General features: G+C 47.0%; 2 protein-coding genes across 11 annotated transcripts in view; both read left to right on the top strand.

Annotated features, from left to right (window-relative positions):
• The first annotated feature begins 1,773 nt into the window (after positions 1 to 1,773).
• On the top strand, positions 1,774 to 46,697 carry Tango2 (transport and golgi organization 2 homolog). 7 transcript variants are annotated; one of them, XM_029568260.1, is made up of 11 exons: positions 1,774 to 1,856; positions 11,875 to 12,042; positions 21,763 to 21,858; positions 26,948 to 27,036; positions 29,102 to 29,173; positions 31,927 to 32,046; positions 33,006 to 33,120; positions 35,934 to 36,004; positions 42,379 to 42,532; positions 43,754 to 43,858; positions 44,731 to 46,697. In XM_029568260.1, exons 3-11 carry the CDS (start codon positions 21,803 to 21,805, stop codon positions 44,849 to 44,851), a joined length of 903 nt encoding a protein of 300 aa, XP_029424120.1. In that variant the 5' UTR covers positions 1,774 to 1,856; positions 11,875 to 12,042; positions 21,763 to 21,802; the 3' UTR covers positions 44,852 to 46,697. The 7 variants fall into 7 exon arrangements, with proteins under 7 accessions (XP_029424120.1, XP_008841238.1, XP_029424124.1 ...); XM_029568261.1 differs by having other exon boundaries at positions 1,834 to 1,847; XM_029568262.1 differs by lacking the exon at positions 1,774 to 1,856 and adding an exon at positions 10,694 to 11,071.
• A 10,144-nt stretch (positions 46,698 to 56,841) lies between these two features.
• The window catches only part of Dgcr8 (DGCR8 microprocessor complex subunit), a 47,408-nt gene continuing 41,985 nt past the window's right edge, over positions 56,842 to 62,264 (top strand). Inside the window, exons 1-3 of one of the 4 annotated variants that reach the window (XM_029568275.1) lie at positions 57,107 to 57,256; positions 61,000 to 61,113; positions 61,907 to 62,264. The exon at positions 61,907 to 62,264 is cut by the window's right edge and continues 642 nt beyond it. In XM_029568275.1, the coding sequence (XP_029424135.1) occupies positions 62,187 to 62,264 (78 nt within the window). In that variant the 5' untranslated portion in view covers positions 57,107 to 57,256; positions 61,000 to 61,113; positions 61,907 to 62,186. Of the gene's footprint in view, positions 56,979 to 57,101; positions 57,257 to 60,999; positions 61,114 to 61,906 lie in introns of those variants that run through there. The other 3 variants (XM_029568276.1, XM_029568277.1, XM_008843015.3) reach the window with 3 other exon arrangements.

Here is a 62,264-nt window from a genome sequence, read left to right as displayed (position 1 = left end):
TAGCCCCAGCTGGCCTGGAACTCACTATGTAGACCAGGCTGGTCTTGAACTCACAGAGATCTGCCTGCCTCTGCCTCCTGAGTGCTGGGATTAAAGGTATGCACCACCACACCCAGCATTACTTAAAAAAAAAATTTTTTTTTTTGGTCTTTCTTGAGACAGGGTCTCCCTGTAGCCCCAGCTGGCCTGGAACTCACTATGTAGACCAGGCTGGTCTTGAACTTACAGAGATCTGCCTGCCTCTGCCTCCTGAGTGCTGGGATTAAAGGTATGCACCACCACACCCAGCACTACTTTAAAAAAAAATTTTTTTTTTTTGGCCTTTCTTGAGACAGGATCTCCCTGTAGTCCCAGCTGTCCTGGAACTCACTATGTAGACCAGGCTGGTCTTGAACTCACAGAGATCTACCTGCCTCTGCCTCCCGAGTGCTAGGATTAAAGGCGTGAGCCACCACGTCTAGCAACTTTAAAATTTTTAAAAATATTTTATTTATTATTTTTATTTTATGTGTATGAGTGTTTTGCCTGCATGTAGGTAAGTGCATCCATGTTGTGCAATGCCGGAGGAGGACAGAAGAGGCTGTGGATCTCCTGGAACTGGAGTTACAGTTGTTAGCTGCCATGTTGGTGCTGGTCTTCTGCAAGGACAGTCAGTGTTTTTAACTTCTGTGCCATCTCTCCATCCCTACTTTTAACTTTTTAAAATTAATTTTGTGTGTGTGTGTGTGCACACCACAGTGCATGTGTGGAGGTCAGAGGACACCTTGTGGGAGTTGGTTCTCTTCTACCATGTGGGTGCCAGGAATGGAACTCAAGTCACCAACCAGGCTTTGGCAGTAAGCTCCTTTACCTGCTGAGCCATCTTACTGGTGGGACACCTTTATTTTACTTTAACTGAATGGCTTCACTGCTCTGAGCAGTTGTGTTTCCGTCTATAACATGGAGTGAACCAGAACTGGGTACCACAGCACTGGGCTGAGAACCTGTAGTGCATTATCATTAGCCTTAATGTAGTTGTCATCCTTGTCATTTTATTGAGTAGTCACTTTGGGGCAGGCCTTGGACCTCTGGCTCTCCACTTTTATGATGTTCAGGCCGATGACACAGTCCTGATGCTAAAGGATACAGGAAGCCCCAGTGAATGCCTCTGTCCTGTTCTAGAGGCCCAGTTAAATGCCCACCTGCTCACCTACCATAGTTCAGGCTGGACTAGCTCCTCATCTTGGAGTCTGGACCTGCAGAAGCCTCTGTCAGCTCGAAGGCCAGGTGGGACAGAACTGCCGGTCCAAATCTGGGTTGCTTTCTGATGCAGAAAGACCGACTGGCCTGAATTGGAGGAGGACAAAGTGGAGGGAGGGCTATCCCAGACGGAGGATGACCAGGTGTAGTGGTTGGAGCTGAGTGAACAGGACCAGGGAGACCGGGATACAGCCCCAGGGGGCGGATCTGAGCATCCCCCATAGCCTGAAGGCAGCTGGGTGGCCAGGTGATAGACTTGCCGGCAAGGGTGGGACCCAGCGTCTGTCGTGATTTCCCGAGGATATTCCCGCAGACTGGGGAGCCGTGGCGGCCAGGAAGGCCACGGGGTCAAGGAGCTCCGAGAGGGCACGGCTCTCAGTCTTGGCGCAGCTCCGGGGGCGGAGCGCCGGGAGAGCTGCAGTCCCTGAGCCACAGCGTGCGCGGCTGACTGGGCCGTAGCTTTGGGCGCGCCGCCCCGCCTCCCCCCGCCCCTCTGCCCAATGGCGAGCGCCCTGGCGGCGAGTGGGGCGGGGCCTGGGCTGGCGGCTAGGGCGAGCGGGTGCGGCACCCGGAAGTAGACGGCTGCGGCGGTGGCTGCGGTGGAGGCGGTGGAGGCGGTGAGTGCGCTACGGGAGGCTGGGGCTGGCGGGCTGTGCTCCTGGAGAGGCTGCCCCGAGGTCGGGCGCCCGGCTCCTGGAACGCGGTCAGGACCAGGCTGATCGAGGGCGAGGCGGGCCGCACCTCCTCATCCTAACTCAGTTTTCCCTTTCCAAAGTGTAAAATGGAAATTAAACGGCTTGGCTCTGGACTATATGGTCCAGAGAGACAAGACTGTCTCTGGCAAATGAAAGTAGCCCACGCGCTACTGGTAGACGTTTCCGATGATCCTTGCCAGGACTGGGTGCGGGGGAATGGGGGGCGGGCGGCCACCGCAGGCAGGGGCAGGCTTACTGAATAGGAGGCGAGACTGGTGGGACTGGGAGCTGCGTGGTTGTTCCATAGTGGTCGTTGCAGGGTGGTGGGCTGCAGTCTCCTACATAAGTGACTGGCTTTGGAGCCTAGTCATGCAGCCCCTTCTCCCTGAGGCCTGCTGTGAGGCAGCAAGGTGACAATATTCAGAGCAAGTGCTGGGTCATTCCTATGTCTGGTTGAAGCTTTACTGGTGTGGCTTGGTAGACCCTCGCCCCCACCTGGAGGGCATGGCATCTATTGTAGACTGCTTCCAGACCAAGCCAGGCCTGGCCCTACTGGGATCTGCAGCAATCTAGGCTTTGCTTATTTTCCTCTTGGACAAAGGACTAGAAAGGCCCGATGCTGACATCACTGCCCTATCCCCCAGCATCTCTTCTGTGCTTCCTTCCTGCTGGGTCACTGCTTTAGCCTGAGCCTTCTGCCTTTGCACTAGTCCCTGAGCCTCAGGCCTCCTTCCTCCAGTGAAACGTCACATGCTCAGCAGACATGTTTGCTGCTATGGACCTGCTGACTGCTGTTTAGCTACTACTGGGCTCATAGCTGTCTACTGTGAAGCAGATATGACAGCAGCTATAATGAACAGCTGAGTGACACTTTGAACCCTTTAGACAACCCAACCCTTTTCATAATGAAAGAGGCAGGTGGTATTTCCAAGGCTGCTTCATGCCACAGATGACTCCCAGGCTTGTGCTCTTCAGCCCCTCTCCCTGGAGCCCACCTGCATCAGGTGATCTGTTGGATAAGATGGGGGCAGCTGGAGGGGGTTCCTGGTGCCTGTGGAAGATGAATACTGCAGAACCTCTGACCCTCATCCAGGATCCCAGTGCCCCTTCAGGGGAGGGTGAGGTGCTCAGTTCTTCTGACTTCCTTAGGTCCTGCTACTATGGGTTCTCAGTTCCATGTTTTCGTACTACTTTTGTGTCTTTATTTCAGCTTTTGGGGTATAGGTAAATGAGGCACAGCTCTCACTGTCACTCTCAGCAACCTAAGGAGTTCCTCTAGAGTTTTAGGAACCTAAATTCAGGCCAAACGAGAATTTGTGGCTTTGATGCTGAAAGGAATTTTCAGGCTAGCCAGTTTATGGAGCAGAATTTGAGATTATTTTAAAGATACTATAGCTGGGTGTGATGGCACATGCCTTTAATCCCAGCACTCAGGAGGCTGAGGCAGGCACATCTCTGAGATTCAGGCCAGCCTGGTCTATATAGCAAGTTCCAGGCCAGGAACTACAGGGAAGCCCTGTCTCAAAAAAAAATTTATCTAGGCATGAGATGAGGTGCTCAGAAGAAAGTAAGACATGGATTTGGGTCTCTCAAAGATGAGTCACAGCTCATTGGTTTTACAGTAGTCACATAGAGGATTTTGGTGAGGTTTAAAGTTCTGTTTTTTACAGATGGTTCCTGGAGGGGAACCTGACAAAATTGCTATTGGTAAGGTAAAATCTAGCCTACAGAGATACAGGAAGTTTGGCTATCTTTACTGTAAACAGTTTGAGGTTCTCAGGCCCTGCCTGGGGAAAGGAATAAGGCATTACCCAGGGTCATATATATATTCAGGCCTTAAGCCTGGGTCATTGCTGTTGACAAAAATATTTGTTTATGAGGCCAGATGTAGTGGTGCTCACCTTTAATCCCAGCACTCAGGAGACAAGGGTAGGCTGATCTTTGAATTCTGGGCCAGCCAGGGCTGCATATAAGGGTCTTGTCTTTAAAAAAAAAATGTACATGAAAAGAGTATTAACTTTATCAGCAGCCTGTACAGCAAATGTTAATTATGCTGGAGTTTTTGCATCTCAGCTGGTGAGAGGCTTTAATCAGACTCTGGGATGAGGTACTCCTCTCCCTTATGTCCCGGTAATGTCCCGGTAATTTCCCTGTCTGCCTGTCTTGTCTCACTTGGATTGAAGCCCCTCAGTCTCATGTCTTGCTTGATCTCATGTGTGGTAACCAGCTGTCTGGCTGGTTAGCTGGTGCTTCACTGATGTCTTAATTTGTGCACTGTTCTCATTTCATCTTGTGAAAGTGTGATCACATGCAGTGTCATGGAGTGGTTCCTAGGCCTGTCTTCTATACCAGGTGCTGAGCTCTGTGGGAACCCTGGTGTCTGCCCGTAGGGGCTGTTTCTGAGATTATCTATGAAAAGAGTGAGTTGGGGGAGAAAGGGTGCAAGACAGGAAGACTTTGGAGGTGTTCTAGAAGCAGAGTGAAGCTTGTCCTTGACCCTGCATGTGCATGAGAACAGGAGCCCATCTTTTGGTGATGAGTCAATCAACTCACAGCAACAGAATGACTGTGAATCTGGCTTTTGTTGGTTCAGACCAGAGGGCTCCCAACAAGGTCACCTCAAAACAACCAAGCTGATCTTTGAGGTACAACTTCCACCTCCCCTTTTCTCTCAACAATTTATTGTTTGTTGAGACAGGGTCTTGCCATTATGTAGTCTTGTATAGCCTAGAACTTGCTGTATAGCCGAGCTGGCCTTGAATTCATAGCTATCCTCTTCCTCAGCTGGTGCTGTCAACTTTAAATATTTTATTTTAATTTGTGTGTGTGTGTGTGTGTGTGTGTGTGTGTGTGTGTGTGTGCGTGTGTGTGTGTGTGTGTGTAAATGAATATGAATGCTGGTTCATGTACCACAGCACATGTGCAGAGGACAACTTTTGGGAATTGGTTCTTTCCATTGTGGGTTCTGGAGATTGAAACCGGGTCTTCAGGTTTGTACATCAAGTGCTTTATCTGCTGAGCCATCTACTGGCCATATTTTGGTATTTAATTAATTACTAGCCTTTTTGAGACAGGATCTCCCTGTAGCCCTAAGCAGACCTGGAACTTGCTATGTAGACTAGGCTGGCCCTGATCTCACTGAGATCCACTGCCTCTGGAGTGCTGGGATTAAAGGCGTGAGCCACCACACCCAGCTGGCAAGGTCTTTAAGTGCTTGCTTTTATCCTCTGGAGAAGTTGTTTGGAATGCCCTATTAATTTTGTTGTTGTTGATGATGATATGTTTATATACCATGAGGCTATAGGAACCACATGGAGGCCAAGCCAAACTATCTTGTGGGGCTGCCTGGCTTTCCTACCAAGTAGAAGCTGAAATGCAGGGCCTGCCCTGTGTCTACAGCTTTCTGTCATGTCCTTGGTGTACTTACTTGGTTTGTGCTGCTCCTTTGAACTGTGAATGGACAATGACATCCTGGTGTGAGGCTGAATGAATATCTTCAAAACATAGGGAAGATCTGAGGAGAAAGTATCACAATAGAAAATTGTCATGGTGAACTGCTGTGTAGTAACTGGAATGAGCAGCGAGGCTCACCAAGCTCTGCCTGCAGAGGTGGGAGGAGAGGTGGGTGCTGCGGCTGATTGGTGGCCCACAGCATTTATTTCCAGACGTCAGTGCTTCCTTAGCCAAGGCCTCAGGAACAGTGACACTGTGTTCCCATGTGTGTTTACCTCCTCTGCTGGCAGCCACCGGAGCCCACAGCATATCACAGCACATCACGAGTCTGTGTCTGTCTTGTTCTGACCAAAAGAGCAGCTCCACTCCCAGGGGCTGCCACAGCCGGCCACAGTTTGGCTGCAGGAGGTGGGGTTGGGAACCTAGCTGCTTAGCTCTGCAGAGTTGAAAACCCTAGGGACCTTGTCCACTGACCAACCTCTCCAGACTGATAGGCTGGTCAGCCCTAAAAGTTCATTTCCACATGCTTATAAAATACTTGTAATTAAGTGGGTCAGCAGACTGCAGGACCCAGATAGCCTCTGTTTAAAGCCTTGATCTGCGAAACCCATGTAGACTGTCTCAAACTGTTAGATACTCTCAAACTGGGAACTCAGTAAAAATACCTCCTGTCCCTTCACGTGTCTGTCCCTGAATCTCTCATTGCCACATCATGTTTCTGCACTTCTCCCTTCTGCCCACATTCCTTGTTTGCAGCTTCCTCTAGGCCCCAGGTAGTGTGTGTTGCATACTGCTCAGGTGGGTAATTGTGCCCAGGTATTCTGTACCAGGACACATCTGTTCAGTCCTATCTGCAGTGTGCAAGTGATTGGCCTTCTTTTCGCCTACCTCCCCCATCTAAATCAGCGGAGGGAAGAGATTTTCCTTGTTGTGAAACATACTAACTGCAGGTGCACAGGTTTTCAGTATCTTGCTTGGTGGATTATACAGAGGAAGCTCCAGTCACACAACCACTACTTAAAGTCAGGTGCAAAAACTGTTGCAGGCACCCAGACATCTCCTTCATGTCCCCCAGTTGTCCCTGAGACCAGGTGGTCCTGCCTGCCTTCCGACCCCATGGATGGGTCCTGTTTATCTTTGGTCATTGTATAAAAGACTGAGTGATATATGCTGTCTTGGCTGAGACCTCCCTGCTACCTGAGGAGCAGGGGCTTTTGGCCATTTGCTACTGCATACTGCTCCAGGAGAGGAACACCATTGAAAGACATGCAGTGGCTTCAGGCTCCAGGCAATGAGGACTGCCAATTTAGCTAAATAGTAGGGTGCTTGAAAAGGAAGCTAGGCATATGAGAGACTGTGGGTTCCATCCCCAGCACCACACACATAAAATATTCCACACTATGGACCTCACTGTATTACTTCATGGTCCATGGTATTGGCATACTGGTGGGGGTGGCACTGTTACCAGACTTAGAGTCATAGCCTGTGTCTGAACAAGACAAGTTCCACCACCGTCCTCAGTAAGTCAATTAAAAGAGCTAAATTAATAGTGAAAAGCAGAAAAAGATTTATTCAGTGTGCCCACATTGGGAGAGGGACAAAGATATCCAGTGATATCCCTAGCAAGTCCTGTTTGGTTTTTTTTTTTTGTTTATTTGTTTGTTTGTTTTTGTCTTTTTGAGACAGGGTCTCCCTGTAGCCCCATCTGGCCTCACTTTGTAGACCAGGGTGGCCTCAAACTCATAGAGATCCACCTGCCTCTGCCTCCTGAGTGCTGGGATTACAGGCATGTGCCACCAAGCTCCAGCTCACAAGTCCTGTTTTAAATATTGAAGATTCTTTCCAGGTTCAGTGGAGAGGTGCACTGAGATGGATTTCAGGTGATCAGAGGCTTCAATAATGCCAGCCATTCATAGCAGGGGAAGCTGTAATATGGTAGAAATCCAACAGCAACCCACAGAACAAAGGAAAATCCTTTTATTTGTAGACTTTAGAGGAGAAAGATCTCTAAATTTAGTAGATTAGTGAAGGTACTAAATAGGATTTATGCCAAGAGCTTAGCAGTTTAGGAAAGATACTAGATGGCCTGGCTGATCCCCTTAACTGGGTCAGCCTCTTTGATCTAACAAGTCTGTGTTCAGGGTCCCAACATGATAGAAGGTGAGCAGTGTAACTAAGCAGTCCAGCCAAGGTGTAGCCTCTGCCTGCTGTTGTCTCAGCTTCAGTGTCACCTGCGTGTCAGCTTCTCCTGTCTGTCAGTCTCTCCTGCCTGTCAGTCAGTCTCTCCTGCAGTCATCTGACAAGTTGTAAATCTGTAGTAGAAAGATGGTTCCTCCTCTGGTTGTCCCCAAGACTTCAGCCTTTAATTTTTTTTTTTTTTTATCCTTTTTGAGACAGAGTCTACCTTGTAGCCCCAGCTGTCCTGGAACTCGCTATGTAGACCAGGCTGGCCTTGAACTCACAGAGATCCACCTGCCTCTGCCCCCTGAGTGCTGGGATTAAAGGCATGCGCCACAATGCCCAGCCAGCCTTTAATTTTTAATGAGCAGGAGATTCCTGGAAGACTTCAGTTTCCTGGGGTGCCTTGTTTGAACCATCTGGATAGTCAGAGTGAGGGACACAAGTGTTTCTTTAGAATAACATCATTCTTTCCAAACATGCTGATTACAGTGCAGCATAGCATGATCAAACCAGGGTTCTAGAGTCTTTTTTTGAGACAAAGTCTCATGTGTTCCAGGCTGGTCTTGAATTTATTAAGTAGCTGAGGATGACCTTGAACTTCTGATCTTCCTGCCACTGTTTCCTAGTGGTAGAAATCCAAGTATGCACTACCTCTCAAGTATGTGAAGATTCCTTTGTTTTAGTTTTTCATTACTATACAGCCCAAACAAAGCAGACTAACTTTATGAAGAAAACAGGCTTGTTTGGCTCATAATTTTAGGTGCTGGAAGTCCAAACACCATGGTTCAGACTCTGGCCAGGGCCCTCTCCTTGGCTATATCACAGATGGCAGATGGTGGCAATTGGATCATGTATGGGAGCAGCCAACAGGAAGCCAGGGGAGGGATGGCTCTTATAATAACTTGCTCTCTCAAGAGCTCAGGGCTCTCATACAGGTTATGGGCTACTGTAATCCCTTCCAAGAGCAGTACCCTCATTGACCTAAGGTCCTCCCTCTTGGTCCAACCTCTTAAAGGATTTACCATGCCTTACCACCACCACATGGGAGGGCCCTGAGTTTGGGACCCACTCAAACCATATCCAAACCATAGTATCTGTGAATAGCCAAGAAAGAGACTGGCTTTTCAGACACCAGAGCTTGAAATGGAGAAATGGAGTGAGGGTCATTGCTACAGTGCTGAAGCCTGGTAATCCTGCCAGGCCTGAGGGAGTAAGAGTCTGGGATGTGATGAGGCTAGATGGTTTAGCTGACCACCTGGGGAGGATTGGCTTTGCATTTGGGAGGTCCAGTTACACCCCTGCCTTACACCATCCAAACAGGCAGACAAGACCTATCCAAGAGCTAAGCCCACAGGTGGCCATACAAGGAAGCCAGGAAAGAGGTGTTCTCATTTTGTGATAGGGAGGGACTTATTAGAAAGACAGGGACACAAACCCTGTATAGTAAAGATGGAAAAATTTAGCCAGGTATAGTAAAGATGGGAAATTCTAGCTAGGTGTGGCAAATACCTGTAATCCCAGGACTCATGAAGTCAAGGCAGAAGGGTCAGGAGTTCAAAGTCAACTTCAGCTATATAGTGAGTTTGAGGATATTATAACTTAGGATACAGGCCTGTAGAAAGGAGATGACACAAATTATCCTTGAGAAGGACTTTGTTAAGAGATGGGGTCCTGAAGGGTAGGCCTTCAAGTCTGAAGAGGAGCTTCATTGGGAGAGCCATATATAGCGTAACAGAGGACCTAAAGGGAAAAACACACCTTTCTGTCCTAGAATATCAAGAGAGATAGAGCATGGCTGTAGGCAGAGGAGGCAGACACTAGATAGGGCTATAGTTCAAAGGTGCCTTGATCTTGAGCACCGGGATGGAGAGAGGCTGGGCTTGCTTTTTCCAAAGAGGCCTGCATGCTCTGACAGTCAGAGCAGATACCTGTCAGTTCTTTGTCCTAAGGGACAGACCACAAGCCGGTGTACCTGGAAGAAAGAGAAAAGCAGTTAGAGGGTCTGTGATCTAACAGAGGCAAGTTTGGGCTACGTGAGTTCCTATGTAAGAAAGCAGAGGGTGGCAGGGATATTGAGAGAGTGATTTTGAAAATCTTGCTGTGATTTAAGACTTTGCTAGGCAGTTCCACAAGGTCTGGAGCACAAAGGCCTAGAAATCAATACCCAGTGCTAGGGATTCATGGGCAAGGACAACAGTCACAAGGTACTCTGCCACTAGGGGAATTTAACACAGCTGTGGCAAGAGTAATTCCTGCACCATATGCCTAGTGTCAGATTTTAGTGCTAGATGTTTGAGGGGAATTAGCTAGGTTTGCACATAGGATACAATTTATGTATGTGTGCCCACACTTGTGTGTAGGTTGGGTATGTACAAACCATCCTGTGTGGGTAAGGGTATGTACACATGCCTGTGTGTGGATGGGGGTGTATACATGTGCCCGTGTATGGATAGGAGTGTGTACATATACCTGTATATGGATCAGGAAGCTCTGACCACATACAGCATCTAGATGGGCTTCTGTATGACATGTTAGAAATGTTCCCAGCAAGAATTTGCTCCTGGGCAGTCCAGACAGTGGGAGACACACCACTAGCCTGGTTGTCCCTGTGGATGGTTATGGCAACAGAAGACATGAAATGAAGTCTTGGCCTGTGGCATGGAGAAGATGGAGTAGACTGACAGGCAGGTAGCAGACATAAGAGGACAGGTCTCATGCAAACACTGCAGCTGCTGGTGCTACAGTGTGGGATGGGAGCCTGCAAGGCCAGTTTGTGATGCCCAGTAGATGCCCTAAGGAGGGCGCCAGTATATCTCTCTAGGCTCAACCATGCTCCATTTCCCCCAGGGCCTGTCAGTGATATTAGTGCTCTGTCAGTGTTGGTCTCTAGCATTGGCCCCATCCTTCAGGGTATCAGGCTGAGTTTTTACATTGCTCCTGCCAGAGTGATAGCAGCGTTTACTATATGACACAGACCCAAGTCTTTGATCAGGCCTGTCTGTCACCTGCCTGTGTCATTTTCTTTTTTTTTTTTTTTAAACAAGTGTGTGTGTTAAGTAGGCTGACCTGCCTGGAGAGAGTGCCATACAATTGTATTGTTTGAGTCATTCCTTTGGCCACATACATGCGAATCTACAAGAAGGGTGATATTATAGACATTAAGGGAATGGGTACTGTTCAAAAAGGAATGCCTCATAAATGCTGCCATGGCAAAACTAGGAGAGTCTACAACGTCACTCAGCATGCTGTTGGCATTGTTGTAAACAAGCAAGTTAAGGGCAAGAGTCTTGCCAAGAGAATTAATGTGTGTATTGAGTGTATTAAGCACTCTAAGAGGCGAGACAGCTTCCTGAAGCGCCTGAAGGAAAATGACCAGAAAAAAAAGGAAGCCAAAGAGAAAGGACCCTGGGTTCATCAGTTGAAGCACCAGCCTGCCCCACCCAGAGAAGCACACTTTATGAGAACTAACAGAAAGGAACCTGAGCTGCTGGAGTCCGTTCCCTGTGAGTTCATGGCTTAATGTATGAGAAGAAATAAAAGCCCTAGACGTGATAGTGTTTTCTTAAAAAAAACAAACAACAACAACAAAAGAGAGAGAGAGAGAGAGAGAGAGAGAGAGAGAGAGAGAGGGAGAGAGGTGTGGGACACCCTCAGAGGCCAGAAGAGGGCATCAGACCTATAGGCAGTTGTGAGCTGCCTAATATGGGTGCTAAGAACTGAATTTGGTTCCTCTGCAGGAGCAGTAAATGTTCTTAACTACTGAGTCATCCATCTTTCCAGCCCCCTTACGTTTTTATTATATTGTATTTACTTATTCTACATATTGGGTGCACATCCCACAATGAGTGTGGTCAGAGTACAGCTTGCAGAAATTGGTTCTCCCTCTACCATGTGGATGCCAGGCATCAAACTCTGGTCATAGGCCTGGCAGCAAGTGCCTCTACCCACTGAGCCATCTTGCTGGTTCTGTGTTGTTTTCTTGACCAGCTCTTTAGGCAATGAAAGAGATTATTGTCATCTTTCTTAGAGAGGGGATTCAGCTTCTTTGTACTTGGCCTCAGGAATGAAAGTCCTTCTGGTTCCACTGAGAACTCAAGAGAAAAAGGAAGGTGCCTCAGCTGGAGAAGGGACTGCAGGAGGGGTGGAGGAAGTATTCAGTGGGCAAAGGACAGTGCACACTGGGAGAGGGCTCAAAAGCATTATTAGTAGATGCACCGGGAATGCCTGGAGAGCTCTGTCCCTCCTAGCAAGCTCTGTGTGGAAAATAACTCAAGCCAAATGCAAGACGTTTGTTTGTGTTTTGCAGAATTGCCTGCTTGTTAGGCCCAGGGAATCTGAGCCGTGATTTCGGAAGACTTCTACTGGCATCCTTAGAGGACAAGAAGCCCTGTCCTACAGGGTGAAGAGAATTCCCCTTCTGTTCACATCTTGCACATCTTTTTTGGTGTGGTCTAGGTGTGCTGAGGGACACCAGGTGTGTATGGGAAGCACTGGGAGTTTTCCTTCAGGCAGTGACTGTGCCATGTCCCTGAGGGACACTGTCAGCCCTTGTGGAGGTTCAGTACTAGTGACTGAAGTTCTGTCCTGGTGCCCCTACCTCTTGTCTCCCTGGCATGGTCAGCAGAAGCAGGGCCTGGTCCCACCAGGTTCCATGTGGTGTTATTCCTGGGCCTCACCTAATAGAGACCACACATGTCCTCTGAGCATTTGTTCTAGAGGGGGTTGGGCCCTGCAGAAAGTGAAGGAGCCTAGCCTAGAACCTGTTTGCCAAAGCCAGCCATGGCCCTGGTAATGTGGCTGGAGACAGGGAAGCACTGTGGCTAATGGCAGCTCACAAAGAGCTGGGATATCCATTTAGGGTTAGTGTTGACTGTCACAGGGCACTGAGATCTTCCTTTGTTATCTTTTCTACATATAAGAACCTTGACTTTCTTCAGACATGGACAGAGTCACATAGCATAGAAGTCCATCCATCCATTGTGCATTGACCAGCCTTCTATATACCCTGAAAAGCAAGCAGCTCTGCAGAAGCAGGACACACAAACACATATCTTTTAGACGTTACCCCAGGACTCTGGTCAAGGAAGAGTTCCCATGTAGGCAACAGGGGTAGATGTGCTTTTTGTATGACCACTTCGACTTAAACATGGAATGCTTCCAACTTCTGCTTAGGTATTCTGGTTTTCTCCAAAAACATTAAAAGTGAAAATTAAACATGAATAAAGTGTGGGACTGTACCTTGTAATACTCAGCTTTTATAGTTTGACTTTAAAATGTCTCCCATAGGCTCATGTTTTGCTTGTTTTCCTGCAGGTGGCACAATTTTGGGAAGGCTGTGGAACCTTTAGGAGGTGGGGTCTAGTTGGTGGAAGGAGGTCACTAGGGATGGGCCTTTGAAGGTCATACCTAGCTCCTGATTCCAGATACTCTCTGCTTCCTGTCCTGTATGATGTAAGGCACCTTTGCTCCTTGCTCCAGTCATGATCTTCATTATACCTTCCTTTCCATGGTGGTCTGAAACCACGAGCCAAAATCTTTTCTCCTCAAGGTGTTTCTGTCAGGTATTATGAAAAAAAAAAAAAAAAGTAACTTATACAGAAAATTGGTACCAGAAAGGTCATTGTTGCTAAACTTTACAATATGGTTTTTAGGGCTTTGTAACTGTCTACAAGTTGGATTTAGAAATTTGGAGATGTGGGCTCGGTAGAGAAACCCTAAATACTATAAGCTTCACTTAATGAGCAGTTCTGGTAGAGTCCAGTAGACCAGAATGCTGATAGAATGCAGATAGTAAAGACTGCTCATGAGGCTTCAGACCCAAACAGAGACTGCACTGGGAGTTAGGCCATTTGCGTTACATTCTGGCAAATAATTTGTCTACATTCTGCTAGTGTCCTGAATATCTGAGTGAGGCAGAATTCAAACTACTAGACTAATCAATTGTCAGAGGAAATTTAACCAGGTTTGTGGTGAGAACCAGGAGCAAAAAGTAGAATAGATGTGAAAAAACACAGACTGATCAGGAAAGGAATATGAAGGTGCTTAAAAGTAGATACGAAGCTAGTGCAGACAGAATGGCCATAGCTGTTAGAAAGGTTGGCATCATTAAAGACAAACCACACAATTGGGTACTGGGACAGTAGGATAAATGCCTTGAGGGCATTACAGGAAGTGGTAGGAACTTACCCATCAAAGCCTCTTAGTATAAAACTGAAAACTCATTTGAAAGATTTTCATTTGAAAAGAGAGTGCTGCCAGGCTGTCCTGCTGGAAAAGGGCTGCTAGAGAAGAAAGTGGGAGTTCTTTCTTGTTGCTTCTGTTGTTTTGACTTACTTGTTTTTATTTTATGTGTATGAGTGTTTTGCCTACATGCATGTAAGTGCACTCATATATGCAGTGCCTGCAGAGGCCAGAAAAAGGTATTGGGTCCCCCTGGAACTGGAGTTAAGGATGGTTGTTAGCTGCCATGTGGGTGTTGAAAACAGAACCCAGGTCCTCTGAAAGAGCAGGTAGTTCTCCTAACTGCTGAACTATCTCTCCAGCCCTGTTTGTTTTTTTGATTCAGCCATGAAAGCATTTGGAGGCTGCTACAACCAACATCCAGTAGGATCTGGCTATTTCTCAAGCTGGTAGCATAACTCATCATTGTCTACATGGTGTTGAGTTTGCAGGTGTGCAGAATGCAAGAATTACAGGGTCATGGAGGCTTGCTCCTAGTTTTTAAAGGAAAGCCTATGAAGGCCAGGCAGTGCATAGCAGGGGAAGGTTTCCTGAGGAGGTTCTCTTGGTACTTGATGTTTGATGCTATAAGGGTGAAGAATACATTGTAATCTCCAGAATGTTGGAGAAGCCAGGAATGTGAAATGTCTACTGAGGGCAGAATCTGGCAGCAGTGAGTGGAGCCAGCCCACGTGCATTACAGGCAAAAGGGCTATCCAAGCTTATTGGAGCATATATCACAACACCTCATGTCCTGGGTGCTAGACCTGGAGCTACAGGATTTAATATTTTCTCTGGTGGGTTTCAGTCTTGCTTTGTTCTAGTCTTTCCTTGTTGTTCTCACATTCCTCCCTTTTGGAATGGGAATGTTTGCTGTGTGCCATTATAGATTGGAAGTATGACCTTTTTGATTTTTTTTTTCTTTTTGAGACAGGGTCTCCCTATAGCCCCAGATGTCCTGGATTCACCATGGAGACCAGGCTGGCCTTGAACTCACAGAGATTCGCCTGCCTCTACCTCCCGAGTGCTGGGATTAAAGGCGTGCACTACCACGCCCTGCAACCTTTTTGATTTTATAAGAGCAGATAGTTAAGAGTTTATGTTGAGTCTCAGAAGAAACTTTGAATTTTTCAAGTGTTGAAAGTATGGAATTGTTAAAACTATGGAGACTCTTGTAGCTAAACTAAATGTATTTTATATGAAATGGCCACAAGACTTTGGAGGCTGGGGCATAATCTGGTTTAGATCTGAATGGCCGCACAGGTTCATGTTTGGAACACATGTTCCCTAGCTGGTGGTTCTGTCTTTGAAGGCTGTGGAGCCTTCAGGAGGTGGGACCTGGCTGGCAGAAGTAGGTCACTGGGGTGAGCCTTTGAAGGTCATACCCAGGGCTGGTTCTAACCCCACCCCCTCTATTTCCTGGTCTACTGCAATGTGAACTTCTGCCTTGGCCTATCATGGACAGAGCCATTCCATCATGCTTTTTCCTCTATGCTGAACTGAAACTGAGTCAAAATAAATCTTTCCTCCCTTAAGTACTTTCTATCAGGTATTTTGTCACAGTGACACAAAAATAACTTGTGTAACAGTCATACAAAAATTTCTTTTCCAGTACTCTATAGAGGGTCTTGGGTGGCCTCTATCCCCCAGGATGTTCCCTTCCCTGTCCCCCCCCCCAGGTACCTGGGGTGACCAACTATGTAGGGTGATTAAGTTTGGGTCTGGCCAGTCAGATAGCTCATGATCAGGTGTAAGAGCTTTCTGGCTCTGTGGGAGCTTCAAGGATGATGTCTTGCTGGAGCAAAGAGGCAGCTGTGATTGGGCTCAGTGGACCGGACTGCAGAAATGGCCTGCATGGAATAGAGCCTCATGGGCCTTAGGGTCCAGCCCTTCTTGAGGAGTGTGGTGAATCTAGCAGTTTCCAAGAGCAAGAAGGAAGTGAGAGGGTTGACAGTGGCATCACAAGGCAGAAGCCTCTGTGTGGCCTTAGACCAGTGTTCTCTCCTCTCTGACCTTCTGTGCCATCACCTCCTGTAAGGCCACAGTACAAATGTTGGTGAAGAGACCCCAAGATCATCTTCACCCAAGTGATTCACTAGGAGGATTCAGAGAACTCAGAAAGACTGTTGTATTCATGCTGTTGGGCTGGGGATGTAGCTCAATAGTAGAGCACTTGCCTAGCATGTTCAAGGCCCTCCCTGGGCTTAATCCCCAACACTACAAAAAATAGAAAGCTGTCAGTTGGCCTAACTCACAAGGGGCCAGTTGTGGTAGTGCACACCTGGAATTCTAACACTTTGGAGACTAAGGCAGGGGAAATTTCAAGTTCAAGGCTAGCCTGGGCTACATAGGGATCAGCTTTTTACATGACATCTTGGTTGTGCTATATTGCTGATTGGAGTCTATATGAATTGTGGAACATGGTGTGGCATAGAAGCCATGGGGAGAGACTACAGCATGATCTGGGGATGGTGCAGGGAGAGCAGTAAGGTGGCAGGGACATTTCAAGAGACAGGCTGGCTTCCAGGTGTTTCCATGACGTAGATGAACAGAGCAGTTCTTGGATCTGTTGTACTGGATCTGCTGAGTAGACCCAGTGCCAGGGCACCAGTCCCTTGGGAGCAGCTGTAGGCACTAAAGAAGTACCCTTGACTCCAGCACCTCACATTACTTACTGTGAGCATCAGGCTTACCTCTTTACTTCAGTTGAGCTGGCAGGTGCCCCTCCACAAAATCCACCAGGCCCATCTTGCCACATCCCTATTGTGTATGACTTTGGTTACAGTGTCTGAAGTCTCAGTGGAATGGATCACATCTTTGAAACTTAGACACAGTCATTTTCTCCCCTGCCCTGTGGTGTTCTGGGCTGGTCTTTACCAAATTATTATCTAGCACCTGTGCCATTTGGTTAGGGACCTCCTCACAAGTCCCCCTGACACCTGCATTCCATGGCTTCTGCCCTGGTTACAAGGAGGTCAGGAGAGGGGATAGGAGGCAACGTAAGCCCTTTACAACCCAGAGAGAGCTGTGACCATTTGACCACCATCAGTACATCAGGGTATGTGACCTATACTAGTTCAGCAAGCAGTGTCAGGATAGAGATAGGGCATGGCTTCTTGTAGACATGCATGCTGCAGGCTGGGGCTCCTAAGGTCTATGGACAAGACTTCTTGCCAAACCTTATCCCTCCTATCTGCCCCTTCCTCTCTCTGCTCTCTCCATGTTGTCTCCATGTTGACTCTGACCATCTAGGCCTCAGAGGCAATTCCAGAGTCCTCTACAGCCCTAGTCATTCTGGCTTTCTTGGGCAAGTAAAAACATGTGAAGATTCAACTAACCCAGGGGTGGCACCAGGCAAGGTGGAGGTAGATCAGCTCTCCCTGAGACATTGTACTCATGTTCAGCCTCATGTCCTTTAAGGTGAGATCCTTATGATGCGTGTAGTCTTCAGTGACTCCATGGGTTCCCAGAAGACATGGGAAATGATTGGTAGGTGCTCAGGTATATGTGCAGGACTCATTGGGATTTGCCCTGTAGGGTGGTTCTGGTTACCTACATGCCTGTCTGCTCTGTACACAGATAGTGTGGTGATCAAGAGGCCAAGGGCTGGACTCAGGGCTAGCTCTCTGAGCCCTGCAGGTCAAAGAAGCATGAAGGTGATTCAACAAGCAGGGTGTCAGGGAGGACCTCATCATCCCCTGAAGAGGGCACCAAGCCCCTTGGGGGACCTGGACCAGAAATAACCTGCAACTTCCTAGGGGACACATCTGGGCCCAGGTGACCGAGGGAACTGTTAGGGGAAAGGTGAAGTGGGGAAAGGATGGAGGTAACTTGCTGGCAAGAGAAGGGAAAGGGGCTGGTGGGCAGCGGGCCTGGCTTGAGTGTGGGGGGCGAGGGACTGGAGAGAAAGGCAGTTCCTGATGGTCCCCTCCCCAGGGGCTGGCTTTCCTCTGGTCCTTCCCTCCCAATGACTGCGTCTTCATCGAGGCTGCAGCTCCAGGCTGCTTGGAAACTCATCGATGGCCTTCCTGTGGACCATGGAGCCATCCCCACCACTGCTACCTGACCTGGGGAATAACCTGCTCTGGTCATGTCTGACAGTGGCCACACCTACCTCTGCTGGTAGCCCTGCCCAGCAACTAGCACATAGCCTAGGGAAAGCCAGAGGAGTCCAAAGCCCAGAGTGCTGGCCTCCTCTGACACTAGAAGCGGTGTGCTCCTGGTGCAGAGCCCTCAGAATAGCCCTGAGCAAGTGTAGGCGAAGCACAGCCCTGGGCTCAGTATCAGTGGAATTCCAGCAAAGACTGGTGAAAAGGACTTCTGCTACCACAACTTGGCAGGTTCTCATGTCTGGAAGAGACTGGCTCCCTGACAGTGAAGGTTCTTATGTCTTCTGGGCATATGGTTGGTCCAGAATCCCCTATCTGCAGGACATGGAAGAGGGTACACCCAGGGCCCTCCTGAGGCCCAGCATGCATCTTGACTCCTTGCATAGCCTCTGGATTCTGCTGGTCTGTTTCATTAGCTGTGTCTAGTCTGCTACATGCCTCATCTCCCACCCAAATCTGCTGAGCTTTAATTTGTGGTTCCTATAGCTGTCATTTTTGAAAGAACTTTATAAAAGTTCCTTTTTGTGCTTTGAACTCTGGTTTGTTGACTGTCACTTTCTCTGTCCTGCAGCTTTACTAGCTGGTTTTGTTTTTCTAGAATCAGAGTGTAGCTGATCTGTGATGTGCCTATAAATCTGTCTTTGTACCGAGGTCACTGAATTTCAGGGTCCTTGGCCCCACAGTGTAAGTCTGTCTCTGTTTCCTGGAGTACTTGGCTGTCATAATTTCTCAGAAATCACATACCGTCCTTTTTTTACTTTTGAAATTTTATTATTTTTATGGGGGGAGCACGAGTGCTACTGTGCACATGTGAAGGTCAGAGGACAACTTTGTGAAGTCAGCTCTTTCCTTTCACCTTTATATGAGATCCTGGGATTGAACTCAGGTTGTTAGGTTTGCATGGCAAGTACCCTTACTAATAAACCATCTTCCCAGCCTCATTTTTTTGTTGATTTTTGAGACAGTCTTGCTAAGTTGCCCAGGCTAGCTTGGAACTTGCTGTGTAGCTCAGGCTTGCCTTGAACTTGCAGTTCTTCTGCCATAGCCTCCCAAATGCTGGGATCACAGGCATGTACACTCCCTGCTTTCCTTCTTTTTTGGTCTTTTTGAGACAGGATCTCCCTGTAGCCCCAGTTGTCCTGAAACTCACTTTGTGGACCAGGCTGGCCTGAACTCACAGAGATCTGCCTGCCTCTGCCTCCAAGCGCTGGAATTAAAGGCGTGTGCTACCATGCCCTGCCCTTCTTTATTTTTTAATAAATATTTTGTTTATTATTTTTATTTTATGTGTATGAGTGTATTGCCTGCATGTATGTGAGCGCACCTGTGTTGTGCAATGCCGTGGAGGTCAGAAGAAGGCTTCAGATTCCTCTGGAACTGGAGTTAAGGATGGTTTGTAGCTGCCAAGTGGGTGCTGGGAATTGAATCCGGTTCCTCTGCAAAAGAAGTCAGTGTTCTTAACTGCTGAGCCATCTCTCCAGCCCATCCTTCTTTATTTTTAACCTGTGTCCCCAAAGCCTCTGGAGGTGGCTGTGGATGTAGCTTACCTTTATCCTCTGAGCATTTGTCTTTGGATCACAAACTGGCTTGAGGGAGGGTTTTCTGTTAAAGACTAGGCCTTGTCTTTGAGCCTCTATTAGACTGACAGAGTCTGAGCCCCAGTTTGCCATAATAGGCAGATACTCAGGGGCAGAAGCAACCATTGTGCCCTGCTGTCTTCTCTGGCTCTCTGTATTCTCTGAGATGCTGGCACATTTTCATATTTTTATTTATTTTTACTAATATTGGACTAATAGTCTACTCACCATTACTAGAGTGTTAAGTTACTTCGGGAAGATGGTCTCTAGCATTGCCAGGGCACCCAGGGAAGGAACCCAGCCAGTCCTTGCCTACAGCCTTCTGTATGGCCTGGTGCATGGGACATCCCATTGGCTCCATGTCTCCAGTAATCCCTCTCCCAGCATCCTGTGCTTATGCATACCATCACCATGTGGCCTCTCACCTGCACAGCCACCAACTCCTTCCTAAAGCAGAGGCTTTTTTCCCGATTGCCATTACTGACCAGTACCTATGGGGCCTGGCACAGAGCAGGGGCTTGGGTAAAGGAATATAGGCTGGAACCAGGGGAAGTCTGGTCCCTTGGTCTCAGTGGGTATCTTGTGGAGCTGGTAGAGACAGTAGCAGACAAGTGTGTTCATGGAAGTGGATGAGTCCAGTGAGTAGGGGGCATTGTGGCATTGTCCATGGGAAGGCCCCATGAGCCTGGCCACTCCCCCAGAGCTCTGAGGCAGGCTATACCCATGTCAGGCTGTGGTCCAAGTCCCTCTACCACTGTGGTGCTTGTTCTGCTTTGGTAGTAGGCCTGATGTGTTGGAGACAGACACCCTGTGTGTTCCAAGGCACAGTCTGCAAAGATTTTATTTCATAGACCCAAGACTGTTGATGTACGTCACAGGAGTACCTTCAGTGTCTCTAGAGTTGTGATGAATGTTGGGAGTCCTGAAGAAGTGAACAAGAGCTGTCCCCAGGTCTCTAGCCAGTACCTTCTGCTTATATGCCCCCAAGGAGGCTTTGGAGGCCCTCATTGAGGATAATGTCTTGAATATTGCCCTGACCTGCTGAGACATGGAGACTGGGCCACGTTTGAGTATTTGTGCTGGCCTCCTACAAGAAGACCCATCAAAGTCCTGACCCATAAACCCATTTTACATGCGCACTGCCTCCTGGAGAGGTACCCAAATTCAAGTGGGGATGTTTAACACCTGGGATTAAGGCCACTGCAAAGACCATCCCCAACCCCAGGAGTGCCTCAAGAGTGAGCACAGCCTGCCCTGACCCTTCAGGGCCCCCAAAGATACAGCACAGTCCATTTTGAGCTCTAGGACATCTTCTATCGGTGCCCATGCAGCTCAGAGGACTCTACTAGACATATATGTGGTCCAAAGACAGCCTCAGACTGCGTAACACTACCACACATAGGTACACGTGAACATAGATACATACATATACAAAATGGCACACATATTCCACACTCAGGCACCTGGGCAGACTCACATCTGTACATGTGCTGCCCTGTCCCCACCTGCTCATTGGCTCTGCTCACTGCTTGGCTCTCTTAGTACTGGGACAGGTTCTTGGCTGTCTGTGTTTCAGCTATGGGCACTAACTCTGTTCCAGAGCTATGACACTGAATCAGTCTGCATGTATACGTTTCAGGGACCTTCAAGTCACCTTTCTAGAGTTAGTGGCATCTAGATCTAATCTCAGTTCTCATCTCAGAACTGGAAAGTGTGAAGTGCCTGTTGGGCCACAGAGGTTCCAGCATGTGGTCTATGTGCAAAGGGTGTGTACTTAGTCTGTGCTCACCCAAGTGTGTGTGCACATCCCCAGCATAGGTTCCTGCCTACCAATGTAGGTGTGCAGAATCCTTGGGTCCTTTGGGATGGTGGGCTAGACAAAGGCCTATGGGGACAGGTGCTGCAGGTCATCCCAGGTGAGTGAGGCCTGATGAAGTCTCCTCCCTCATTGGCTCATGGGGACCACGTGGTGCTATTGCAAGGGAGAGGGATTGCTGCACCTTAGCCCCAGCACAATTGTGCTTCCTATTCTTGCTGCTGCTCCCCCACTTCAGCACCCACTCACTGCCCCCTTGCAGTGTGTCCAAGATCAGGGAGCATCATGTCATGGCGGAGTTAAAGCTAACTGGTGCTGATGGGCATAGGTAAAGGGAGGTGTCTGTGATGTCGCCAAGCACATGGTTCTTGCTTGTCCAGCTCCACTCACTGTGATGTGTTCTGGGCCACTGAAGCTTCTGTACAGCCCTCTGTCATCTGCTGTTCATTCAGATCATTTTCCTTTTCCCACAGACCTTGTGACCTCACGTGAGCAAAGTCACCCTTGAAACTCATGTGCATCATCTTCTTTAAGTTTGATCCTCGTCCTGTTTCCAAAAATGCATACAGGTAACACCCCACCTTCCTTCACATCTGCCATGCTACACCAGGTCTGGGGCATACAACTGGTTCTCACCAAGAGTCAAGGGCAGAACATAGGACCAGGCTCTGGATGGCTAAGTTCTGGTCTCAGGAGGCCTGGGGAAAAATTGCAGAGGCCTAGGCCTGGGCCTGGCTTCAAATAGTGTGAGATGCTGGCAAGACTACCACTCTAGAGCTGGCAGAGACTCAGAGCTGATGTGCAGAGATGCAGTCAGCTGGCTATCTGACAAGACAGAGGGTCCCAGTGGGGTACAGATCTGTAGGTTGTGATGAGGGTCAGGGCTGTGGAACTGGGGAAGTGGTCATAGTGAGCAAGGTCCTGCCTGGGCTGGCTAATCTGAAGTGCTGGTGAGAATCTGGGTGGTGGTGGTGGATGGAGTAGCAACATCGATGGGTCTCTGGGTCTCAGTCTGAGGAGTAAGAGCAGGGCTTGGTGGAGAAACTGGAGGACCAGCTGAGGACATAGGAAACAGAAGTGGTAGATAGGGAAGGGTGAGAGAATGAGGCAAAGACTGAACCACAACCAAAAGTGGCCTTCAAATCTTTGCTCATGCAATTGCCTGGGAAGTTTTCAAACTTTGAGGTGTTTTCCAAAAGTTATGTGAATCATTTCAATGAGGCTGTCATGTTGAGTGGCAGAGACACCTTGCTGCCCAGCATTGAGGCTGAATTCCCTCATTTCAGGCCAGGGAATGTAGGGGCTCGGCATCTTCTCTTCCTGAAGAGGAAGGACAGCAGGGTTGAATCAGGCTATAGGAAGTAATCCTGAGTGGCTCCTGGCAGAATGAGCAGAGGGAGTCAGGGTTCAACTGCAGGTGGAATCATGCAGGGAAAGTGATAAAGAGCTAACTACAAGAGACTGTAGGGAGAGGCTCGCTGGTGAGAAGTGAACAGAATATAGGAATAACAAATATGAGTAGCAGCCTCTACTCCAGTTTCCATCACTCCCACATTAAGATCCAGAAAGGGTGCAACTGTGACTCACTAAATGGCCAAGTCCTTCAGGTGTCGTGCTGGCCCAACTTGCTAGAATCTTCTGTCACAGGGTAGATAGTAGGTAAAGGTACTGCCGAGATTAGGTGCTGCTTACATTGTGCACTGCAGAAGCTAAGACCCAGCGAACCACATGTTGCTGGTGCTTCTAGAGAGAACGCCCTTTGGTGTCTCTCTAATGCCCTCTACTGGTAAAACCTAACACTGCTCCAGGAGCAAAGTTCAGCTCCATTCTTATAGCAAAGGCAGTTAAGGGTAAATCTGAGCACTTTAGTGCAATAAATTGATAAGTGATATAGCCCACTCCTTTACTCTCCTCAGCCCTCATGTTCACCATTTTATGCTCATGTGAACTCCTGTGCTCCAGGAAAGCCAAGTTGTATTTCTATTTGGTAATTGAAGTTCTTGAATAGGACAGCACAGCCAACCAATAGTCTCTTAGTCATAGGTGATATCTGTTACTCCATGATTCAGCCAGAGTCCCACTTGATATTCTGTTCTCTGAATACCACCTGAAAGTAAAATTAAAATGGGAGGAAAGAGATACAAAGACATTGGAAAGTATTTATAGACAGTAAGTAGGTAGTAAATACCTACTTACAAGCCAAGTGTGGTGGCACATATCTGTAATCCAGGCTATTCAGGAGGCTCAGGCAGGAGGACAGTGAGTTCAAGACAAGACTAAGCCCCAAAGAAGAAAATGAAGAAGATGGCAATAGAGGCGGACCTACTACTGTCCTCATTCCTGGTGATCACCATGTAGTCCTGGCTTCCTTCTCTACCACCCTCAGCTGTTCACAGGTCCATACTATGGAGGGGCCTGAAAATTCTGTCCACCTATGTAGTTTTGGGTGGCTACAGTTTAGCTATTCTTTTCCCACCAGGGGCCTAATACTCAGCCTGACCATGTGATAAACTCTACCTACCTGATCCCTCTTCTGAGAGGCTTCACTTCCAGGAGTCCTGGCCCATAGGAACAGATCCCAGTACTCTCCAGTTACCACCTGGGCCTCACTGTGAGTCACCCTTCAGTTAGTCTGAGACCCTTCATTCAATCAACAATAGGATAATTAGAAAACAGACCTAAATAACCTGAGCCTTAAATATCAATTGGAAGCCAAATGTGGCTCACACCTGTAATCACAGCACTTGGGAGGCAGGTAGAAAGATCAAGAAGGAGTTCAACTCTTTGTTTTTCTTTCAAAACAAAAGATGGGCTGGAGAGATGGCTCAGCAGTTAAGAACAATGACTGTTCTTGCAGGAAACCAGGGTTTGATTCTCAGCACCCACATGGTAGTTAATGACCATCTGTAACTCCAGCTCCAGGAGATCCAATACCCTCTTCTGACCTCAGAGGGCATTGCACGACATAAGTACACTTACATATATGCAGGCAATATACTCATACAGGTGAAATACAAATAAATTTTTTAAAAAAGAAGAAAAGATCAGGAAAGCCAGACATGGTCCTTAGGGCTTACATTATAGCTGTCACAGCTAGCCTTGGTGAAATGGAAGAGTCTCCTTGAGTTTGTTCCTATAAATTCAAACTACCAAGAGGCTAGTCTCCTGACAGGGCTACTCACAGCTACAGGTGTGTCATGGGCTGAACTGTGTGCAACTCACATTCCTATGTTGAAATCCTAACTTCCAGTACCTCAGAATGCAACTTTCTTTAGAAATAGACTTTAAAGAAGTGATTAAGGTAAAATAGGCAACGTGGGTGGTTCCTGATTCAATATGCTCTGTGTCCTTATGAGAAGAAATTAGAGTACAGACTTATAGATGAAGGCCCTTACAAACATAAAGGACAGAGAGCTCTGGAGGAAACCATTCCTGCCCACACCTTGATCTTGAACTTCCAGCCTCCAGAAGTATAAGACAGTCAACTGCTGGTTTTAAAGTCACCCAGCCTATCAGGTATGGCTGCTCTGGGATGCTAGTCCACTCAGAAGGCCAAGCAACTTGGTGGCTCCCTAGGGGACTTTTCATGTACTCAGATGCGCATATCTCCAGGGAGGAACTCACCTGCCTACTTACAGGACACTGGTGCATGTTTCCAATGGAGATGAGTGTTAGCATAGATCTTACTTGCTTTCTTGTTCAGAATATGTATGTTACTGTTGGGGCCTGTCCTTGTGGATCTTACTGTTCAGTATCATCAGCATTCTCCACACATATTTTCTAAAATCTTTGTCCAAAGACTAACTCAGCTGCCCTGGACAACTGAATGAATATGAACCATGTTTTCCCACTTTTGAGGATTAAATTTACTTATGGTGGCTGTTTCTGTTCTAGCTCCAGGGATGTTCACTGGCAGTGGCAGGCTGCAGGCTGGTGGCATAGGCCCTTCTATGCAGCCCTCAGCTGCAGCCGTATAGCCTTCTGACTCATCCACTCAGAGGCCAGATAGATGGGTGTTGCTTTAGGTTTGGGCCATATTCCCAAAAGACACAATTCTCAAATGTTGAAAACTCAAAAAGTCAAAATAAAAATCTCTTAAGATCTAAAATCTCCAAAATTAGAATCATAAAAATATAAAACTGGTGCCGGGTGTGGTGGCGCATGCCTTTAATCCCAGCACTCGGGAGGCAAAGGCAGGCGGATCTCTGTGAATTCAAGACCAACCTGGTCTACATAGTAAGTTCCAGGCTAGTTGGAGCTACAGGGAGACCCTATCATATGAATAAATACTGGGAAAAAATCATTGAAATTCTTGGGGCTTAAGGTCTAGCTCAGTAGTAGAGAGCTGGGTTCAGTCCTCAGCGGTGCAAAAATAATATAGGATAAAGCAATTTCATTTATTAGTTTTTAAATTTTTAGATGGGGTCTTATGTAACCCAGGCTGACCTCAAACTTGTTATGTTGTTAAGGCTGTCTCACAGAGATCCACCTGCCTCTGCCTCCCCAGTGCTGGGATCAAAGGTGTGCAGCACCACACCTGGCTTGTTCTGTTTTTTTTTTGAGACAGGGTGTCACTATGTAGCCCTGGCTAGACTGGAACTCTCTTTCAGCCTTGAACTGAAAGAGATCCAACTATCTCTGCCTCCTGGGTGCTGAGATTAAAGGCATGTGCCTCCAAAAACGTGGTTCATGCATGGTGCTGAAAATCCTTGCTGGCTGTAAGCTGGAGTGGCTGCTAGATAAGTTGTTGCCCCTTGTGGTGGCTGTTGTAAGGCTGTTACTGAGGACCTGATTGCCAGCTGGGACTACAAGGAGACCAGAAAAAAAAATCAGGATGAATCAATGCAAAGCCAAGTTGGAATTTTATTAAGAAGAAATAGATTTAAGCACAGGGGTTAATGGAAGAAATGTTGAGGAAAAGGACAAGACATACCTAAGAGAATAGGCGTGGGCTTCTCCAGAGACTCACATTTAGCTGTCTTTATAGTGCCTATGTGTGTGATTCTGGTGGCTTCTGAAGTTACATCTCAAGGGTTGCTAAGGAGCTTAAATGAGAGTCTGGAGGTGCACTGGATAAGAGTACAGCTGATAAATTCCAGGTCACTGGCGTAATAGGCAAAGATAATGCTGTTACTGTGAACCAATTTCATGATCTTGTTTGTGAGATTCCCAGAAAACTTGAGGTTTACATCTGGAAAAAGGAGTAAGATCATATTTACAGCCATATATGTTCAGGTCTTAAGTATGGTTCTTTGCTAGTCTAACATTTTTATTTGAAAAATCTCTGTGTAAGAACAATATTGTCTGTATGTAGACAATCCACAGCAAATGTTAATTGTGCTAGAGTTCTTGACTCAGTTGGTAGGATACTTCAGCTTTCCCTTCCCTTGTCTCCTTAATTGTCCTGTCTTTCTATCCTGCCTCACACTTACATCTCCTCTCAGTGCCAACCTCTCCAGGTAGAAGCTCTGAGCGTGATCTCCTGGGAGCTGCCTGGAGCCGCTGTGTGGCAAAGATGGCAGCCTCTAGTCTGTGTTGCTACTGCTGTAAATTTTATGAGGCTAGAGGTATAGCTCCATGGTGGAGCACACAAAGCAATCCTCAGATAACGCTTTCCTGTTTGCATCTGAGTTGGCCAGTCCTGCTTTCTTCTCTCAGGCTCATCCTGGCAGCCAACAGAGATGAATTCTACCACAGACCATCCAAGTTGGCAGACTTCTGGGGCAACAACAATGAGATCCTCAGCGGTAAGTTTGTTCACACTTGGCAAGCAGCCATTCAGCATGGCTTATCAATCCCCTGGGGTGGCACAGAAGTCGAAGTCCCAAAATGAGGACAGCAGCAACCCTGCTTCCAAATGTAATACTGAATATATGAATGGATGTGGTTGGGCCTTGGGGTCCAGCCAGCCCCAGAATCAGGCATCCCTTGGAATTGCCTACCCTGCATGCCCATGTATCTTCACATGCTCTGAGATCCTGGAAAAAGTGGTCAGCCTTGTGAAGGGGCCACGTGGCTTGGCCACTGAGGCATTCTCATTGTATGTGTGTGTCTGTGTTTTTGTATCTGCATTCATGTTCCTACGTATGCATTCCTTGCTCCACAGATATGGGCTGAGTTAAGGGAGCAAAGGCTGTGGGGAGTACAATTTGTATATCTAGAAATAATTATCATTGTCATTAAGCTTTGTTCTAGATTCAGGCCAATAGTTAAGAGACAGTTTGATCTTCTGAGGTCTTCTGCTTTAAATATCTGTTAGGCAGGTGGGAAGCCAGTTCCATCTGAGCTAAGTATTCTTAACTCCTGAGGTATAGGTGATCTTCTCAGTACTTATCTAGAGCTCCAGGAGTTTCAAGTTCCATTCTGGCTTCTAGGAGCAGACAGCACTCCCTGCCCTGGGTAAGCTTTATCCACCATAATCCTTCTATGTGGTTCTTTCTGTCCTGTCACCTAATCAGTCGATCTCTGGTACAGTTCTTGTCTCTCTGATCTTCTGTCCCATGGACTCTAGCGCCTTAGTCTCCCTGGACCCTCGGTTCCTGTCTTGAGGTCAGAGTCTGCTGGCCTCAGCCTGGATCCCCACTAGACCCTGTGCTAGATCCTGAAGACTCGCTAATTGTGGGCTCCTCTCATTTGTTTCCTGTTTCTCAAATCCTTTATCTTTTATTTTTTTTTAATATTTTTTGATTAATTAAAAAAAATTTTTTTTTGGTCTTTTTTGAAACAGGGTCTCCATGTAGCCCCAGCTGTCCTGGATTCACTGTGGAGACCAGGCTGGTCTCAAACTCACAGAGATCCACCTGCCTCTGCCTCCCGAGTGCTAGGATTAAAGGTGTGAGCCACCACGCCCGGCAGTTCGTTTTTATTTTATGTGTATGAGTGTTTTGCCTGCACCTATGTCATGCAAAGCCCAAGGAGGCCAAAGAGGACATTAGACTCCCTAGAACTGGAGTTACAGATGTTTGTTAGCCTCCATACAGGTGCTAGGATTGAATCCAGGTCCTCTATAAGAGCAGCCAGTGCTCTTAACTGCTGAGCCATCTCTCTAGCCCACCTTTTATCTTTTTTTTTAAAAAAAAATTACATTTATGAGCCAGGTGTCGTGGCGCACGCCTTTAATCCCAGCACTCAGAGGCAGAGGCAGGTGGATCTCTGTGAGTTCGAGGCCAACCTGGTCTACATAGTGAGTTCCAGGCCAGCTAACAGAGAGACCCTGTCTCAAAAAGACAAAAAAAAAAAAAATTACATTTACTTACAGCTGGGTGGGGTAGCACAGAGACAGGTGGATTTCTTCGAGTTCAAGGCCAGCCTGGTCTACATAGCGAGTTCCATGCTGCAAGTTCCAGGGCAGCTGGGGCTGCAGGGAGACTGTCTCAAAAATACCAAAAAAAAAAAAAAAAAAGCCACCAAAATATTTATTTACTTATTATGTAATTTATTTACTTTTATATACGTTTATTTACTTATTATGCATGTGCTGTAGTATATGTGTGGAAGTCAGAGGACAACTTTCAGGAGTTGGTTCTCTCCACCTACCATGTAGGTTCAGGGCTACAACTCAAGATTCAAGTCTTGATGGCAAGCATGTTTACCCACTGAGTCATATTACATATTATAGGCCCCATTTATCTTTTTTTTTATTTTGGCATTTTGAGAAAGTCTCATATAGGCCAGGTTGGCCTGGAACTCAACTCTATAGCTGAGACTGATCCTGAATGTGTGATCTTCCTTTCTCCACCTACCAGTGCTGGAATTACAGGTGCTTGGCTTTAGAACTTTGTTAACATTTATTTATTTGTTTGTTTGTTTAAGGTGTGTGTATGTGTATGCACTCACATACCACAGTACATGTGTGGAGGTCAAAGGCCAACTTACAGGATTCAGGTATCTCCTTCCATCATGTGAATACTAAGGATGAAACTGAGATCATTAGGCTCAGTGGCATACAGTGAGCAATTTGTTGTTTTGTGGTGCAGGGGATCAAAGTCAATTTTACACATGCTAGGCAGGCAAGTGTTCTGCCACTAAGCCACATCCCAGACTTCCTTTTTTTCTTTTTTTTTTGGTGAGGGGGAAACAGGGTCTCACTTTATGTTCCTGGCTGGCCTGGGACTTGCTGCCTTTGCATCCTGACTGCTGGGATTACAGATGTGCTCTACCACACTCTATTCAGATTCTTTATCTAAACTCATGTTTTTGTATGTTTTGTTTTTGGTGGTTTTATGTGGGAGAGAAAATCTGGAGTCTAATGCTTGGCAAGACAGTGAAAGCTCATTCATTTTTTAAATTATTGACTTGTAGGATTTCTTTATGCATTCTGGAGATGAATCCTTTGTTGGGTAAACGGACTGCCTACTCATCTCCTTAATATCTTTTGGTGAGCAGAACATTTTATTTTAACAAAATGTCTTTTTTTTTTTTTTTGGTCTTTTTGAGACAGGGTCTCCATGTAGCCCCAGCTGTCCTGGAACTCACTATGTAGACCAGGCTGGCCTTGAACTCACAGAGATCTGCCTGCCTCTGCCTCCTGAGTGCTGGGATTAAAGGCATGCACCACCATGCCCAGCCTAACAAAATGTCATTTTTATGGTTCTTTTTTTATCTTATCCAAGAAACCTGTACTTCCCCAGGTCATAATATTTTTCTCTGTTGAAGCCTCTGAGTCAGCAGACTGTGATTTATCTCAAATTAATTTTTCTTGCGTGTGTGTGTGTGTGTGTGTGTGTGTGTGTGTGTTTTGATGTCAATACAAGTGTTCAGTCTCAGTTACTGTCCTTTTGAGCTGAGCACAGTGGTGAATAACTGTTCTTTTGAGTCCAAGAGTTCAAGCTCTAAGTATTTTCAACACTGTTTTAAATGGTATATTTAAATTTTTATTTTCTAAGTTAGGCCTGGTGATGTAAGACTGTAATCCCAGCACTTGGGAGTTTAAGACAGTAGTATCACTATGAGTCCACGGCCTTCTGGGGCTATATGGCAAGACCCTGACTCAAAAACACCAAAATAAGACTGGGTATATACCTCAGTTGGTAGAATGCTTGCCTAGCATGTATGAAGCCCTGGGTTTGGTCTCCAGCACGGTATAAACCAGGTGTGGTATATACCTGGAGCCCCAGAACTTAGGAAGTTGAGGCAGAAGGATTAGAAGCTCAAGTTCATCTTCAACTACATGAAAAATTCAAGGCCAAACTGAGCTATATTAGACTTTATCTCAAAAAACAAATCAAATAATGGGTCAGGCCTGGTAGTACATGTCTTTAATCTCAGCACTTGGGGAGGCAGAGACAGGCAGATAGATCTCTTTGAGATAAAGGCTAGCTTGGTCTACATAGTTCCAGACCAGCTGGGCTACAGGGAGACCCTGTCTTTTTTTTTTTAAAAAAAAAAAAAAAAGCTTATCAAACCCATTTACTTTGTTGTTTGGGCTACTCTAGGTATAGGAAAGTTTTACTTCCTTTCCTAGCTTTACATTAAAAAAAATGTTTATTTTATGTGTATGCGTGTATTACCTGCATGTAGGTAAGTACACCTGTGTCGTGCAATGCCTGCAGAGAACAGAAGAGGCTGTTGGATCCCCTGGAACTGGAGTAACAGACAGTTGTTAGCTGCCATGTGGGTGCTGGGATTTGAACCCGGGTCTTCTGCAAAAACAGCCAGTGTTCTTAACCGTTGAGCCATCTCTACAGCCCCTAACTTTACATTTTTAATTATTCTATTAAAATTATATTTTAGGGCTGAGGAGATGACTCAGTAGGTAAGAACACTTGCTGCACAAACATGAGGACCTGAGTTCAATCCCAACACTCACATAAAAGCCTGGCATAACCTTGTGTGCCTATAACCCCAGAGCTGTGGGGGGCAGAGACAGGAGGATCACAAGGGCTTGCTGACCACCAGCCCAGCTCCAGATTCAGTGAGAGATCCTCTTTCAAGAGACAGGGTAGAGAGTGATGGGGCAAGATGCCTGTTGTCCTTCTGTGGCCTCTGCTCATGTGCACAGGCACACATACCTGCACACACAAGTGTACATACACCACACATATATGCTACAAACACACTCATTCATATAAACAAGCAAATATGTATTTTTTTAACTTTTGTTTACTTTATGTGTATGAGTGTATTGCCTACATGTATGTAAGTGCACCCATGTCATGAAATGCCCACAGAAGCCAGAGGAGGGTGTCGGATCCCCTGGAACTGGAGTTAGAGATGGTTGTAAGCCACCATGTGGGTGCTGGGATTTGAACCCAGAACTTCTGCAAGAGCAGCCAGTGCTCTTAAACACTGAGCCATCACTCCAGTCCTGCAATTATATATTTTAGTATGACATTTTAACAACAGCCTTGTTTGCCTCAGATTTTGAGTGCAGTGGCCTTATAGTCTAACTGGGTCACCTCTTGTGGTCTGGGTCTCTCTTATGCACACACCTCTGAGCCATACCTCCCAGCTCCTCTCCTGTGACCTAGTGTGGGACCTGATAGCAGCAGTGTTGACCCTATGAGGAGCTGTGTGTACTGGCAGAGCTGTGGAACATGCCTGGTGAGGAGTTGGGTCAGCATGGAGAGGTGGGGACAGACACTAGCGGGGTCCATCACAGTGAACTTGGCTGGTAGTAACACTGTCACCTGTCATAGGGCTCGACATGGAAGAAGGCAAGGAAGGAGGAACATGGCTGGGCATCAGCACACGTGGGAAACTGGGCGCACTCACCAACTACTTGCAACCCCGGCAGGAAACGGACACCCGTGGCAGAGGTATGGGATGGGATAGGGCCTCAGTAAGTGTGGTATAGATGTAGGACAGTGCTGGGTATGGTTTGGGGGCGGGGGGTAATGGTGAGGAAGAAAGGCTCTGGTGAACCCCACACCCTCTTATGTGTCTCTCACATGGCAGTGACAGGAGGAAGAGCTAGAGAGAAAGGTTAGCCAAGCAGCTCAGAGGGCTCATCTTAGGAATTGTGTGCCAAATTTGTTACTCCCATGGACTCCTGCTTCTTGTGTCACTGTTCCCTGCCTGTTTTGTTGCTGTTGTTGTTGTTGTTGTTGTTGTTGTTTTGAGACAGGATCTCCCTGTGGCCCCAGCTGGCCTAGAAACTACTGTGTAGACCAGGCTGGCCTTGATTTCACAAAGATCTACCTACCTCTGCTTCTCCAGTACTGGGATTAAAGGTATGAGCCATCACCTGGCTTTTTCCTGTCTGTTAAATTTCATTTCCCTTAATGCAAAATTTACACAAAAACATAATAGTAGGTAACTTTATTTATTTATTTTGCTGTGTTGGGGATTGAACCCAGAGTGTCAGGCAGGGTAGGCAAAGTTTTTACTACAGAGCTATTTCTTCTACCCAGAAAATGTTTTTTAAAACCTTTCTCTAGCCGGGCATGGTGGTGCATGCCTTTAATCCAAGAACTCAAGAGGCAGAGGCAGGTGGATCTCTGAGATCAAGGCCAGCCTGGTCTACATAGCTGGTTCCAGGCTAACTGGGGCTACAAGGAGACCCTGTCTCAAAAAGAAACCCCCACAAAACCCAAAACAAACAAAAAATACTCCACTTTCTATATGATAGCTCAGTGAGATATGGCTGACTCCAAAGGCTGGAGCCCCAGTGGGAACCCCCTCACTACTTCCTCCTCAGGAACCCTCCTCTATTCTCACCCCTGGCAGGGATTTATGCCTGCTACATTGGCCATGGATGTCTGTATTCTGCCCACAGGTGAACTTGTGACCCACTTTCTGACCAGTGACATGGATAGCCTGTCCTACCTGAAAACAGTCTCTGCAGAGGGTCACCTGTACAATGGCTTTAACCTCATAGCAGCTGACCTGAGGTGGGTCTGCCTTGGGGGGCCAGGTTTCCAGCACTTTTGTACAGTTCCCTATCCTTGTCAGGTTGGTAGTCTTTCCTAGGACTTCACTTAAGGGGTTTTTGTCAAGCATCTGAGTGCCTTGCCTATCTCAGACCTACCGATTGAGAACTGGAGAGCAGAGCTCAGGGCTACTTGAGATAGTGTGAGGCTGCTGGTTCTCCAATGAGAGAACTCCTATGGGGAGCTAGCAGTGCTGAGGCTGAGGGCCTCCAAGTTGAGGTGACCCCAGCTGGGTGTCCACCCCCTCCCATAGGAATGCTCTGAAACAGCTAACATCAGTCTTGACCAGGTGCTCAGCTCTCTGGTGATTCCATGTTGGAGATGTAGCTAGAACACAGAAGTTTTGTATGCTTGGTCTTTCAGGAAATTGAGCATCTTTATCTCCCCCCTTTACCTGCCCATCTACTTCTTTCCCCTCCATTGCCCAGAAGTCAATGAATGTTTTTAGTCTAGGGGCTTCCTCCCTGAGGGAGGCTGCTGTCAGCTCATAGCCAGATGTCTGTTCTGACCTGCCTCCTACAAGGGAAGGTCCATGGGCCTCTAGGCCTGTGAGCCCTAGGCCCTGAGTATCATGCTCTGTGCTTTTCTTGGACCACATGGATGGATTCACTTGATTTGGGAGCTGTGCAAGATGCAGTGGCCCACAGGAAGAGGGCTGTCCTAGTTTGCTTTCCAGTGCTGTAAAAAAAAAAAAAAAAAAAACACTGACCAAAACCAACTTGAGGAAGAAAGAGTTTATTTAATCTTATACTTCCAAGTGACAGTCCATCATTGAAGAAAGTCAAGGCAGGAACTCAGGGCAAGAACCTAGGTACAGGAACTGAAGCATAGTCCACAGAAGAATGCTGCTTATTGGCTTCCTTTTTTGGCAACCTAGGACCACATGCCCAGGGGTGGTACCACCCACATCACTCAACAGTTGAGAAAAATGCCTTACATCCATGCCTATAGGCCAGTCTAATGCAGAAAATTCCCCAATTGAGGTTCCTCTTCCCAGGTGTATTAAACTGACAATGGAAGGCAATCATAACAAGGGCCCAGAATGGGAGCTGGGAAGGGCTTGCTGCCTAGAACCTTACACCCCTCTCACATTAGGGGTTCCTGAAGGCCAGTCTCTATACCTGCTTTCCTCCCTAAACATGGAGCTTACTGCGCTGTCAGTAGTATTTCCATCTGTGTATCACTCAGCCCCAAGAGACCAGAGTAGTGGTCATGATATAGGCGAGCTGTGTCCAGTTACTGGGGGACAAGGCTGATGTGCTCCAGGAAGATGCACAGTGGTTTCTATAGTTGGGCCTCTGGGAATCTAAGCAGCCTTCTTGGCTTGTGAATCCTTCAGAGTCATGGGCCAGCTAACCCAAATGCCCCAGAGGTAGGAGTGGCTGAAAGAATGACCCACAGATCTGGCTGCTGATACCATGGCTGAGGTTGGAGGGCAGCAGTTATTGGAGGGTCAGTGAGCAGCCTTCTGATGAGTACAGATAAAGAAACCAAGGCCTGAGGCTGGAGAGATGGCTCAGCATGGAGAGTGTACTGCTTTTGCAGAAGACTGGAGTTCAGTTCCCAGCACACATGTCAGGTGGCTCATAAATGCCTCTGGAACTCCAGTTCCAGAGGGATCCTATGCCTATGACCTACACACAAGTACACATAACCCCACACACATAATTAAAAATAAGAAATAAATCTTTGAGGGTTGGAGAGATGGCTCAGCAGTTAACACTGAATGTTCTTGCAGAAGACCTGGGTTCGACATGGCAGCTGACAACTGTCCTTAACTCCAATTCCAGGGGATCCGATAGCCTCTTCTGTCCTCCGAGGGCATTGCACAGGGTGCACTTACCTACATGCAGGCAATACACACATACATATAAAAAAATAAAATATTTTTTAAAAAAAGAGAAATATTTGAAGAAAAAAAAAAAAAACCCACAAAAACCAAGACCTGCAATGAAGAGAAGTTAGTCCCTGGATCATACCTTCCCTTAGTCTGGCCTGTGGCAGCAGTGACTGGGGCCCTAATGTGGGCACAGAGAACCTTTGCCCACAAGATAAATCTCCATATCACTAGCCAAACATTCTAAGAAAGTTGCAAGGGCTAGGGTGAGGAAGAATGTGGAAGGGATATGAACCCAGACTTGGGGTTGGTGAGGCTGTGGTCTGTCCTGCCTGCTGTCAGTATGGGGCAGAAGAATGGTCTGGTCTCATCTCCCCAGCACCCAAAGCTACCCCTTTCTCTGTGCTTGTATATTTGAAGGCACAGGTTTCCCCACTTGGTGTCTGACCTTGGAAGGTGTCTCATAGGACTCAGTCTTTCCAAGTTCCAGCTGAAAGACTTAGTGTGACATTGGGGAACGGGGACATTTTTTAGCCTCAGAGCATTTTAAATAGTTGTAAAGTGTCCACTCAGCATATGAAAGTAGGTGAATGTAGTCTTTGTCACTTTGTTCAGAAACGTATCCTGAGGCTACCTGCCAGAAGCACTTAGAGATGAGACTTGTGGGCAGCAGCTGTGGCCCCCCAAAGGGGTTGGGGTGGGAGCATGCTCATGCCATGGCCATGGAACATTCAGGAAGGTAGCTTACCTCCTCTTTGTTGATGGTCGCAATAGTGAGCCAGGATGGTACCTGTGAGGCTGGACAGAGTCTAAGCCTGACTGAAGCGGGCCACTGACCTTGTGCTGATTACTAGCCAAGAGATCACTGGGCAGTGTTCAGAGCAGCGTGCCTATGGCTCCCATCTGACTTTCTCTGACTTCTGTCTTCCATCCACAGCACAGCAAAAGGAGACATTGTATGCTACTATGGAAACCGAGGGGAGCCTGAGCCTATTGTCTTGACACCAGGTGAGCCTGCTTTGGCGTCCAGACAGGGTAGCGTCTGCTTCTATGTTGGGGATACCATGTACTTTTCAGAGACCAGGCCTTTGTTGCATTACTCCTGGAACTTTGCTTTTCAGCTATTTCTTTACCTTAGATGGTCTGTGTAGGACTGTGGTCCGGACCTGCCCACAAAAATAGCTCCATAGCTCATCTGCTCATCTAGCAATTCACAGGCCTTCCTCAGAGCCTTTGAGGACTGTCACTACCTGGGTCTTCCTAAGGCCTCCTTATACTCACCCCTTCTCTGTGAGCATCTTTGGAAGAAGAGAAGTGTATATCTTACCCCAGGTCTGGTGCCAGGACTGAGCAGGCACCCCTGGGAAACAGCACAAATGAGGTCTAGCTCAACACAGGGTGAACTAACCTGTTGGGACCTGTTGTTTCTTCCCCCATTCACAGCTGGTAGCCAATCCTTGCTGGTGGTATTTGGGACACTGACTCTGTCCCTACAACTGAGCTGTTGGCCTGTTATTGTGTCCCTGCCCTTAGAGAAAGTGTCAGTGCTCTTGGCAGCACCCACCTCCCTCCTATGTAACAGTGCTCATTTGCCACACAGTTCCTGCATCAAGTCAAGTCATGGAGACTTTCCTAAGCAGTTAACACTTGTTTCTTTCTTTCTTTTTTTTTGGTCTTTTTGAAACAGGGTCTCCCTATAGCTCCAGCTGACCTGGAACTCACTGTGTAGACCAGGCTGGCCTTGAACTCACAAAGATCCACCTGCCTCTGCCTCCCAAAGTGCTGGGACTATAGGCATGCACCACCATGCCCGGCTTGACACTTGTTGTTTCTTAGTGAGGTTGCAGAACACAGGCCCCTTCATCCCACCGAAGGCCAATGGTGGGTCCAAATGCAGAGTGTTCCAGGCGGGACCCACAGGAAGTAGAGAGTGGCCCCCTGGAGAGCTAAGTGACCCTACCCTGCCTGTGACTATTCGCTCCAGGGATAATGGTGAGGTTTGTAGTCCCAGCCTGCTTTATACCAGAACCCATAAAATGGCTCATACTAGGGCTAGCTTCCAGCTTTCTATGACAATCTGGGGACATTTGAATCCCAGATGGGACAAGCAGCTCCGAAGCTCCCCCCTTTGCTTGGGGTGTGTCCAGGCCAGGATGCCCTGAGTCAGTAACATCCTGGAGGCAGGATGGCAGCCCACAATGGAGAGTGGATTCTACTGCCTCTCACCAGTCCTTTGCAAGTGCCTACCAAAGCCCTCTCCTCACATTGGGCTCTCTGCCAGTCATGGACTACAGCAGGTACCTTCTGTGATACAGGTCCTCCCATTCCTGTGGGAGCCCCAGAGCAGGTCCACTTGCACTCCCAAGAGCCAATTGATGTTTAAGTTGAGGTCCTGAGCTTAGAATCATTTAAGTTCATCTCTAGCCAGGTCTTGCTGCTTTGTTTGCCTCAGAGCCCCTTCATTTTGGCTTCTTGGGGTTTCCATGTGCAGTGAGGCTGTTTGTATCCCAGGAATCAGTCTCATGCCACCCCTAAATAAGTAACTGCTCAAAAGAGAATAGAAAACCTAAAAGGCACAAGGGAAGCAGGACCAGCCCTAATCTAAACACTGTCCCAGAGGCCTCTGGGGGAGCAGCTGGCAGGCACTGCACAAGGCCTGCTATTCTCTGTGCTGGAGACTGACTCCATGACCTACTTTCTTCTGAGCCTTTGGTGGGGGACATTCTTTCCACCTATATTCTGTTTCATCCTTGAACTTGTTCCCTCTTAATCTGTGTCCCCTTCCATCTGGTGCTGAGAATTAAACCCAGGGCCTCATACCTACTAAATACACCCTCTTGCTATACCCTTAGCCTCTCACTTGTAAGTCTGTAAAGTTGTTCATGCTTGTAATCTCTGTAAGCAGGAGGCTGAAGCAGGAGGTTTGCTTGGCATTCCAAAGCCATTAATGGCTGTATAGTATGTGCCAGCCTGGGCTACAGAATGGGGCCCTGGGTTTTGTTTTTTTTTTTAAAGCAGCCTTTCTTGAGATGTGTCTCACATCCTGTGTGGTTCACATGAATGATGTGTATCATATAGCCAGCCATGGTGACACATACTTGTAATCCTGCACTCAGAAGGCCAAGACCAGGAGGATCACTAGGAATTTGAGGCCAGCCGGAGCTATGTATTGAGGCCATGTTGCAAAGCAAGCAAAGCCATGCTTAGTTTTGCGCACTTTTAGTCCCAGCACCGTGGAAGCCAGAGACAGGTGAATCTCTGTGAAATGAGGCCAGCCTGGTCTGCATAGCAAGTTCAGGCCATCCAGGTCTACTCAGTGAGACCCTATCTCAAACAACAGCAACAAAACAATAATTAAAAACAAGCAAAAAGCCAGGCATGGTGGAATTAGGGAGTCAAAGGAAAAAAGGATCACTATTTCAAGGCCAGCCAGGGCTACATGGCATAATTCAAACAAGCTGGGTGCACATCTGTATCCCAGCACTCAGGAGGGTATATCAGGAAGATCATAGTTTGAGGTTAGTCTGAACTCCAGAAACAAAGAAAAATGGTGTGTGATGTTCAATGGATGTTAGTATTTGCATGGTGTTATGCAAACATCACCACTATGTAATTCTAGAACCTTTTCATCATCAGCCAAAGAAACCCTAGCGCCATCTGCACATGCTCCCATTGCCCTCCCTCTCCAGCCCCCAGGACCTTCTGCTTCCTGTCTCTCATGATTTGCACATTGTAGACACTGCATACAACTAGAGTCAGGAACTATGTGGTCTTGGAAATTGACCTTTTTTTTTCTTTTGTTTTTTTTGAGACAGGGTCTCTCTGTAGCCCCAGCTGGCCTGGAACTCACTATGTAGACCAGGTTGGCCTGGAACTCACAGAGATCCGCCTGCTCTGTGTTCATCCATGGATGGACACTTTAGCTATTGTGAATAATGCCTCTGTGAACATTCATCGCAAGTTTTTAAAAAATATTTTATTATTTTTGTTATGTGTATGAGTGTATTGCCTGCATATGTGTAAGTGCGCCTGTGTCACACAATGCCCTTGGACAAGGTCAGAAGAAGGGTCAGATCCCCTGGAACTGGAGTTACAGACAGTTGTTAGCCATCGTGTGGGTGCCAGTAATCAAACCTGGGTTTTCTGCAAGAATGGTCAATGCTCTTGACCATTGGTAGCCATCTCTCTAGCCCTTCATTGCGGGTTTTTGTGTGGACATGTTTTTATATCTTCTGTGCACATATATGCTTAGAAATGGAATTGCTGGATCGTATGGTATCTCTCTGTTTATAGCCGTATAAGGAACTTCCAAATTGTTTGCCAAAGCATCTGTACCATTTTACATTTCTACCAGCAGTATATAAAAGTTTCTGTTCTCTGAATTTTTACCAAGACTTGCTATTTTCTGTCCTTTTTAGTGGGAGAAGGAGATAGAATCCAGAGCCTTATACATGCTAAGCACACGCTTTCTTATTGAGCTATATCACTAGCCTGGTTTCTCCCTCTCTTCCTTGGGGTGCTGGTGAATCAAAGCAAGGCCTTTTGCATGCTAGGCATATCTATTTGATCACACCATCACCCTGTCTCTGTCTTTGTTTTTGTTTTTTATTTCCAGAGCTGAGGACCGAACCCAGGGCCTTGCGTTTGCTAGGCAAGCGCTCTACCACTGAGCTAAATCCCCAACCCAGTCTTTGTTTTGTTTTTTATTTTTGTGTTTTGTTTTAGGCAGGGTCTCATGTAAACTTACTATGTAACTGAGGATGGCTTTGAACTTCTGATCCTGTGCCTCTACCTCCCAAATGCTGGGATTACAAGTGTGTGGCACCATGCCCTATTTATGTGGCACCAAGGACCAAACTCAGGGATTCATGCATGCTAGGCAAGCTGAGCAACCGGTAGCAAGTACTCTCCAGCAGCCTCATCCCTGTGTTTTGTACAGCTGTCCTAGTGGGTATGAAGTGGCATCTCTTTTTGGTTGGGATCTGCATTTCTGTGTTAGTTAATGAAGCAGAGCATCTCTTCCATGTGCTTGTTGGCCATTTGTGTAGCTTCTCTGGAGAAATGATTATTCAAGTCTGCTCATTTTTATGTTATGTTGTCTTGTAGCCATTGTATATTCTAGCAACCAGTCTCATCAGATACCAGATTTGCAAAAATCCTCCCCCATTTTGTGTTTTTTTTTCCCCTTCCTTGGCATTATTTTGAAGCACAAAACTTTAAATTGACATGAAGCCTCATTTATCTTGCTGCTGTTGCTTGTGTTTTTGTTGTCTTACCTACTAAGTCACTGCTTAATCTAAGGTTATGAAGCTTCTTTTAAAAATATATATTTATTTTTGCTGAGCATGGTGGCACACACTTTTAATCCCAGCGTGTGGGAGGCAAAGGCAGTCGGACCTCTGTGAGTTCAAGGCCAATCTGGTCTACATCGCAAGCTCCAGGCCAGCTAGGGCTACAGAGAGACCCTGTCTCAAAAAGACCAATATATATCTATGTCTATATCTATAGACATAGATATATAGATTTTAAATTTTTATTTATATTTATTTTATGTAAATGAGTGTTTTACTTGCGTGTATGTAAGTGCACCCATGTGTACAGTGTCCATGGAGGCCAGGAGAGGGCATTGAATCCCCTGGAGTTGGAGTTATAAATGGTTGTTAGCCACCATGTGTATGCTGGGAACCAAACTCAGGTCCTCTGTAAGAGCAGCAAGTGCTCATAACTCTCTCTCCAGCCCCTGATTTTTTTCTTTTAAAAAATTATTTTATATATACACACAAAAAAAATCAACAAATTTTTAAAAATGTATTTGAGGAAGAAGTGCAGAAATTTACGTCATGCTAATTAGTAGAGGTGATAAACATTACCATTGAAATCTACCCGATGACTTTATAGACATACACAGGCGCCAAGGATCCAAGTGCAACCAATTATGACTAGTAATAATCAGATACATACAGATTAGAGATGCATGGGCCAACATCTCAGTGTTAGTAGCAAAAACAATGAGTTTTCTGCAAGAAACAATTATTCTTAAATGAAATGGAGATCTTTTTTAAAGGTTAAAAACTCATTCAGTTTTATGTCTTACAGGGCTTATACTGAGTTCAATATTGTATAATGGTATTAATTCAACTGTGAGCCTAGAAACTTGCACCCACTTGTGAAAGAGATGTACTCTTGCTCTGGAGTGTGTTACTGAATATGTTAAAGTTGTAGTGAAAGGCTTCTTCTAATCATGTAGTTATTAAAAATTAAAAATGATTAAAAAATAAATCCTCAAAGCATAAAAAAATTATTTTATTAGAGAGAGAGAGTGTGTGTGTATTCAGGCACATTCCTCAGCTTACATGTGAAAGTCAGAGGATAACTTACCAGTGTCATTTCTCTCCTTCTACTATGTGGGTCCTAAAGATCAAACTCAAATCATTAAGCTTGGTGGCAAGTTCCTTTACCCACTGAGTCATCTTGCCCACCTTGAGTTAATTTTTAATTTTTACACATAGTGTGAGATCAGGTACAACTCTATTCTTTGTCTATGACTTCTCAGTTACCTGGTCTTCCAAGCTACTCCAGGAGGAGAAAACACAGTGACACCCAGGGCTGGCAGCTTGGTCTTGGGGGCCCCAGCAGAGGTAGAATGGCCTTCCTGGAACTCAGCTGGAGTGGCATGAGAGTCACCTTCCCCTGGTGCCTTGTTCAGGATGCTTGGCTGTAAGCCATCAACCTCGGCTACCTGGTCCTCTGGAGAAAAGACTCCAAGGGGCCACTCTACCTCCTATCTCTGGCCTTTTAAGATGTGATAAACCCTTTTCCTTTTGGTCACACCTCTTGCTGCTCTGTAACTTAGTTGTTCTGAGAAACTACAGCTGAGAGTCCCTGCACTGAGGTCCTCTGTTTCCCCAGCAAGGAGTCCAGCCAATACATGGAGGTGGGTTGTGCTTTGCCCAAGCCATGGACAACCCCCCTGGCTGGGTTCCCTAACAGCTAACATGTGTTAGGATTTCTTGTGGTGGGTGCCTTCCTGACTTCTAGTTGATAGTGACCCATGCCCTAGCTTAGAGAGGGATGTCAGTTAGGATTTAGGTGATTCATTCTGTGTCCATCTAGGCTCCTGGGCATCTGTCTGTATCTTGTGGTCTCCTGCAGGTGCCCTCTTACCCTCATTGAGTTCTCCACCCCTTATTATGCAAACCTGACAGGAATGGTCATAGAGAAGGTGCTGGAGTATAAGGGCAGCTTGACCTCAGTCTTCCAGTTTTGTTGTCCCCTGCTGTCTCTTGCCACCTTATGCCAAGTGAGTAGGTAGGAGGGTGGGTGCTTACCTTAAAATCACACAGTGGAGCCTCTACATGGCCAGGCTGACCCTCTTCCTACAGGAACCTATGGGCTAAGCAATGCATTGCTGGAGACACCCTGGAGGAAGCTGTGCTTCGGCAAGCAACTCTTCACAGAGGTGGCGGAGCAGAGCCAAGCACTCCCTAAGGATGCCCTTGTTGCCCAGCTCCTAAATGTGCTCAACAATGAGGAGGCGTAAGTGGGCAAGTCCCTCTAGGGTGGCCACTTCAGGAAGGAAGGCAGGCTCTTCTGCCGTTGAAGGTCTGTGAAGGTAAGCAGGGCTGGCTTCTCAGCTGCAGGAGAGCCTGTTCTGCCATGCTATCCTCTATCTCCCTAAGACCCAGACCTGCTCCTCTTGGGGATGCAGTCAGGAATTTCAACGGAGTCCTTGATAGCAAGAGATGGAGCAGCCAGTGCTGGGAAACTTGTCTTGGTGGTCTGTTAAAGGCTCCCTCTACACAAAGATGGCTGGTGGGATATCCTAGAATGTTCTAGCTGTTCAGCAGATCTTAGGGAGGAGAGCCAAAGAGTCCAGTAGCTGAGTCAGAGCAGGTCTAGAGATTAACATTGCTTCATAGGAATGAAGCAATAGGTTCCATCTCCAGTGACCTGGAGTCTATGCATTGGGCATAGACATACCTATCTCTGGGAGGATGGGACCCCCATCCTCTTACATACCCATAGGCCTCTGTATGGCCAGCTGGACCTTGGTTATCTCACCCAGGAGTTCTGGTAATCCCCCATGCTGGCCTTTGTCCAGACTGCAGCTCCATGAATTCTTCCCTTCCCACCTAAGTTGGGCCACTTCTGCCTAGATGGCCTGGGGTCCATCCTGCTTGCTCACCTTACAGACCCTTAGCAGATTCCCCCATGCTTCTAGCCCCTACAGGACCCTTCCCTGACCTCTGCTCACTCTCTCTTCTATAGACCTTGAACCACAGCATCATCCTCCAGCTAAGCATCAACTACTCCCTTGGGGGAGCTGTGCTGTACCTTTCTCAGCTATGTGCCCACATGGTCTTCAGTTGGTGTTATCTTGGGCAGGCCAGTTGTGGCCCTGGCTGTTATTATTGATCACAATAGCCCTGGTACCAGTTGTGCTGGCTGCTGTCAGGGTTTTAGGGGCTCCTGTTCATGGACAGTTGCCCATAGGGCACCTCTAGAGACAGAGAATGCATGTGTGATTGGATATTTAGGCTCAGTGTTGGAGTCATTAGTGGGAGGATGACAAGGGTGCCAAGCAGAAAAGTGACAGATAAGTCTATGGTTCCTCTAACCCATGCTTTCTGAGGCCAGAGTTTCCTCAGGAACCTCAAGGTATTACCATAGCAGACACCCCCCCACCCCCCAGCTACCCAGGACTCTGGACAGGCAGTAAGGGGGGCTGATGGCTTTCCTGGCCTTCTGTCCTTCTAGACAACTGCCAGACCCAGCCATTGAGGACCAGGGCCAGGAGTATGTACAGCCCATACTGAACAAGTACGCAGCTGTGTGTGTGCGCTGTGCCAACTATGGCACCAGGTAACCAGAGCTGGGGCTACTTGCCATGTTCCCTACCCATTGTGCATGCCACAGCTGGCCATGGCCAGGCTCCTTCCCTGAACCTTTGTTTTGTCTAGACTTGACTGCAGGGTAAACAGACTCCACAGGTAACATGCCCAGTCATACATGAGGCCAGGTGGGTCAGGGCTCCAGACTCCTGAACCTGCCATTGTGCCCTGACTGCCCCTCCTCATAAGGAGTCAATATCCAAGCTTCAAAGATAGCATTAGGAATGCTCTTGCTGGCAGATCTTGGTTGGCAGATACCCTGGTGCTAACTCTTCTTTGGTTTACATGTCTGGGATGGAAGTTATGGGCTGTCCTTCCTGTGTGTGTCCACTCTCCTTCTGGGAGAGACAAGAGCTTACACTTGAGAATCCACCAGAGGGTGGACTAGAAGGAAAAAGGAAGTGGGCCAGCTGATAGCCTGGGAAATAGAGGAAGAAGAGGAAAAGAGGGAGTTTTCTAAGTGAACAACTCCTGGACTCCAAATGGTTGAGAACTTGACTTCTTGGAGAACTGAGTATGGCCAGATATCAGGGGTGCCTAGGGTGCTTCTCATGGGGCAGTGCATAGTCTTGTGGGTTGGTTCTTATTTTAGAAAAAGGGCAGGGCAGGTTGAGGATTTTAGAGCAGAGGCAACAGGAATGGCTTGCCAGGGAGCCCAGATGCCTATGATAAGCCCCTGATGTCCCCCAAAGCCATGACTGTTATTCATATATGATCCACCTGAAGCCAGAGCTGTGTGCCCAGCACAGGCCCTGGGCATAATGGGCCTGCCCTTTGTGCCTCAGGTCTGGCCCTGGTGTGGCTCTGACAGGTGGGACTGGGACTAAGGGAAGTTTCTTTCAGAACCAACACCATCATCCTCCTGGATGCAGATGGCCATGTGACCTTCACAGAACGCAGCATGCTGGACAAGGACCCCTCTCACTGGGAGACCAGCACCTACGAGTTCACACTGCAGAGTTAAGCCCTGCTTCTCAGCATGGCTAACATGAACAGGAGCCTTCCATGGCCACATTGTACTGTCTGTGACTCATCCAGAATCCTTAGGACAAGGACTCTCTGATCTGTGTGTTCTCCATCCTTGTCATGGACCCATCTCAGGGTTTGCCTTTATGCCAGTGGGGAGTAGCACAGTCAATAACAGGTCTGAGTTGGGACTAGATGTGCCATATATGTGTGAATGCACCTGTGCCTACTCTGCCCTCGTGCACATAGGGCATTTGCATGTGCTCACATGCTCATCCCTATCCCCTCACGTGCACACACATGTGCCTAACAATCAGGAGCACCTCTCGTTCCATGCATGTCTAGCAGATGGGTTTGGTCAGGTAATAGAAGCTGGCTTTTATTGAAACTAGCCTTTCCTCTCCTGAATATGTAGAACACAACTCTGACTCATTCCCCACAGCCAAACATGTTTATGTTCATTTTGAAAATGAGTGAAGCAGACACAAGAAAAACCTACTTTTACAGGAACAGCCTTATTGGAGCTCCCATAGTACTGTGTTGTTAAGGGGTCCTATGTACACTGTGTGGACTGAGTGACTCTGTACATTGGTCAGCCCCATGGGGAGAGGGTGGTTGTGTGTACCCTGGAAGCTCTTAAACCCCTACTTGACCAGCAGGCATTGTGGGTTCTGAGCAGGGCCATCTCAGAAAGGGGACTCAGCCATCCCCTGCTTTCTCCCATATCCCTCTTGGCAAGTTAGACCTCATAGGAATATGAACTTGAATGTGAGCTATTGACAATAAAATTTTGAGGGTGTGATGAGTAAGGGTATTTCAAAGTCCTTCCTTTGTATGGTGGTGACAATGGGAACTGGAACTTCACGTTAGGTTAGGTGCCCACGCAAGGATTTTCTCACTTTGTCATGGCCTCTGGAACACTGTTGGAACCTGTTCAGGCAGTCTGTGTGCCTGTCTATCCTTAGGCAGAGGCCAGGGGGTGAGAGAGCCTGTTTAGGTGCACATGTATGTAACTTAGTTAGGTACAGACCACAAGATGAGCTGCCACCACCAGGAATTCATTGGAAGGAGTCTCTGGAAGAAGAGGTAAAGTCAACCTGTGGGTTATGGGGCCCAGGGGATGGTGGGAATGGGTAGACTGGATGGTCCTAGACCCAATGGACTGTCCTTAGCCCTGGGCCTTAGGAACCATGCCACTCAGCTCTGGCCAACTAGAAGCCTCATAGATCAAGCTCTCTTAGGCCTCTACATCCACCTCTGACTTGGCTTTTTAGAGCATTGAGCACAGGGTGGACCTGAAGTGGGGTATCCCAGGCTTGATGTGATGAATTGCTGATCTGTCTGATGAGGAACAAGGACCCAACTTCATTACCTTTCCAGTTTCTACCACCCCTGTCTGGGGTTCAAGACTCTCTACATCTCACTTTAAACTCAAGTAATGCTTGATCCAAGTCAACCTTGAAGGGGGATCCCATTAGTGACAAAACCCATGCCCCAGGCCTGAGAAGAAATGGTTCCCAAGTCCCATATGGGCCTCGTCTCTGGAGTTGGGATGACAGGCTCCTAGCTGCCCCGGAAAGTTCTTGCATTCCACCCTTAGAACATACCCTCATGCCCATCAGATGGTTGTCTCTGTCCTGATACTGGGACCGCCCAGGGAAAGCATTCCAAATCCTGGCCATGAACTTCTCTGCCTGTCTGGGACTCTCCACTGGTCTCCTGAGAAAGGGACAGCCCAAAGGTGTAGCTTCTCTTGTTAGTGCCTAAGACCTAGCCCCAGTACTTAAGGACTCTCTGGAGACCTTTTCTGGAGATAATAAAGATCATTCTGTGTCCAAATCAAATATGAGTTGGTGTTCTTATATAAAGGGAATGGAGATACAGGTGCACACATAGGGAAAACAATTCGTGCGCACTGGGGTTCTGCTGCACCAGCCAAAAATGTACTGGGAGCCTGCAGAGGGAGCACAACCCTGCTGCCACCTTAATCTGGACATCCAGCTTCTAGAGCTCCAGACAAGCGTCTGCTTTTGTTGGGCATCAGTCAGTGGCAGAGTGCTTGCCTAGAACACACTAAGGCTCTAAATTCATTCATATCCCCACAAAGGAGGAGAACAAGTGGAGGGAGCATGATGGTGCAAGCCTGTAACCCGTTATTCCACAGGTAGGATGATCACTGAAAGTTCAAGGCCAGCCTGGGCTGCATATTGAGTTCCAGACCAGCAAGGTGAGACCCTGTCTCAAAAAACTAAAACCCAGCCAGCCGTGGTGGCGCACGCCTTTATTCCTAGCACTTGGGAGGCAGAGGTAGGTGGATCTCTGTGAGTTCAAAGCCAGCCTAGTCCACATAGTTTCAGGCTAGCTGGGGCTCCAGGGAGACCCTGTCTCAAAAAAGAACCCCTCCCCGAATCAACTCTTCCTTGCCCAGCAATGATCAGTTGCCAATAGTTCCTCATTGAAGTTGTGGCCTCCTACCCATTTCCCCAGTTCTATAGTAGTTTTGTCTGAGTTTTCTTTTGCATGCTGTCACCGTTGTTAAGTTCCTATTTCTAGGGATCAGGCTCAGATCCTCAAGCTTTCAAGGTAAGCACTTCACTGACTCGGCTTTTTCCAGCCCCACTTTACCTACCATACCGTGGGCAGACAACTATTCACTGTTGACATCTCAGGCCAGTGAGATGGCTCACCAGGTAAAAGTACTTGCAATGCAAACTTAATAACTACAGTTCAGTCCCTGGAACCCACAGTGAAAAGAGAATCAACCCCTGAAAGTTGTCCTCTGATCTCCAGTTGTGTGCCGTGGCACACACATGCCTTGCACTCATACATATACATCACACATTAAAAAAAATTAAGGTTGAAATCTGACTAGGAGTGTACCTCAGTGGTACACTGCTTGCCTAGCATGTGCAAGGCCCTGGATTTCATCCCCAGCACCACAAAAAAAAAAAAAAATAAATAAATAAATAAATATCCTCTGCCTCTCTGTGCTCTAGTTTTCTCTGTGGCACTTAGCAACATCTGATACTGTTTCTGTGTCTCATCACAGTGCCCCTTAGGAGGCACTGACCCTAGCTGTGACCAGATGACAGTATTGTTTCTTTGCCCCTGCTTATTTACACCCATACCTTGAAGCAAGGCTCTTATGTTGTAAGAAGCAGTGAAGAAAACTTGGTTTAGGTAAAGAAATAAGTCTACATAAGCAAGCAGGCACAACAAAAGAACATAAAGACATCCTCATGCTGGATGTGGTGGCACACGCCTTTAATCCCAGCACTCGGAGGCCCAGGCAGGCAGATCTCCGTGAGTTCAAGGCCAGCCTAATCTACATAGTGAGTTCCAGGCAGCTGGGGCTACAGTAGGGTGACCCTGTCTCAAAAAGACCACAAAGAAAAAGAAAGAAAGAAAGAAAATAGGCCTTGACATGTATGACGGAATGCATGAAATTCTGGAATTTCCATGGGTAGGCTTGGGGGGTGGCGCAGATAGGGAAGGGAGGCTAAATATGATGTATGAAATCCACAAAAATTCAATAAAACATTTTTAAAAATTTATGTGTATGGATGTTTTTCTTTCAAATATGTAAGGAACACCACATGTATGAAATGCCCATGGAAGCCAGAAGAGGGGGTCAGATCCGCTGGAACTGGAGTTCCTGAAGGTTGTTAGCTGCCATATGGGTGCTGGGAACCAAACTCTGGTCCTCTGCAAGAGCAGCCAGTGCTCTTTTTTTTTTTTTTTAATGACTGAGCCAACTCTGCAGTCCCCAAGAGTATATTTCATTTCTTAAAAACCTTATTGTAAACTGACAAGTACCAATTCTGTGTCAGTGTACTGAATTTTTACCGAGAAATTTTAATAAGCTTTTAAAAAATTCTTATATATTTTTATCTTACGTGTATGAGCGTATTGCCTGCTTGTGTGCAAATGCACCCAGTGCTGGAGGAGGTCAGAAGAGGGTACTGGGTCCCCTGGGATTGGAATTACAGTTGTTAGCTGCTATGTGGGTGCTGGAAATCAAAACTGAGTCTTCTACAAAAGCAGCCAGTGCTCTTAACCACTGAGCCATCTCTCCAGCCCCATAAGCTTTAATTATAGAGAATGTATATGTATCACCTTTAAATTTTTTTTTTTTTGGTCTTTTTGAGACAGTTCCAGCTGTCTTGGAACTCACTATGTAGACCAGGCTGGCCTCGAACTCACAGAGATCTGCCTGCCTCTGCCTCCCAGCTAATAAAAATAAAAATTTAAAAAGAAAATTTAGGGCTAGGCATGGTGGTGCATGCCTTTAATCCCAGCACTTGGGAGGCAGAGGCAGGCAGATCTTTGTGAGTTTAAGGCCATCCTGGTCTACATAGTGAATTCCGGGACAGCTGGGGCTACAGGGAGACAAAAAAAATTATTTTTTTATGTGTATGAGTGTATTGCCTATATGTGTGTAAGTGCACCCCTGTAATGCCCTCAGAGGTCAGAAGGTGGCATTGGATTCCCCTTAAAGTGGAGTTACAGACAGTTGTTAGCCACCGTGTAAGTGTTGGAAATTGAACCTGGGACCTCTGCAACAGCAGCCAGTACTCTTAATGGTTGAGCCATCTTTCCAGCTCCCTAAATTTTATCTTTTATCAACCTTTTTATGACATACTTTAACCTTCTAGTTTACCCCTTTCATTTTCCATTTGGGAAAAGTCCTTTACTTGAAGACAATCTTATTTTACCATACCAAAAAAAAATTTTTTTTTTGGTCTTTTTTTGAGACAAGAGTTTCCCTGTAAGCCCCAGCTGACCTGGAAACTATGTGTAGACTAAGCTGGCCTTGAACTCAGAAATCCACCTGCCTCTGCCTCCCAAGAGCTGGGATTAAAGGCTGGGCCACCACACCTGGCAGATACAAAACCTTACTATGAAATAAATTAACAATGTATCAACTTACTAGAAAGCATTGAATCCAAATTATATTTTTGACAATATAACAAAATAACAGCCTGGGTGGATGCACCGCCTTTAATCCCAGTACTAGGGAAGCAGAGGCAGGTGGAACTCTGTGAGATTGAGACCAGCTTGGTCTACATAATAAGTTCCAGGCTAGCTGGGGCTATCAGAAGACCCTTTCTCAAAGTAAATAAAGGGGTTCATTTGGGGGATCAACGAGATGTTAAGGCACTGCCACCAAGCCTGATGACTTGAGTTCAATCTCCAGGATCCACATGGTGTTTTAGACACACAAACATTTACACAAAACAATGATCAGTAATACATCTAATACAATTGCATTAAATCAGATTTTATTCTTAATAGAAATGAAACAAAATTTCTATTAAGTGAAAAGGTCAACAAGCAAAGACTTCTAGTTTTTTTTTGTTTTTTTTTTTTTGGTCTTTTTGAGACAAGTGTCCCAGCTGGCCTAGACTTGCTATATAGACCAGGCTGGCCTCGAACTCACAGGGATCTACCTGCCTCTGCCTCTGGAGTGCTGGGGTTAAAGGCATACGCCACCGCACCCAGCCTTTTTTTTTGGTCTTTTTGAGTTGCAGCCCCAGCTGGCCTGAAACTGGCCATGTAGACCAGGCTGGTCTTGATCCCACAGAGATCTACCTGTCTCTGCCTCCCAAGTGTTGGGATCAAAGGTGTGCACCACACCTAGCATCTTTTCCTGTTTTTAAGAACTAGTCAGGACAGAGAGAGAGAGAGAGAGAGAGAGAGAGAGAGAGAGAGAGAGAGAGAGAGAGCCCTAAAATCTAAAATGGAAAGTTCTAATTAATATGATAAAGTCACAAAATTTGATTTTTGAAGTTCTTTTTAAAAATATTTTTATTTTATGTGTATGCATGAATTGCCTGCATGTAGGTAAGTGTACCCGTGTAGAGCAATGCCCGAGGAGGACAGAAGAGGCTGTTAGATCCCCTGGAACTGGAGTTACGGACAGTTGTTAGCTGCCATGTGGGTGCTGGGATTTGAACCTGGGTCTTCTGCAAGAACAGTGTTCCTAACCGCTGAGCCATCTCTCCAGTCCCGGGTTTTGACGTTCTTTAGCAAATCCCAGAGTCCTGCTGACAACTCCATAATCAAAGTTTTTAGCCCAGATTTTTCCAGAGAATATCAAGTTTCTCTATCCTGTTTTATCATAAAAGAGGCCACATAAATCTTTTGGTATAGAATTAAAAAATGTTTATTTTATGTGTATGAATGTATTGCCTGCATGTATGTGAGTGCACTATGCCATGCAATGCCATGGAGGGAGGTCAGAAGAGGGCATCGGATTCCTTGGAGTTAAGGGTGGTTCATAGCCACCATGTGGGTGCTGGAAACCGAACATGGGTCCTCTGCAAGAGTCCTCTCAACCACTGAGCCATCTCTCCAGTCCCCAAATATTTATATTTTAAATATATATTTTTTATGTTTATGAGTGTTTCCCATGGATGTATGTATACACACACACACACACACACACACACACACACACACACACACATGCACTACAGGCATGCAATGTTTACAAGAGGCCAGAAGAGGATGTCGGATCCCCTGGAGCTGGATTTATGGATGGGTCTTAGACACTATGTGTGTTCTGGAAACAGGACCCAGATCCTTTGCAAGAGCAGCCAGTGTTTTTAACTGCTGAGCCATCTCTCTAGCCCCAATATTTATTACTTTTAATTTTGTGTGTGTATCTGTGATATTATGTGCACATTGTGAGTGCAGTGCCTGAGGAGGCCAGAAGAAGGCATCAGATCCCCTGGAATTGGAGTTAACAGTGGTTGTAAGCTGCCTGACATGGGTGCTAGATACCAAATTCAGCTCCTCTGCAAGAGCAGCACATACTTAACCTTTGAGTCATCTGTTCAGTGAATACAGAATTTTGTTCCATTTGTGGACTAGAGAAGAGATCATAAGGAGAGAGCAATGAATGGGGAAGAGCTGATGCTCTTCTGGTGGACAAGGTAGATGATAGAAGCTGAGGTTTGAGAAAAGTTAGGTTTTTTGTTTGTTTCTCTTTTAAGAATTCAGTTTTTGCATGATCTCTAAATGTTAATTTCCTGTCCATTTAATAATTTTAATCAATTCTGATGATTTTCAAAGCTCTTGCATTAATTTATTGTAAGTTGGAAATTTTACCATTTCTTCTCTTAAAGCAGACTGCTCATTTATCTTTAGTTCTGTTGCCTTGGACTTCTAGTTTAGCATACAAATTTAGGAATATCAAATGGTACACACTGAGGAGATCATAAATTCAAGGTATCTTTAGATTTCTCTAAAGATATATATTTCCAAATACTTGCAAGTTGAATTACCATAACTATCAAACATAAAACCAACTGGAGTACCAAATGTTTTTTTTTCTCCAAACATTTCCAACTTCCTTGACCCTATTACCTATTTTCTCCTGAAATTCAAGCTTCTGTATGCTGGCTGGGGTCTGTGTCTCTTCAGATTTGTATGTGGCTTTAGAAATTCAGCGTTCATTCCCAGGTTGGTTTCTCCAGTGGTGTCTCAGGCTTTTCCTGAAGGTTTATAGAAACATAAGTGAGCTCAAGACTGCTGCTCAGCACTTCTGTGTGTTGACCCTGCTGAGCCAAAAAAGTTCCTTCTAACTTGGTAATGGGGTATGTTTTAAGGGTTCCCTGTGAAGAGGCTATTCATCATGGAGTGTTCCCCTTGTTACCTGTGTCCTGTTGGGCTGGAGGGAACAAGTGCCTCTTATCTCTGGCATCTTTATGATCAGACAATCACAGAATTCCTAAACTAGAAGCAACAAGATTGCAATTGAGGAGAGGTCACAAAAATACAGAATTCAATACTGGTAGAGTGGCAGGGAAAAAAGTTTGAATACCAATAAGTTAGTGATCATGCTGAAAGCAAAACCATATGGTGGGCATAGTGGTGCACATCTTTCTCAAAATAAATGCTCTAAAAGTAAAATATGTATTCAAACAAGATAGTATCCAAGCCACCAGCTCAGAATAAACTGATTGATATTGACTAAAATAAGGGAAAGCTAAGCCTCATAAAGAGCTTGTCAATATCCACCCAAGGAAGCAGTGTAGGACTGTTGGGCAGAAAGGCCCATGCTTGAATCAACTCCTCTGGTAAAAGTTGATCATCCCTGGGTCCCACATTCAGGTGCCAAAAATTAACACAAAAACACAGTTTGTACCTAAGAGGAAATAAAGGGGTTTTTGTGGTGGTGGTGGTGGTGGTTGGTTTCTGGGTTTGTTTGTTTTTGAGACATGGTTTCCCTGCAGCCCCAGCTGGCCTGGAGTTCGCTGGCCTGGAGTTCACTATGTAGACGGGGTTGGCCTCAATTTCACAGAGATTCACCTGCCCCAGCCTTCCGATGCTGGGATTAAAAGCATGTACCACCAGGCCTGGCAAGAGACTTTTTTTTTTTTTTTTAATGTATATGAATGTTTTGCCTATATGTACCTTGTGTGTGCAGTGCTCCAAGAGGCCAGAAGAGGACTTGAGATCCCCTGGAACTGGAGTTCTGGACAGCTGTTAGCTGCCATGTGGGTGCTAGGAACGGAACCTCATTTTCTGCAAGAGCAGCCAATGCTCTTAACCACTGAGCCATCATCTCTCCAGCCCAGTATATTTATTTTTTTCCTCCAAGTAATCAGCAAGAGTATTCTCTTCATTTCAGGCAGTATATTTTTTCTTGATCCAAATAAGAGTGACTGCAGCCTGGGATCACAGATCCGGTTGCCCAAAAAGACATGTTCCACTGTAGAAGTGGTTACATGAGATTTTATTACAGAACAAAGAAAGTCATAAATCAAGACATTTACTAAATACATTGATAGACCACAGGTAGGCAGCTACAGTAAAGTGGAGCTTTACATGGCTGCTTTTGGGTTAATAGAAGATAGTAGCTTGCTAAAACTGTATGTTAAAGGTTTTGCTAGTCAGAGGATGTTAGGTCAAACACAGGGATGGACAATGGATGGGACACTAAAACTAGCCAAAGATAATCTGGCTCTTATTCCTCTATATTTTAAGTTTCTGTAATCATGAAGTTCAGTCATTTGACTTCTTCAAATCTTTAACACGGGTATAGCTTTCATTTTTTTTTTTTTTTTAAAGAACTTCAGCTGGGTGTGGTGGCACATGCCTTTAATCACAGCCCTCGGGAGGCAGAGGCAGGTAGATCTCTTTGAATTCAAGGCCAGCCTGGTCTATGTAGTGAGTTCCAGGCCAGGTGGTGCTACAGGGAGACCCTGTCTCAAAAAGACAAAGAACGTCAGCTTCTAATACTCTTAAAAAAGTGATTCAATACTTTATTTAGAACTCCTTGGATAAGTATAGAGACCACAGAAGTGAGATTTTTGCAGTCAGGGAGAAAGGGACACCCAGCCCTGGACAGCACGTGTGAGACATAATTTGCAGATGAGTTGAGCTGAGTGAATGGGAGATTGCTAAGAGGAAACACTGGGACAAAGGGGGGCTCCAGATAAACACAAACAATAGGTTCCTGCTGAAGACATGCCAGGAGAATGGTGAAAGATAACAAAGATTTGAGGTGGTGTATTGTGTATTCGTTCCTTCTCAGGTACTGTGATAAAAATGCCCTGACAAAAGCAACATAAGGGTTTGTGTTTTTGGCTCACAGTTGCAGAGTACAGTCTATCATGGCTTCGAATTCATAGTGGCAGGAGCTTGAGGCAGCTGGTTACATTGCATCCACTATCAGGAAGCAGAAGGAGATGAATGCTGGTGCTCAGCTAGCTTTCTCTAGTTTATGCAGGCCAGGTTGCAAGCCCAGAGAATGGTGCCACCCACTATTAGGTTGGCTTTTCTCACATCAGTTAACCTAATCAAGATTTTCCCTCACAAGCAGCTGTAGGGCTAACCTGATCAAGATAATTCCTCACAGGTGTGTCACATGTTTGTTTTCTAGGTGATTCTAGGGTCTGTCAAGTTGATAATTAAAATTTAGCAAGCAAAATTCTTTGCTAAGACTGGAATTTACAAGGAAGAATGAAAATAGACCTAGACAAGATTTAATGAGCCTGGATAAAGCTCACCAAGTAAGGACTCTTCTGTCATTGGAATACTATTAACTAATCACCAGACTTTAATTATTATTATTATTATTATTATTATTATTATTATTTTGTCTTTTTGAGACAGAGTCTCCCTGTAGTCCCAGCTGTCCTGGAATTCACTATGTAGACCAGGCTGGCCTTGAACTCACAGAGATCTGCCTGCCTCTGCCTCCTGAGTGCTGGTATTAAAGGCATGTGCCACTATGCCTGGCCCCATTGCACCTTTAAAAAATTGTTTTGGGCCAGGAGCTGTGTGATAAACCATTAATCCTGGGACTCAGAGAGGCAGACGTAGTCAAATCTCTGAGTTCCAGGCTAACTTGGTCTACATTAGCAAATAATAAGTCAGCCAGTGCTCTTTAGTGAGACTGTCTCAACAGCAACAAAAAAGATTTTAAAAAATTTGTTAATGAGGAAGGGGTGTGCATGCCACAGCATACCTGTGTCAAAGGACAACCTGAGTCAGTTCAGTCCTTCCACCTTGTGGGTCCTGGGGATCAAACTCAGGTTGTCTGGCATGGCCGCGAGTGCTTTTACCTACTGAGCTATGTCTCAGGCTCCAATGCAATTACTGACAATATAAGTTTGGACATGCTGGTGATCTTGTTTAAAGTGGACTCACCTAGGTTTCTATCCATTGTAAAGCTAAAGTTTCCCCTTTGCAATTATTAAATACCTTCGGGGGGACATTTTGCAACTGTTAAAACACACACACACACACACACACACACAAACACAGAGTCATTTCTGGAGGAATAGTTTAGGGCTTGAGCACAGGCTTGATGTGGGCAAGACCCTGAGTTCAATTCCCTGAGTTCAATTCCTAAAGCCCCAAGCAACTTAATTTTCATTTTCTAGCTCTCTGTAGCACTCAAGAGTTTTGTGTCCAGCAGCAATTACTGAATTGCTTGCCCAACGGAAGACATTCTCTTATCGTTCTTTACATTTATTGACTGGAATGTGAACCTAAAGAAGGCTGCTGCCCTTTTTTGAGGCACTGGACCTAAGTATATCCTGACCCTTCCTATGTTGGTCCCAGGCTCATAGCAAAGGAGTGGTGGCTTGACAGTAGGATTTGGAGGACTCAGGCACTGACCTGGTTAACTCCATTTTGAGCCCATCTATTCAATTTCCTTTCTTCAGAGTTTACCTGAGTCTTACGTATTGTTACCTAGGATGTCAGAAAATGTAGAATTGATGAATATCTTAATACAAAGGATCAAAACTTAAGCAAGAACCCTTGGTACTACTCCTATGGAAACCCCCAACGCTAGCCTGCTTCTCTTCCTTGTATATACCAAGAATGTTGTAAGCACAGTGAATAGATTTTCGGTCATTAGACCTTAGTCCTTCCTGATACAGTGATGCTGCGAATAAAACTCATTTCCTGCCTTCACTACGGTGCATTGGCTTTTTTTGGGATGGGTGGCCCAGCCTAGTCCTGGGTACTACCCTGAGCCGGAGCTTTTGGTCTAACTCCGGTGTCATTAGCAAATACCACGTGACAGTTAAGCATAGTTGATTTTAAAAAATTGTCCAACTATGCTTCCAGCGGAGATGGTGCAACGTCAAGGTGTGCAATGGCCTCTGACACCGCCCGCACCAGAGGCGGCGTGCGTCCAGCTTTGCTCCCAGCTTCCCCCGCGCTCCCGCGCTTCCCGGCGCCCCGGCTCCCCGACTCCCAGCAGCCCCCGCGCTCCTCTCTCCCGGCGCTCCCCACGGCCGCAGCCCTCCCAGCGCCGAGCCCCGCCCTGGCGGCGACCGTTAGCGAGGCCGAGGCCTGGGGGCCCTGGTTCCGCCCACGCAGCCGCGCTACTGCGCCTAGCCATTGGGCCGCGCGCGCCTTGCGCCGCCGATTGGCGGCCTCCGTAGCCCGCTCCCCGGCTGCGCCAATGCACGGCGGCTGCGCGCGGGTATTGGCCGCGCTCCGGTAAGGCCCGCCTTCCGCTCGCCCCGCGCGGCAGGCAGGTCTCGAGGACCCGAGCGTCTGGGAGCCCCTTCCTGGTGGCGGCGGCGGCGGGGCGGTGAGGGTCTTCCCGCTGTGGTCGGGCTGCGGGCGGCTCGGGCAGGTCGCGGGCGCCACAGGTAGGTGCGGGGCGCGTGGGGCGCCCCGCGGGCGGCGGGCGCCGCGGCCTGTGCGAGGGTGCGTCCTTTCCTCCCCTCCTTCCCAATGCACGGCGGCTGCGCGCGGGTATTGGCCGCGCTCCGGTAAGGCCCGCCTTCCGCTCGCCCCGCGCGGCAGGCAGGTCTCGAGGACCCGAGCGTCTGGGAGCCCCTTCCTGGTGGCGGCGGCGGCGGGGCGGTGAGGGTCTTCCCGCTGTGGTCGGGCTGCGGGCGGCTCGGGCAGGTCGCGGGCGCCACAGGTAGGTGCGGGGCGCGTGGGGCGCCCCGCGGGCGGCGGGCGCCGCGGCCTGTGCGAGGGTGCGTCCTTTCCTCTTCCCTCCTTCCCGGGCGAGGCCGCGGGCCAGGGCTCGGGGCGGGGCGCGCGAGGCGGGCTGGGCCACGCGGAATCCCGGCCTTTGTGCGGCGGCCGGCGGGAGCGGAGTGCGCGGGGCGGGAGCCGCGATTGCGGATCGGGCTCGGAACCAGGCGTTGGCCTGGGCAACGAAGCCCCTTGCCCATTGGGCCCGAAGCCGTAGCATCGCCTTCAGGCGGGAAAGGTGTGGACACGGACAGTGCTTGCCCTGGTGCTCTACCAGTTTTGACTGTTAAAAATCTTGAGAAAGCGCCCAAGTCTCCACCAGATGCCCGTGGATTGTCATGTAGCTTATCAGGATGTGGTTTGACTGTAACAATAAACATGGTAGAAATAAATGAGAAGTGGCAACCTGTTGACAGCGATACCTGTCAAATAGCATCTTCCAGTGGACTTGGTTGCCCATGGTAGGGATTTGATTTGCCATTTTGCATGTTTGCATGTACCTCGTTGCTGGATGCAGAGATGTCCCATCTCGGGTTGTTGACTTTTGGAGGCCGGTCATTAGGCTAGGGCTCACTGTTTGCTCGCCAGTAAACTAGACTTCCCAGTCTTGAGAGTGGCCAAAGGGAGTGAATGGCTGACCAAGTGAATGCAGCCTGTAAGCACAGAATGTGAGCCTTTTGCAGGGTGACAAAAGGAGTGGATGAGGTCATACTGCCTCTGGGTTGGACAGGAGGCATCAGTGATAGCGCTGGTCACCACAGCTATGTCTGCCAACCCAGCAAGTCGGGGTTGTCCAAGTGTGTTGGGCAAGCCCTGTGCTAGGGTCCAGGGGAGTCATCTGTGGGTCTGTTGCTTGCTCACAGTCCAATTGGCAAGGTAATATTTGTGTCCCAGTTTCAATCAGTTGAAGAACCGTATAGTTGAAGGGCTGGAGGGCTACCCTTGGAACACCGCATGGCCAGGCATAATGTGGAGCTGGACTCTCACCTTGATCTTGGGGTGGGAAACATGATTTTGACTGACTTGCCCACTTTGGGCCTTTTCTTGTCATTGCCCCCCTCCCATGTGATTTCATGTAGTTTTCTAGCTGTAATGTCAACTTTCCTTGCATCTTTCATGTGTTCATCTCCATCCCTGGCCTCCCTTCCAGTCTCCAGCTTCATACTGGTAGTTGTCTCTCCTACATCGCCATGGATTACTTTGATACCAAGTAGTTTGATCCCAGCTAGATTCTAGGCTCTGTCCATGGCAAAAAATCCTTCCACCTGTCGAAAGTCACCTTGTTCCCTCTCTTAGGCCTTCATGCATTTCTCAGGGAGCCCTGCCACTTGTTTCCAACAGCAGACTATTTTCCAGCACCTCCAACTTAATGTCCTGGTCCAAGCAACTGGTGAGCCTTTTCGTTCCTACCTTTCCTCTCAACTTTGGTCCCTACTCTCCCTCTCCTAGTTTTTCTGGACACACAGTGATTCTTTAAATTGCAAGATAGCATGAAGCTGAAGCAACAGACTCCAGCCAGCCTGTCTTTGTGGCAGAACAGCTGTACCACATCCTAGCTGTGTGACCTTGAGCAACTTGTTTAACATTTTTGTGTGTAACCTTTTTGTCACTGGGTTGTGAGCGAACTGGGTGATTTGCATAAAGTGCTTGGAATAGAGCCTGTGTGAGGGTTGGCTGCCATTGCTATCCATAGATCATTGATACCACTCTTTAGACCCCTGTCCAGTGAGCTGTCTCTCAAGACAAAAATGGAAGCTTGCTGACCTAGCCTACTGTCACTTTCCCTCAGCACACTGCCCTAGCTTGGTCATACCATGTCTCTACCGCAGGGCCTTTGCTTTTTCCTTCATGTCTTTTAGAATCATCCTCTTATCCTTACTACCCACTTGGCTCTGTTTCACCTTTAGGTGAATATTGACTCTCAGGCCTTGTGTGGTCACCCTTTTGGAAGGTCCTTCTTGCTCCCCAGTTCTTTCCTTGCTTTGTTTCACCCTGAATACTCAGCATGTGACATGGTAGATGGCTTTTATTATTTATGCAACTCCCCACTGGTATGTGAGCTCTCTGGGGCAGGGGTTTTATCTGCCGTGTACTTAACGTATATGTGTGTACCTTCTGGAAGGCATTTAGCAAATAGTTGATTAATGAATTCAGAAAGCTTAACAGAGGGAGAGTAAGAAACTTGTCCAGGACTGCCCACTGCTGATCCCATGAGCTAGACAACTTTCTTGCTCCTGCAGGGGTATGCTCTCTCTTCCCAGGGCTTCTGGGCCCCACCTATGCTGTGTAAGCTCTGGAAAGCCCCTTAGTTACCTATTAGCACCTTCATTTAGTGTCTTTGTTTTCTGGTTTTATACTGGATGCTGCTTAGCTTTTAACATGCTGCATGCTTCTCCATCTTCTACCATTGTTTATTTCCAACCCTCACCTCCTTGGGTCTTTACATTAACATTTTCTTTTTTGAGACAGGGTTTCTCTGTAGCTCCAACTGGCCTGGAATGTGCTATGTAGACCAGGCTGGTCTTGAACTCAAAGAGATCATCTGCCTCTGCCTCCTAGGTGCTGGGATTAAAAGTGTGTGCCACCATGCCCAGCCACATTAACATTTTCTATTTCAGAATTACAGATTTGACTTCTAGGGTCTCTGCACATATGCCAGATCCTGGCCTGGTTTTATTTGAGGTCTGTTAGCACTAAGCATGCTGACCTCTCTGTCCTCTGCAGTGGTCTTTTGTTGCCAGGAGACTGTCCTTTGCCCCTGTAGTCTCTTTCTTGACCACCCAACTGCAGATTCCTTAGTGATTGCTGCTCTTCTCAATCATTTCTAAGCACTTTTAATGGAAACACCACTGGAGAGGTATTTTGTTAAATTCTCATTGAATTCAGAAATGTTAGGCCATCCTAGGATCTAGGAAATAAAGTGATAGTGTAGTTGGACCTTTCAGTTGTGTCTAGGTTATGGAGACCTTGTTTTTTGTTAGTGGTAGCACCTCTCAGAGTAAACTGTCAGTGAATATTAAAGTGGTTTAATTTAACCTAAACAAGTGTCTGGCTTTTATGTTGTATCTTCAGCAAGATAACCATCACATTCTATCCCTTTACTGTAAGCTTAAATAGATGATGCCTGCTGTCTCCTGTCCTCTCTGGGGTCTTAGGAGTTATGTAGGTGCAACTGAGTGGTCACCTATGAGCATGGGTGCCTGTGTATGTCTGCAACAGTATGCATGACTTGAGCATGTTTCTGTGCATGATGGAGTATGCATGCATGTGTTTGTGTGCATGCACCTACATGAGTGTATGTGTGTGCATGTGCTTCTGCCAACAGCCTTTCTTCCTACAGACCTGGTTTTCGGGCCAGCCTCTGATATCCCTTCTCTGTCATGTTGTCCCATCTTTTCAAGCATTCTCTGTAGCAATGCTTCCTAGGATTATAACTTTCCCTCAGTGTTCACCTCCTTCTTAGGGTTTTGGTGCTTCATTCTTTGTTAGTGAGGTTTGCCCCACCAGACCTCTTCAGGCCAGTCTAGGCTCCAGAGCTGTGTGGCCTGTGTACCTGTGAAACAGGTCTGCCTGGAGCATTCCTCCATTATCCTTTTCAGGCTTCTGCCTAGGTACCGGAGTATGTCTGCAGGGGAGAAGCCTTCTCCTTCACCGCCCTCTTTTCTCTGCTTCCCACCCCCATAGGGTCTGCAAGCATAGTCAATTCTATGACACTTACTGTCTCCAGAGCTGCTTCTACACCTTTGTCCTGGAGAACTGTCCCAACACCTGGTGCAGTCACCTATGCCTCGCACGGCTGTGAGTCTTCTTTATAAAGAGAGTTGTTTCCCCTTTGGTAGGTAGCTCATTGTTGTCCTCCAGATGGAGCCAGGCTCCAGGTGGCACCCAGGACTCTGTGCCTTGGCTCTAGCTTCTACTGTGTTGCCCTGCCTACCTCCCAGCGTTAGCAGGCTCCCTTCCCAACAGCTACCCTCCCTCCCTCTAAGGGAAAGGACCTATGCTTCCACCCCTGGTGACCTCAGCACGCTGCATCACTGTCCTGTCCACATGCCACATTGTGGGCCCAGAGAGGGGGTCCTTGGGTGGCAGAGTGCCTGACCCATACTTCTGAGGTCCCTAGTGCTGCAGAGTTGAGCTGAGGGTCTCACGCTCGCCCTCTGACTGACCCAGCCCTTTCAGGTGAGTGGATTGATGTCCCTCTGATGGCCTGAGGGATCCCATGCACTTTATGTGTGTTCCAGAAAGGGCAGCCTCCTGCTGCATGCTTGCTTACCCAGTAGGCTAAGTTAGGGGAGTGCTGTGGGGAAGTTTAGTTATTTTTTTTAAATCCTTATTGATCCTAAGAGTTTATCTTTGTGCTTTTGAAATGGGAATTAAAGTGAATAGTTAATAAACTAACTTAGGATTTAAAACTTAGATTTTGGAGAAAAATAGTAAAGTTAGTTTTTTTCTGAAGTCTAAAAGACTCTCTTAAAGGCAGTATTATCTTAGACCTTTATTATACCATTGATAGCACTTGACTTTTAACATGGTACCAGAGAAGTAGAAGGTTTCTGTCATTTTGTGATGATATTTTTAAATTTCTTTACAGGTGGAAGAAGAAAGGTGCCACTTTGGCATGAAGACAGACTCACTTAGTCGTCGATCTTTTAAGCTGAGTGCATTGTGATTTCCAATAATTGAGGCAGTGGTTCTAAAAGCTGTCTACATTAATGAAAAGAGCAATGTGGCCAGCTTGACTAAGCCGCCAGTGTGTGCAGCGTGGGCAGGACGGCACCGGGTCTCGACGGACTTGTGCATGTTAGCAGTATAGATTTATGTAAGGTGGTTTAAAACTCTGGTCTTTTAAAATAGTCTTAACTGCTCATAATATGGAGACGTATGAGAGTCCCTCTCCTCTCCCGCGTGAGCCCGCAGGAGAAGCGATGATGGAGAACAGAGCTTGCCCC

The sequence above is a fragment of the Nannospalax galili genome, unplaced genomic scaffold, assembly GCF_000622305.1.
Source record: "Nannospalax galili isolate Female #2095 unplaced genomic scaffold, S.galili_v1.0 scaffold820, whole genome shotgun sequence".
In the NCBI taxonomy this organism is placed as follows: domain Eukaryota; kingdom Metazoa; phylum Chordata; class Mammalia; order Rodentia; family Spalacidae; genus Nannospalax; species Nannospalax galili.
The sequence above is the reverse complement of the archived record's forward strand: the minus strand, read 5'-3'. Positions and strand labels throughout refer to the sequence as shown.

Bases quoted from the DNA above. Each gene is read 5' to 3' on its own strand.
- Tango2 (XM_029568260.1), top strand. From the start codon at position 21,803: ATGTGCATCATCTTCTTTAAGTTTGATCCTCGTCCTGTTTCCAAAAAT. The intron at 29,174-31,926 runs GTATCTCCTTCC...CACCTGTCATAG, and splicing joins GGCCAACTTACAGGATTCAG to GGCTCGACATGGAAGAAGGC. The intron at 33,121-35,933 runs GTGGGTCTGCCT...TTCCATCCACAG, and splicing joins CTCATAGCAGCTGACCTGAG to CACAGCAAAAGGAGACATTG.